This window comes from Malus domestica, chromosome 08 (genome assembly GCF_042453785.1).
Source record: "Malus domestica chromosome 08, GDT2T_hap1".
Taxonomy (NCBI): Eukaryota; Viridiplantae; Streptophyta; class Magnoliopsida; order Rosales; family Rosaceae; genus Malus; species Malus domestica.
The window spans coordinates 24,803,907-24,875,995 of NC_091668.1; the positions used below are offsets into that span (position 1 = coordinate 24,803,907).

Genomic DNA, 72,089 nt, shown 5'->3' on the forward strand with positions numbered 1-72,089 from the left:
TCTGTTCTTCAGGCAGATGTGGTGTCTTCCTTGGAAGTACATCAATAGTTGGAGATGAGTACTCGAGAGTAACGCTAGGTAAGCAATCAGGGAAGAGGTTTCCAAGCAGTTGGTTCCAACTCGAAACGTTGATTCCAAGTGCTGGCTGATTGCTCTCTTTCTCCTTGTCCTGCAGGGAAGAATGAGGACAAAGAAAAGGATAGGGAGAAAGCATACAATGAGATACTCTTGCTTTCGACCCTATTGATATGAGATACTTCTGCTCTAGTGTGACTTGGTTGAAGAGGTGTTTCCAGGGAGGAAGAAAACTAAGTATGTTGAAAGGTTTGGTTGCAGATGCATTTGGCGAGGAAGAAGAGTCAGACGTTTTGGATGTGTGCCTTGCCATAGAGGATGGAGGTCAAACTATATAGTGATTTCCCAATAACAAGTGGTAGTGCGGATACGGCCTTGTCACCCATGCTTGTCGGCCAAAAGTGTGGTAGTTGGAATAATGAACTTCGCACGTTTTCAACTATGTCAGTGATCTTTAACAAAGTTGCACATGATAGCCGAAAGCTGATATTACGTCTGAAAAAGTGTTGACAGACTTTACGCAAGAAAATCCAGCTTTTGAAATTCGAAGAATGGTATCTCTTCGATTTTTTGAACAAATGGTTGTGTTTCCTCTCCTTTTAAAGAGGTGTCAATCGTATTCAACATGCACACTTTCAAGATTGCCCGCCCTTGAAAATTGTCTTTGCTGTATTTCTGAGATTTTACTCCCTCCAACCCTTTTCTTTTACCATTTTTTGAAATGGCATACCCGTCTAACATTTGCTTAGATTTGAGTCTCGGGAGTGATACAGGTGCGCAGTGTCAGGGTAATATATGGCGGCCGTCCTTTTTTTCTTCTAATGGCCCTCTTACAGTTGAAGACTCTATGATGAGGGATGCAACAACGGCTAGGGTTGTAGCTAGGAACCTTCTCACTCCTAGAGATAATAGGCTAGTTCCAAGGTGGTTCAATGAGTTGGTTGTTCAAGACTCTCGTGCTCTCAGTGTTCAGTGTGCGGACTCTGTGTCCAACATAGGCCAACGCTACTGGTTCGAACTCGCCAAGTTGAATCATTGACGGTTGAGGTGGAAAGCCTTGGACGAGAGATCAAACGTCTCAAGTGCGAGAATCAAGAGTTGCGCATGCTTGTAAATGATTATTCGACGAGCATGAAGAGAAAGCTTGATCATCTGCAGGAATCTGAAGGTCGAATTCAAAATGACCATCAGAAGTTTGTGGCTTTCTTCCAGAGGCACCTTTTTCCTTCGCTTTCTAGCGTTCGACCAAGTATTGAGGCGCCACCTAATCAATCTTTAGTGCCTTCTTCTTCTAGGGTTCTGCCAAGTGCTGAGGCTTCACGTGAGTAACCGTTGTGAAGTTTCCCTTTTTTTGTACTTGTAATTTCTCGGAGATATCAATAAACAGACTTTATTTTATCCAGTGTATTGTGTTGAAACACATATCTCACTAAGATGTGTCACTTCCCTCTTTTTTTCTTTTTTTTTTTTTTTTTTTACTTGCTAACAGCATTAGCATCATTTTCTCTTTTTTTGCATGGTGCCTGATGCACCAAGATTCCACTTCTTTTTTTTTTTGCACAGTCACCGCACCATTCTTCTCTGCGTTTTTCTCTGCACACGGATCACTGTTTGCACAGCTACTGTACTGCATTCTTCCCCGCATGCGGACTGTTTTCACTTGGTTCTCTGAAGACTATCATTTACACAATCACCGCACTACCGTTGCATATGCGGATCAGTTTCACTTGGGAGATCATTATGCATATATAGGGTTGCACAGTCACTGCACCACAGGTGGATCAGTTTCTTTTACAACTGTTGAGATTTTTGTATATATATATAGGCATACGCACACACATACACACATAGGGCACTGCATATTCACTACACAACTGCTGCCTGGCTGCAATCACGACTGCGTGCATTGCTTCCTGCGTTCCCCGTGTCTGCCGCTTGGTAAGTCTCTTGTATTTGCTATTGCTTTCAACTTTACATCTTTGTCGACTGGGCTTTCTTATGTAGCATCCTCTGTTGCTCCTGCTACTAACAGTGAGCCTATTGTATCTGGAGGATCCTCGACCGTCGCTGCTACTACTAACAACGTGCCTTCTGTATTTGGAGAATCCTCGTCTGCTGTCTGCTTAACTCGATGCTGGAAAAATAGTGGCTGCAGGTGCATGTTTGAAGGCTGCGGTGAAGGCAGACACGAAGGTATACCTTCTGGGGTTGCATACATTCATATATGTGGTGAAGGAAGACACGAAGGCTGCAAGTGCAGGTTTGAAGCCGATGACGACTTTGACATGCACATATATATATATATATACACGGATGTAGGTTGTCTCATCACCGTATGTGTATGTCTTATATATATATATATATATATATATAAGGTGATTGTCCTATCATCCCCATCGACGTGCACATAATATTATATATATATATAATATAATGTGTTTATTTGTATATGATATATGTGTACCCTACTGATGGATTCCTTTGCTGCAATGCTAGGATTCTTTAATGTTGAGAAGGTAGAGCAGGATGCTGGGATCCTCACAAAGCTTTTCAGAGATGTGGTAGCAGGGCGTGGGTGTACTTGCTGCCTAGTGCTTGTGCAAGAGACTGCAACGAGGTTTCGTTGTGTAATGTTTTTTTATCACAGTTTTCCCTTGGTGGTGCACTGCCGTGTGGTGCTGTGCAAGAGCTTGCAGCGGGGCTTTGCTATGTAATGCCTTTTGGTCACAGTTCTCCCCTTGGTGGTGACGTCGCCATACAATATAAGAAATTGCTTGCGTAGTCGCTGCGGGTTTGCGTAGTGCGATTGTGTAGCATTTTGGTTTCCTTTGCCATTGTAGCGTGCTTTGAAGGACCGTCCTGTAGCTGCCATCTTTGTCACTGCTACTTGGAGCCTGTTCCAATGCATCACCTTTACCGTGTGGGGTTGTGCAAAAGACTGCAACGAGTTTATGCTGTGTAGTGCATTTTGGTCACAACTTTCCTCGGTGGGGATGTTGTCGTGCACATTGACCTTGTTGCTTGTCGTAGTCTCTTTGCCGCTGCTACTTGGAGCTTGTTCCAACGCGTCACTTTTACCGTGTGGGGTTGTGCAAAAAACTACAATGAGTTTATATTGTGTAGTGCCTTTTGGTCACAACTTTCTTCGGTGGTGACATTGGCGTAATGCTCACCTTTGTAATACTGCTTTGTAACCAAATCATTCCTTTAAAGAAATAAAGTATTCATATTTTGAAATTGCTTTTTATTCTTCAAAGCGTTTGTGTTTTTGTTGGTGATGTGACTATACTTGAAGTTTTGACGTTTCTTGCCTACGTACCCTTGGTTTAGAAGGGATCAAGTCATAACGTAGTTCAAATGAGCGATGAATTTTTTTTTTTTGATGGTTTTAGTGGAGATTTGGATGATGATATTGCCATACACAGTTTATGCTCTTGCGGGCCAAGAGTGTTGGTTTGTGCAATTTAGGCTCGTGCGAACAAGGAGCATTTGGTGCCGCTTTACAGTTTCAACTCGTGCAGGCAAGGAGCATTTGGTTGTCGCCTTTTAGACTCGTGCAAACGAGGAGCTTTTGGTGCTGTTTTGCAATTTCAACTCATGCAGGCAATGAGCATTTGGTTGTCACCTTTTAGACTCGTGCGAACGAGGAGCTTGTGAATTTGTCAAACGATCTTGGAGAGGCATTCCTTGCAATCTTCATAGCAAGGAGTCTTGACCAAGTAATTGAATAACTTTTTGAGGAAGAAGAGATCTCGCATGGATGATCTTTGTGTCAAAATTTCCTCATCTTCAACACTTTCACTTTGCTTTAGAGGTTGGCGAATGCTGCTTTACCCCATTTCCGATTAGTGAATTTGTGGATGCAACGTAGGCTTCATGTGTAATTTCTTTGGAGCAACATGAGTCCATCCTTCAACTTCGCTTAACTTAGAGCATTCCCCCAGCAGTCGAGGCGACGACTTTGAGTCGAAAGAGCCAGAAGTGACGTCTTCCTTAGGGATTTCATCTCCTTTGTCCTTTTGGATCGTGACGGGGAAGAGTCTTGGACCTCCCCTTCAGTGCAGTCCTCTTAGGCTTGTTGGCATGAAGATTGTCCAATGTGGATGATGGTGCGCCTTCTTACTTTTAGTGGTCCATTTGTGTCAACCTCCAAGATTGCTTGGCGCTTCATCTTTGAAGGAATCGAGCTTCGAATATTGCATTTCTCTGCTAGCCCGTCAAGCTTTTCTTCCTTTGACGTTGTTTTCTATTTCTAGAAAGCTTCTTGTTGTCTTCAAGTCTTTCCAAAGCTGACCGACGAAGAAGAGAGCTGGCCATGTTGCTTTGCTTCTTAGGTTTTGACAACTTTTCAAAAACAGAGCTTTGGGATGTTAGCATGTTAAGCCTCTTAAAGATGGAGGTTTGATTTTGACCACCAATGCGATTAAGTGCTGACGTTCTAGGTCTTGAATGATTCATCCTATTGAAGACTGATGTCCAAGGGGTGGATTTAAGCTCCTATTGATCTTGTTCAATGCTCACGCTGATGTGTTGAATGCTAGCATTTTTCCCTTTGCTTGAAATCTTCACGAGTGCATTTGGTGTGAAGCCAAGTCTAGCTTTGTTGTTGTCAACTCCATAATCATGCTTCTTTAACTTCTTTTGAGTCTCAGTAAGGTCAATTTTTTTATTGTTGACGGTGTTTGAAACCTTCTTTCCAGGATTCGAAAAAGCGAAGTCGTACCCAGCTTTCGACATGAGTTTGTAGGCGTTTGGATCAAAACCTTCTTCGGTCCTCTTAATTATGAGAAAGCTTGGTTCCACCCCCTTTGGTAGAGCTTTTATGAAGCCTTGTGGTAGTCTTGCAACCTTAGCGTCGCTTAGCTGTGTCAGAGGCAAAACTGCATTCGTCTTGAGCAACTTTACATTATCCATGTGCCGCTATGCATCGGCTTTACTTGCTCCAGTTTTGAACGGAGATTGACTATTCTTTCTTCTAGACATCAGGATGTATCGAAAGACGGGTGTGTTTGGTCCATTTGAAGGCGTCCTACTCCCTTTGGTTGTTGCAGGTTTGGCAAGCTCATCATCGTTCTTGCTTGAAGATGGCATAGCTTCTTCTTCTTGCTTCTTGGGCATGGCTTGCCACTCCTGCTTTTTAAGTGTTGCTTTACCCGTGGATTTGATCTCTTTTGGAAGAGCTTCGGGCACCATGTCTTCATCCATGTAGAACTTAGCGTCTGCGAAATGTGATTCGGCTTCGATGAATGGTTTGGTGTCGCCATAGATCACCTTCACTTCTTCTTAGTAGAATTTTAAGCATTGGTGAATGGTGGACCGTACTACTCCATTTGCATAGATCCAACGTCTTCCTAAGAGCAAGATGTAGGAAGTTCTTACATCAATCACGTGGGATACCGTGCTTGACTTGAGTTCACCAATAGTCATCTCCACTTGGATCATGCACATCGCTCTTTGTCTTCCTTGATTAAAACCTTGGATTAGTAGACGACTTAGGGACAGTTCATCCGCCTTGATGCTGATTGTAGTCATTGTTGACTTTGGCATGATGTTTATGGCTGATCCACCACTCACAAGCATGTGGTTGACTTTGTGTTCCCTTACGTACCCAAAGACGAAGAGAGAACGGTTGTAAGGCTTGGATCCTAGCAGCAAGTCTTCGTCAGTGAAGTGGATTGCGTCATCGGTAGCACATCATGTGGCATATTCATGTGGCTGAAGCTTCAAGCCTTCATTCTTACTTTCTTGAACTTCGTGGTCGTTGGGACTTGCTAAGACTGTTGCCAGTGCTCTTCGCATCTTCTTTGGCAATCGTAGCGCTTCTTCGATGCTAAAGTGTGTTGGCATACCTTCTTCGAGCATGAGAGTTTTTTTCTCCCTCAGTGGCGATAACTTTGCCTTTTGAGGGCTCTTCCATCTCTACTTTAACCATGTGACAGGCGACGGTAGTGCACTGTTGGAAAAAGTCCTTCGGAAAGTACTCGTGCAAGGAGACAGGAATGCATGGCTCTTGCTCCATAGGTTCCCCAGCATAGGTTGGCTTAGCAGCTTTTCCATTTCTTTTAGGCGTTCTACTGTTGCGGCGACGGTGCTTTCTCCCTTGTTCCACCTTTGGCCTTCTGGCTTGTGGTTTTGCTTTCCTTGTTTTTTTGTAAGTCACCAATGTCCATATTTCTTCATCATCGGTATGTGCATCTTGGTCACTTGCCTCCGGTGATGGTTGTGCAGAAGATGCCATGCAGCTTAAGCATTGACAGAAATAGTCAAGTGTCACATGGACAGGCACAGGATCGAAAGATCCAAATGCAATTGTAGTAGTATGTGTTGTTGTCGTGTCTTCAAGGTCCAGCTCGATTTGCCCTTGTTGCGCTAGCTTCATGATGAGTTCTTTGAGGACGAAACACTTGCCAACAGGATGGCTCACGATACGATGGTACTTGCAGTACCTAGGATCGTTTACGCGATTCATCTCTTCAGGGCGCTTGTATTCCGATAAGTCAATCACCTTCTTTTTCAGCAAGTATTCTAACATTGCATCTATGTCTGAGTCAGGAAAAAGGTACACCTTCTGCTCCAATTCCCTCAAGGTGTTTTTGTACCTATCTTGGGTGCGAGGAGGCTCACCTCTCTTTATCTCCTCTGCTTTGGTCTTGTAGGAGATCTTGATAGGTGCCGATGAGGTCTTGATGGGCGTAGTGTTGATAGTAAAAGCTTCATTTGGGGGTTTTTTCCCAGTCTTATCTACATTTGGGGAAAACACCTTATCCTTCTTGAAGTCGGTGATCGGTTCTTTCTTCCCGTGATTGGCGATACTTAGCTCCATGTAGTGGGAACGAGTTGTTAGCTCCTCAAATGTTCTTGGTTTTATGCCCTAAAGGATGTAATGTAGCCCCCAGTGCATGCCTTGAACGCATATCTCAATGACGGAGGTTTCAGAAAGCCGATCTTTGCAATCCAGACTTAACGAACGCCATCTATTGATGTAGTCGATGACAGGTTCATCCTTCCATTGTTTCATACTGGTCAGCTCCAGCATGCTTACGGTGTTGCGCGTGCTATAGTTGAGGAATTCCCTTTCTAGCTGATCCCAACTGTTGACAGATTCGGGCTCGAGGTCGGTGTACCAGTCAAATACGTTACCTTTCAATGAGCGCACAAACTGCTTGACAAGGTAGTCTTCCTCTGTTCCAGCATTGTTGCAAGTTTTAATGAAATGGGCGACATTTTGCTTTAAGTTTCCTTTTCCATCGAACTGCATGAATTTTGGTGGCTGGTAACCCTTCGGCATGTTCAAAGCATCAATCTTCTTAGAGTAGGGCTTTGAGTACAGCACGGAGTCATGTGAGCTTCCTTCGTACTATGCCTTGATGGTGCTGGCGATCATCTCCTGCAGCTGCTAGACAAAGAGAGATCCTATGAGTGTTGTTGATTGGTCTGGCTTTAGCTTCTCTTCGACTTTCTCTGCAAGAGGCTCCTCATCCTCATCGTTTTCCTTCTTTACTGGATTATCCCTTTGCTCGACTTTCATGTCAGGCTTCTCATCTAGTTGGTTGACGAGTGCGGCGATTTGTAGGTTTTTCTCCTTCATAGTCTATGTGAGTTTTGCGATCGCTTCATTCATTTGAGCCAGCTGTTCTTCGATTGAAGTTGCTCTGGTAGTCATGACTTGCATGGCTATGCTGCTACTTGAGTCAGCATCGGAAAGTAAGGGCTCCGAGTACTTCCTCGGGCTTTCCTCTCTTGGTGCCCTTAGCGAGGCTAAGGTGATCACGGGTTCGTGCCTTGGGTGCTCTTGTGCCTTCAGCGGAGCTAACACAGGGGTGGAAGAGGTGGCAGAAAGAGCCTTTACCTTGCTTCGGGTTATAATGCCTGAAGTGACACCACATGCGGCGATAACGCTATTGTTCCTTGCATTGGTTACGAGACGGCTTGAGCTTTCCTTAATGCCATTTTTGTTTTTTACTGATTACGAAGATAGAGATGAGAGGTAGAGATAGTCTCACTGGGCGTGCCAAATTTGTAAACACTGAAATTTCTACGATGAATGAGACAAGAACACGTGTACAAAATAATATTTTTTGTATTGATTTCGGGGTTACAATCTCTTTTACAATTTAATCCTCTAATTCTATCTTTGTAAGACGTAGATTTGCATATTGTGTTGTTGGTCCAAGGGCCGTCGGGGCTTGATCCTGGATGAACAATTGATGAATGATGAACACTTTCTTCAAGGGCCGTCGGGGCTTGATCTTGAATTGGTGGAAGTTCTTCAAAGGCAGTTAGGGTTTGATCTTGAAGGAGGATTTTACGAAGAACGAAGAGGGCTTTCTTGATCCTTCGGGATTTGTTTGAGAGTAGAGAAAATGTATGTCAATTTCCCCCTTTGATCCTTTGATGGAGGGGCCTATTTATAGGCTTTGAGAATGAATTACCACCATCCTTTTGTTTTGGTGGATGTTGTAGGTGGATTGGGTGGATTGTTGTAGGTGAATTGGGTGGAGGTTGTAGGTGAATTGGGTGGATTGTTGTAGGTGAATTAAGTGTATGATGTAGGTGAAATGAGTGGATGATGTCATTTTAATGCAATGGTCAACATTTAGTTTACCGAAATTTCAATGTCTACAAATGTAATGCAATGGCCAACATTTATTTCACCGAAATTTCAATGTCTACAGTGGCATGTTGCAAAACAATCGTCAAAGCAATCATGAAAACTATATACATAAAATAGATTGAAAATAAAGTCCACCAACTGATACGTAGTCGGATCGTAGCTATAACTTGCTTGGCCTTTGTAATACTTGGGATAGTCTCTCTTATATGGAAAACCACTATACTAATCATTAAACTACTTCGTAAATACTAAGGAAAAGACTAGAAATTCTCGTTTGCTCAAAACGGAGGTTGAAAGTGATTAAAAGTAAATTTCAGGTGTCTTCACGCACCGAGGTGGTTTATTCCGTCAATGTTGCCGAAATCTTCCATAGTCCTGTCACCTAATGAAATAACCCATCGACGTCAAAGAATATTCAGGTGAAAGAATATACTTTTCGTTAATAGAATACGTCAGCGCCGTTAAATGTTCATACAACGGGTGTGGGCACAATTCATATAGGTTAGGTTTTGATATAAGGGAAAGTTAAAAAATAACAATCTTAAACTGCAATAAAGAGTTTATAGTTCAAGTGATAAACAACATTCAACACAACAATTGCTCATCTCGCCATGTTGGAACCCGATTCGGGTCAACGTTCAAGAAAGCTGTTTGACAAACCAGGAAATAGATCCTCTCTGAATCTCTTCTACCAAGGCCATTGGATCAAGTGATCCAAACCTTTAAAATTTTATCCAATAGCCCACCTGTTTTGACCCCTTAAAAGCTATAATAATTTTTTACCGTTGGATAAAATTTCAAAAGCTTGGATCACTTGATCCGATGGTCTTGATGGAAGATATCCGGAGATGATCTCTTTCCGACAAACCAAGCGTCAGTAAGCAACCCAGAAAAACGATTGGCCGTGAAGTACATAAAAATTGACCCATCAAAACCAGATGCCAAATAACGTCACGTCGACGTCGTCGAGATAAAACAGTCAATAAAACAGCACATTACTTCGTCTCTCTTCCGAGTATATTCTGCCCTTCGATCTATATTCTTCTTCCAAGCAAACATCCTAAACCGTGAGGAACTTGAAGGGGTAAAACGTGATTTATCCAATATAAAAATATGCATTAGCAGGCAACTTACTTTAAAAAAACAAAGAAAAACCTTGCATGCTTTGATAACCATGGTGTTTTAGCATACAAAACCCCACGTCTAAAAGTTTATGGGTCCAAAATTTAAGCCTCTAAATATGAAAATCCAAACGATCAAAGACTAGGTTTAGAAAGGGATAGCTTAATCGAGAACAAAAACAAAACAGAAAGCACTCTAATCAAAATGCTGCTGAATAACTATGCTTCTTTTGTAGATGTTTAAGCGCGAAGCCCCTTGTTTAGACTGACCATGCGACTTGAAGTATCCTGAGAACCCCTGGCGGACCTCCCTGATCCCGCATATGCACCATCTTGATAACGGGTGTTTTGCCCTGTCCCTCTGTATTGACCTGTGCGGTCCCTATTATAGCCACCTCCAGCATTTTGGTTAAATTGTCTCCCTCCAGTGTTGTATCCTGTGCGCCCAGCACCACCACCTTGCCTTTGATTGAAGGACATGTTATCTTGCCATCTACCGCCACTCCCAGCAACTGATCCAGCACCATAGTCCTGGTTGTCTCTGCGCCTTTGAGGTAGATCTAATCCACCACCGCCACCAATTCTTGCTTCCGTTGCCCTTTCATTACTTTCTGCAAGGATTGACAGCTTCTCAGTCAACTGGAACGCTAGCGCCTGCAGCCTAGTCTGCTCAATGTCATGGAAAACAATGCAACGTGTTGGCTGGTCCCAACTGGCAAGGAGCTCTTCGTTGATCATCATCTTGCTAACAATGCTGTGTGTCTGGGCCTCTGTAAGGTCAAACAACATGCTGAGTTGTTCCAAGCTCAGAGTCTTGTAGGATGAGGAGAAGGTAAAAAGATAGGTCCTGAGAGCTTCTTCCTTGATCTTAGCCTTGAGCATCTCAAGGACATGCTCACGGTTCCTCAGGAGCTTCCAAATATCAAGAGAATTGATGACATCAATGGCCTTCTGGAAGTCACCTTTGCCAAGGGCTCTGGAAGCTGCCATTACGTGGTCCCTAACATTTTCTGGAGGACCAGTGAATGTTTGCTTCTCACTGACCTCAAGCAACCGTCGGAACGTCTTGCTGACCAGTCTGCGCTTCGCATCATGGGTGTTAGCTGCCATATTAGGCACTTCCAGCAGCATGGCACATATCAAATGCACTGCCTCCAGGAGTTCAGGGTTGATATGCATATGGTAAGGCATTTGTCGTCTCCTCTCCAGCCTTTCCTGAAAACGGAAAAATAAATAAAACAATTATATAGAATCAAGGCATTCTATCAAAGTATACTCAGAGCAGTACTATTTTAGAGTCTGGTTACAACAATTTCCCATGACATGTGGCTACACCATACTCTATTACAAGTTTCAGCTTTTCCGAATGAGAATCATCTGTTGTTCCTACCTAATTTACTCAAGTGATCATTTTGTTCTATCAATTAGGCAAACAGCGCACCTGCAGCAATTTCAGAGTAGTAATACAGGGCCAAAAATAAAATGAATTTAATAACTCCACAGAATCAGTATCTTTGGCGAAAAACCATCTAGATGAGCAATAAGAATGTTAAGAGGAAAGATTTTGACATCTTAAATATTCACAAACATCTTAAATGATTTAATAATATAAATCTAACAAATCCTAGTTTAAACTTTCGACATATTATTGCAACGTGCAGGTATAAATTTAAAGCATATAATATGCTTGTCAGGACTTTATCGAATTCACCAAAAAAAGTTTTTACAGATAATGTATTTCTTAAATAATAAATCATTTCAGCACTGTTATAAAGGAAAGATTTCATGCAAGTTTTATTTGGTTATTGAAACCAACAGCTAGTTCTGAAAAAAGACACTAAAGTTTTAAACTTGTGGATTTTTCTTTTTGCGAACAAAACAATGACTTCAAATAATATAGAAGAATGATGCTATATGACCCTGCTCTTCCCCAATTTTTCCCCCAATTCTCACATAGGGTTGGTCCCACTATATTATGGGATCTTGCTCCCTGTGAGGGACTTTGGAAGAAGAAATTCTCGGGATACGAGTTGGGTGGCGATGCACAAGTAAAGCGATAACAAAAAGAACAAGAACATGGAAAAATATGACAGAGGCACTTGCGCACCTGTTCGGGAGTTTTCTCGTGATATCTACTTTGTGAGACACCTTGGGCGAGCAACTCTTTCACTCTTCCACCAGAATACAGTTCAGAAAGGCAGCTATGCGCTTCAGTAATTAATCCATTACGAAATGCACACAGACCAAGTTGGGCCATGGCCCTGTTATAAAGTATCTGGGTTGAAATGTCCATCTGCTGAACATTATCTTGCAGGTGACTCATAAGCAGCAAGTCACGGGAGGTGGAAAACTGATCCAGTAGAGCATGGTGGTAAATATCACAAAGCATTGCACGAGCTTTAGTCCTCTCATCTCCATACTTGTATATGAGGGAAACCAATATATCCATCATCGTCCTGCTACTCTCGGAGAAGGTGGGTTTTCGAGGAACGAGCTCGGGAACTACAATAAATGAAGATGGAGCACGACTTTCCTCAGCAGCTTTAGGTTCTTCACCATTATCACTATCTCCTGTATGTTCAGCCAATTTTCGCATGGCATCATAAACTTCTTGTGGTTTGTAATAAATAAGTTCGACCCGCCTTAGGGCTACCTTCGCAGCAGCTTTGTAATTTCCAACCTGTTCTAAATACTCTTGAACATTTTGAGCTAGAACCAAAAACATAGGTTCATCCCTGAGTCTTTCAATGTACTCACGAGTGTGGGGATCAATGCATTGCAAGCTCTTGAAGAATTCAGTATCTATCCTTTCCAAGAAGGCCACCAAGTTTCCCCAAACCCTAATTGTCCCATCATGATCTGGTCCCTTCTGGGATTCATTTTCATCAGGCTCTACCATGTCATCCACTGCAATATTAGGATACTTCACAAGAATATCAAGTATAACTTGCATATTCTGCACACACTTCTTCCACACATTTATAGGCATGTGCCCGTTGAGACCAGGATTCACATCAAACTGAGCAGAAACAACACTGAAAAATATCTCCAGCTTCTGTGCAGGGGTCTTAGCAACCTTTGTCAAGAACGTAAGCTGCTCGACCTGCTCAAACCTTCCAGTTCCCTTCCTGCCTCGAGCAGCCACAACCTCTTTAAATTTCTTGTTAACACTATCCCATGTGATCTCACTAGGGTCCTTACTGAATTGCTTATCCATGAGCTTATCTTTCTTACTCATCTTCTTCTGCCAACCTTCTTCAGTTGGCTCGTCCTCTTCTGGGTCGTCCTCATCCGGTCCTTCGTTATCTGAAGACACAATATCATTAGGATCAATTACAGAATCTGTTCCATCGCTATCATCTGATTCCTCTTCTGGAGGCTTATCATCTTCACTCTGCTCAGGATTCTCCCTATATTTATTAATTAAGTCCTCATATTGCTTATTGTTCTTCTTCAGTTTCTGTTTCATTGAGTTCAAGGCCTTGGCATTGCTACTACTCATCTTCTTCTTAGCATCTTTGTTTGCTAAAGCCTGAGCCAGAAAGTCTTCCAACAATACAAGAGCTTTTATGTAAAGAGTAGGTACTTTTACAGCCTCGGTAACACGCATGACCTTCTCAAGCTGCTTATTTATCTTGTCAAAGCTCTCCTGCAAGCTAACCCAGTCATTGATATTCATGGCATTCTTCATTTGATGAACAGTAGCAGACAATTCATCAAAGCGCTTGTCCTTCGCTGATCTAACAACTCGCTTCTGGTCATCAGAATCTTCGCTATCACTTGCATTAGCCTGAAGGTATGGGTTTAGGCCTGGTTCAGTGGTAGTCTCACCACCTGTAGGTTCAACCTCCTCCTCATAGTCGCTCTCCTCGTCCTCAGAATCGCTCCCAGGCTAAATTAACACAAAATAACAAATTAGGAAACACTATCTCAAGATTTAACAGAAACACACAAGCCAGAAGTATTTATAAACAAAACCCTAATCATATCACAAATTAAAGTAAATACCTGGGTCCAAAATCGAGATGCCATCCTTTCGTACAAGAAAACTGCAACAAGTCAAAGAAAAATCACAAGAATCTGCATTCAAAACAGACACAAAAAGATCTTATCGCAAGAGAACTAACAGAATAGGCAAAAATTAAAATACCCAATTTCACAACATAAACATACAAAAAAAAATTCTGGTCATGAAAAAAATAAAATCTATGTTTGGTTTCCGAGAAACGGTAAGAAAATTCAGCCAAGAGCTCGTCTTCCTGTTCGTCAGAAAATCAGCATGAAACATATTCTCCGATTCAAAACTCTTTCACAGACTATATAAGGCTTGCAACAAAACCCTAAGCGAAAGCGAGAAAATTTACAAAATTGTCTACAGATGAACAAATAGATATCAGATTCGATTCAATTTGTGATGAAACTCTGCAGAAAACGAATTGAAACATACACATATGAAGAGAGAGAGAGAGAGGAGATAAGGACTTACAGTGTTCGAACGAAGCTTTGCGGAAGATTTGGGGGCAGAGCTTCAATGGCAGAGAAGGTGAGAGGAAATCTCAGAGAGGTCCGGTTGCGGCTTGAAGGAGAGTTTTTAACTGTTGCTCTGTTGGGGAGAAAGAGAGTCAATATTAGGGCTGATTCACTCACACTCGTACGTTTATATTTTTCTTTTTGGGCCGGGCCGATGTTATTAGTTCTTCAAAGTCCAGACCCAACAATTTTTTTGTAGTTTTTTTTTTTTTTTAACAAACGATATTATTGGGAAGAGGATGTGATTAGCTTTACAATAGTCTAGCAATAATGCGGTTCAAATTCACCTTTGGCGAGAATCGAACCTAAGACCTCTCACTTTGTGACAAATCCTTTTTTTTTTTTAGAAATAAAAAATAAAAAAGTGTTGTAGGCTTATTTGATTGAACTAATCTAAGAGATTAGAGAGAGGGGGCCGGCGGTATTGAGAAAGAAGAGATAGTGATTTAATTGTGAGATATGTTTGTATCACCCCATTGTGCCTTTATTTATAGTAGTAGGATAGGCAAAAACCTTACCCTTTTAAGATTACAACTCTTAATAGGTAATCAACTCCTAATATGAATATAAGAGATATTTCTAGATCTACTAGGATTTACAAAATCACATTCATATTCTGAATATAACAACAACACTTCCCCTTGAGTGTGTAAATACTCAACAAACGAGTTAGACATAACTTCAAAATACATAGGAAAAAAAAAGTACATTAAGATCAAGTGAGTATGCTTATGGATACTCCCCATGAGTTAGACATAACTTCAAAATAAGAGAACTACAAACAATTCAACTCAGATAATTTACGCATACCGATTCCTTGGACGAGCTTCTGAAAAGTAGACTTGGGGGCCAGGTTGTCTTGGGAACGGATTTGCTTGACTTCAATATTCTGATGTTGTTGCTATTGGCGTGAGTCAAAGAACTTCGGCACTACATGCTTGGTGTTGTCTCCCTTGATGTATCCCTTCTTTAACTGCTCGATACATGTTGCATTGTCTTCAAAAATCATCACAGGAAGGTCAATGAGGGAAGTAAGACTACTAGTGCTTTGAATATGTTCCATAACTGCTCTCAACCAACAGCATTTACGCGATGCTTTATGCAGGGCGAGAATCTTAGCATGGGTCGAAGAAGTCGCAACTAGCGTTTGCTTGGTAGACCTCCAAGATATAGTGGTGCTTCCAACGGTAAAGACATAACCCGTTTGAGAACGTGCCCTATATGGGTTAGACAGATATACAACATCTGCGTAACCAACAAGGTGGGAATCAATTCGAGAACCATATGGGGCAGCAACACTCGAAGATTCGCGGGTATAGAATAAGCCCAAATCCGTCGTACCCTTGAGATAGTGAAAAATGTCTTTAACACCATTCCAGTGCCTGCATGTGGGCGCATTGCTGTATCTAGCCAAAAGATTAACAGCAAAAGAGATGTCGGGTCTAATGCATTGAGCCAAGTAAAATAAAGCCTCAATTGCACTTAGGTAAGGAACTTTGGGTTCCAAAATCTCTTCTTCATCCTCCTTAGAACGGAAGGGATCTCGTGTAGCATCTAGAGTCCGAACAACCATAAGTGTACTCGAAGGCTTCACTTTATCCTCATTAAAACGTCGTAACACCTTTTGGGTGTAGTTCGAGTGATGTACTAGGATTCCATCAGAACAATGCTCGATCTCCAAGCTGAGGCAATATCGAGTTTTCCCAAGATCTTTCATCTCAAATTCTGATTTTAAATGCGTAGCAATTTCCTCAAGCTATGCAGGAGTTCCAATGAGGTTCATGTTGTCGACATAAACTGCAATGATTGCAAATTCAGAATGTGACTTATTTATTAACACACATGGGCATAATTCATTGTTCACATAACATTGACTTGTCAAATATTCACTCAAACGGTTATACCACATCCGCTCAGATTGTTTCAATCGGTAAAGTGACATCCTCAACCTAATTGAGAGAGTGTTATGTGGTCTAGAACTATTTGAACCAGTCAATGGAAATCCTTCTAGAACTTTCATATAGATTTTCGTATCTAGATCCCCACAGAGATACGCAGTTACCATGTCCATAAGCTATATATTCAGTTTTTCGGAAACTATCAAACTGATTAGGTATCAGAACATTATAACGTCCATCACGTGTGTGTTTTGTATCGCACTATTTCATTCTTCTCATTACGCTTCCTCATGAAAACCCACTTGTATCCATCGTGCATCACGCATGGTGGTGTAAGAACAATAGGTCCAAACACTTTACGTTTCGCGAGCGAATCGAGTTCGACTTGGATTACTTGTTTTCAGTTTGACCAATCTGTTCTACGTTGGCATTCATTAACGGAATGTGGTTCAATGTCATTGCTAAGCATAATGTTAGTAGCTACTGTGTACGCAAATGCATAGTCGATGATCATTTCATTCCTATTCCAAACTTCATCCAATACTGTGTAATGGACCGAAATTTTGCGATTCTCGGGAGGTCGGTTTGTCTCGTCTAAGATATCATCGTAATCTAGAATAACCTCATGCGTTGGAACGGATAAGTGAGCGATGGTCGGATTCAAATTAGGGTCACTAGTTGGTGCTATTTTCCTTTTCCGGGGTTATGAATCTTTGAACCAAGGGGTCTGTCACGCTTCAGGGTCGGAGCAGATGATTAGCTAGCTGCCAATGTACTGTGCCGCGTGGAAGGTGCGGCCTCCCAACCTTCAGGGATGGTTCGGCCTTCCTAGGTGAGTTATTAACGTACGCGAGGTACATATATCATTGTAGGTGCATTTGCAGCGGGTATATGTGATCTTTTCACCTTAGCTAAATCATTAAAAACATGTGGCATGCTCTAAGCAACACTCTGAAGATCTATAATTTGTCACACCTCAGTTTCAAACTGGGCAGTGCAGGGATCTAAATGAGACATAGTGGGAGCATACCACGACAATTCGCGACGTTCTCCAGGAACGTTAGCATGCTTATCTCCCCCAACGACGGGAAAACTGTCTCATCAAAATGACAATCCACAAAACATGCGGTAAAGAGATCTCCTTTCAAGGGTTCCAAATAGCGAACAATTGATGGTGAATCATAATCGACATGCAATAATTGTCAAAAGTATATGACGTAAACTCTTCAGCGTTATCTAGTCGAATCGACTTAATCAGATAATCAGGGTGGTGAGCCCTTAGCTTAATGATTTGTTCTAGGAGTTTAGCAAATGCAGTGTTGCGTGTGGATAACAAGTAAACATGTGACCATCGTGTTGATGCATCAACCAACACCATAAAATATCTAAATAGTCTGTATGTTGATTGGATAGGTCCACAATTAGCTCCTTGAATCATCTGAAGAAACTTATGGGGGTTGTGAATGATCTTTGTAATTGAGGGTTGAGTATTCAACTTCCTTAAAGAACACGTTTTGCATGGCAAGAATTCAACATAAGGAGGTAACTGATGCCTATGTGATGATTTGAGGATACGGCGCATCATTTCACGTCTAGGATGTCCCAAACGGCCATGCCAAATCAACAAAGTGTTCTGGAACTTAGGCATAGGGCCAGCCACATGATGGGCTTCTATGCCATGAATAGTTGTGATGTACAACCCACTTGGGAAACGTTTCAACTTCTCGTGAATACGCTTCTAGCCATATTCGTACGAAATGATACAAAGAAATTTAGAACCATTATCTTCAGTGGTTTTAATATGATATTGATTATCTTGAATATCTCTAAAACTTAGCAACGTTCTTCTGGAACGTGAAGAATAGAGTGTCTCATTAATGGTTAAGACTGTACCTTTAAACAACATGATACGTGCTTTTCCGTATCCTTTAATCAAGTTGGATGGGCCTAAGAGAGTTGTCAGAGGTGCTTTCTTAGGTATTAAGTTAGTAAATAATGTCGCTCATGCAAGATGGTGTGCGTGGTAGCACTATCAGTCAGACAACTAACTTCCCTGCTAGACATACGTAGAAATAAATTGATTGAATTGGTCACATGCATAAATATAATTCCATTTCATTCAATTAAGCAATTCGATGAATAATATCCATCAAATAACAATTCATAATTCAAAACAAACCAAAACCAAACAAATTATTCCAAAGACTTAGAACAATTGTTCAAAATTAAATCATAAACCAAGAAAATAGGGGAGAGGGGCCGGCCACTCCTAGTGGGTTCAACCACTAGGGGTAAACACCCTAAAAACATGTCTAATTTATTCATATATAGGCGTTAACGCCTCCTGAAAATCCAATATCTCCATTGATGTAGTAGCTTCTTACAGATGATCCACATGTGCAAAGTTAGACTTACGACAGGAATGATACTTGACAATAACCTCGGGGTTAGCTCGGCATACACGTGAACAATGATCCTTTGATCTATAATGATAACTCATATCCATTTCAGTAGAAGTTGATTAAACGGCAGCTTTACCCTTGTTCTTGAAGTTCGGGGCCTTCGGGGCAAGGGTGGACGCTACTGAGTCACATTTCCTCCCTTGGGGCTAGTGTTCTGTTGACCTTAGGCCCGTGGTTGGGCTTGCCGCCCATTACCACGACCACAACGACTCTTTCGTCGTTTATGGCTACTATAATTGGTCGCATGCACTTCAGGCACAGCGTTCAAGCCAGATGGTCGAGCTTGATGGTTCTTCATCAAAAGCTGGTTTTGCTTTTCAATGAGAAGTAGTACAGAGATCAAATCTGAAAATTTGGTAAATTTATGTGCCCTATATTGTTGTTACATGACAATATTGGTGGCATGGAAAGTCGAATAGATCTTTTCCAAGAGATCTGATTCTGTTAGTTCCACTTTACAAAATTTCAACAGTGATCGAATTCTAAAAACTTCAGAGTTGTATTCATTCAAGGACTTAAAGTCTTGGAAGCGAAGATGTTGTCGGTCGTGTCTTGCTTTAGGCAAGTATATGTCTTTCTAGTGATCAAAATGGTCGGCTAAAGCAAGCCAGATGGTGCGTGGGTCCTCCTCAGCGAGGTACTCGGTCTGCAGAGCATCATGGATGTGTCTTCAAATGAAGATCATTGCAGTAGCTTTCTGAGCTTCGTCGACAGGTTTGTCGTCGATAGGTGCCTCGATGGTGGCTCAAATACCCTTTGCAGTAAGATTGAGCTTCACGTCATGAACCCACTTCAGGTAGTTTTTTCCAGAGACTTCTAGAGCGATGAAATCGAGCTTGTTCAAGTTCGACATGTCCTTAAAACAGAGGGTATAAAAAACGTGATTAGTCATATGGTGATCCATAGACATATATCATAGAACATTCGGGTTCTATAGACATGTATTGGTTTAATTTATGCATGAAAACTATAGGTTTCATGTGGTAAGTTTTGAATGAAAACTTCGGGTTTCAAAAGCACTAAATATGAAACTACAAGTTCAATTTAGTTTTTATGAATGATTAGTTCATAAAGGAGAGGTTCATGCAAGAAACACATAATGCAATATGCTGATGTAAGTGTAGTGGATTTGAGGTTCTTCGGGAACTCAAGTGTGAGAGCTTCGTTACTACGAAAGTATGTCAACAGTTCAAAGTATAAAAATAAATTATTGAATCGTTAATGTCCAAAAGTGATCTTCAAGTCAATAATTTTGGATTCATTATCAGATTAATGGACTGCAGGTCATTTTTAATTAATTTAATAGATCGAGACCAAACGGGGATTATCATGGAAGCAAAATAATGACAAATAATAGCATTGGGTCGAAAAAGAATAGCCCAAAAAGGGTTTGGGCTCGGGTACGGCTGCAAGCAGCCCACGGGTGGTTGCAGGCCACAGACCATGGGTTATAAAGCCCAGCAGCAAGCTTCTGACTTATATGGGCTAAATAGGGGGCACGGGTCAGGCCCAGCAAAATGCTGGCCTAGGGTTGTGTATGGGAAGCCCAGCCGAAGCTGGGATTCAAGTCGAGGTGAGTTTAGCCCAGCAGACAAGTCTGCGAAAAGCAGGCCGGGGCGCGTGACACAACCCAATAGGATTCGAACTGCTACAAGCAGACTTTAAAACCATGGGACAACAGGCCAAGAAGGCTGCAGGCTTTCTTGGTTGGGCTTAAGGGACTTCGAGCCCTATAGAGCTAATCAGGTCAAAGGCCTGGGTTGTCTGAGTCAGCGCAACAAGCCTAAAGGCTACTGTCGTGTGATCTACTCGACCGGTCTGCAGGCTAGTGGTCTATGGTGCCACAGTGGGTGCTGCGGCCGTGGTGCCGCACAGTGCCCTATGCAAAAAAAAAATTCCGACATGGTTAGGTTTGAAAAACCCTAAAATTGCTTCTAATTTATTTATATGATTTGACCCACAAATTCCACATAGCAATTTAATTGCGTAATGCATGAAACAAATATATGAACATATACAATATATATATATATATATATATATATATATATATCCTAATGAAAATATAAACATAGAGGAGTTCATGCATCATGGGAATGTTTTCATGCTTCGTGGACGTTTCAAATATCTTCATTTATTTTAAGCGTACCTGATTGGCAGAAAACAAAAACAAAGAAGAGCCTTTGAATTTTGTGGAAGATAGCCTCCTCGTACGATCCTTCAATTCCTCAGCTTCTTGTAAGAGCATGTCGATAACGTGTTGTAAGCCTATTTGATTGAACTAATATAAGGGATTAGAGAGAGAGGGGGCCGGCGGTATTGAGAGAGAAGAAAGAGTGATTTAATTGTGAGGTGTGTTTGTATCACCCCATTATGCCTTTATTTATGATAGTATGATAGATAAAAACCTTACCCTTTTAAGATTACAACACTTAATAGGTAATCAACTCCTAATAGGAATGTAAGAGATATTCCTAGATCTAATAAGATTTACATAATCACATTCCTATTATAAATATAACTACAACAAAAAGAAAGTTTTAGTTTATCCCTTTAAACTTGTATGATTTTAATTTTTCTTCTGAATTTTTATTTTATCCAATTACACGCTTAACCATTTATATATGGTGATTTCAAATTTTGCATTTATTATTTTGTATTATTTGTCATGTGGACAATCCGTGAGCCATTTAAGAGAGTATCTAACTTCTTTACCCTCACTAAATCCTGTCATGTTATGTTTCAAATTGAAGGTAGAATGAAAATATTTTATAACTTACTAATTATTAATCACTTACCATTTATTCAAATTAATTTTAACTCAGCACATAATGTGAATCCATTTGATAACAATATCGTTTTTAGTTTTTACATTTATGCTATGCATGAAATATAGAAAAAGTATTACACTATGTTTGGATGAAGAAAATAAACTTGAAATTTTGACAAAAGTCAAAATTTATAACTTGACATGCACAAATTCCCTTGTTTAAATTCATAAACATATGAATTTAGAATTTTCGTATGGAAAAAAAATGTTGGATTTGGTGTGACATCCCATCCCAAAATCTAATGTATTTTATTCCCAGTAGCAATGAAATTTCTGAAATTCCACTGGGATGTCACGTAAACTTTCCATGTGGACCTCAATTTTCCTTCCACTTTCCCACTCTTCTTTTACTATTTCTGAATAGTACTTATTTTTACGAACACGTAACCGCAGACGGAATTTAATTCGAAGTTATAACGAACAAGCCACAAAATATCTTTAAACAGAAAATTACCAAATTGCCCTTTACGTTCGTAAGTCCGTAAAATCTCTATCGTAACTTCAAATTCGATTCCGTTTGTGCCTACGCGTTCGTACCATCGAGTATTTCGAGAATACTCTAAAAGAATGTTTAATACGTCTCACAATAAGGGCATTTTCGTCAATTCACTCTTTTAAAATTAATAAAATCGTAAAATTAAGGATGAGTTGTCACAACTAGTGTGAAGCATTTTTTTTACTTTTTTTAAAAAAAATTTTGGGGAAATATATGGGAGAGAGAAAAAAGTTGAATAGAAAACAACCCTCACCTTTTGAAAAAACAAAAAAACACCATCTATATTTTATATTTATATGATGAGATATATCCATTGCATTTGATTCAGTACTTTCTACACAAGCGACATGAATTTTCTTGATTAATTTTTATGTTGAGATATATCCATTAGCTTTGCTCTTTTAACTTGTTTAATATTTTTTAGCACTTTCATCATGTTGATTTCAATTTTATTTATTTCACCAGTTTTTAATCTAGTATTTGTTGATGATTGTCTGATTCTCAGTAAAGCCTCTACTAAAGCTACTAGAGGAATCATCATGAGTCTTCTAAATCAGTTCTCTACTGCCTCAAGTCATAATATCAACTTCCACAAATCTAACCTTTGTTTTCCGAGCAATACAATTGAAAAATGATATTGTTAAGTATTTTTCAAATTCAACACAAGATTAACATTGGGAAGCATTTAAGAATACATAACATTATTTTTTGGAAAGATTCTTTTTTACAGAGGGAGAGAGCGATTATAAAAAGAGATGATGATGGTTAAAAGATGAGAGAAATAAATGGGGTGGGGGTTAGAGGCAAGAGATCTTGAGGTATTTCCACCAGCCCCAAGGACAAAAGTAAGGGTTAACAATGATGAGTTTGTTATCTATTTTTTTTTTCCCTCTTGCTACTATGGTTTTCTCTCCTTAGTTATACGAGGGAAGAGACCTTAAGGGCGTGTTTGTTTGACCTTCTTAGGGGGGACTGGACTAGACTACACTAATTGGTATTGTAGTCTGATGTTTGGTAGGGGCAAGGATTACGTTTAATGGGATTAGATCCGACTCGCACGGATTAAACCCTTCGCTAGCAGTTCTTAGCGAACCACCCCAAAAACGTCCGGATTCGTAAGACCTCCTCCCTTACGTCGTCCTCCTCATCCTCATCTCTGCGTCCTGCTCGCCGTCAGCTGCATCCTGGTCGCCCTCATCTGCATCCTGCTCCTCATCTGTTCCTCTCGTCGTCCGCTCCCTCGTCTTCACGTAACAGATCTGCTCCGAGAGTTCTCCAAGGACAGCATTCGCCTCGTCAAGCGCTGCCACAAGCCCGATCGCAAAGGTAATTCAGCATTCGGGTCGGATCTGTGTTTTCTCACAAGTTATATTCTTTGATATGCATGTGTAATTGATGAGATTGGATGGTTGATTGTCGTGTAGAATTCTCCAAGGTCGCGCTCCGGACAGTGATCGGGTTCGTCGTGATGGGTTTCATCGAGTTCTTCGTCAAGCTGATCTTCATCCCCATCAACAATATCATCGTTGGATCTGTTTAGGTATTTATTGGATCTAATCAAATCCATTGATTGAAAATTATTGATGGAAATTGTGGAGATTTGATTGGTTTGCTTGATCGATGTATGATTTGATTAGGTTGTTTATTAGTTGGAATTCGGATTAATTTGATTTTGGTAATTGTTGTTTGTTTAATTTTATAAACGAATCAAAAGTTTCGATGAGGAATGTAGTGGTTGAGTTGCATATGTATACACACACACAGACGTTTGGTTTTTCTTCTATGCCAATATAGTTGAAATGGTTCTTTAATGTTGAGATTTTTATCAACTTTATGTTTAGATGTGTGCATCGCTCTTGGTTTTGAGTGTTTCATTCGGATTACGTTAATGGTTTGGAACGGATAGTCTGCATCGTGATATTTGGTAGAAATGGATGTGGTGAATCTGGTGATATGATCTAAATAGGGAGATCTTCTTGAGGCACGATTGATTAGTTTGAGTTCTGGTTTTACTCTGTTGCTCTATTATTCTGCTTTATGTGTCTTAGGAAATTGATACCGAATCAAGGACATTTAACAGAATATTGATTCATAAAATTGGTCCAAAGATCTTGTATCTTGAATTTATTCGATTCGTATGTAATAATATAAGATTACGGTGTCATTTGTGTACTGTGTGTGCAAGGTGTATACAGTGTGTGTTTGTGTACTGTGTATGCAGTGTGTATGTATGCAGGGTGTATGCAGGGTGTATGCAGTGTGTGTATGTATGTATGCACTGTGTGTGTATTGCAGGGTGTGTGTGTAGTGTATGCAGTATGTGTGTGTAGTGTATGTAGTGTGTGTGTGTGTGTGTGTGTGTGTGTGTAGTGTATGTAGTGTGTGTATGTATGTACTGTGTTTGCAGTGTGTATGTATGCAGTGTGTGTGTGTAGTGTATGTAGTGTGTGTGTAGTGTATGCAGTGTATGTAGTGTGTGTATGTATGTACTGTGTTTGCAGTGTGTATGTATGCAGGGTGTATGCAGTGTGTGTGTACTTGCAGGGTGTGTGTGTAGTGTATGCAGTGTGTGTGTGTAGTGTATGTAGTGTGTGTGTGTAGTGTACTGTGTTTGCAGTGTGTATGTATGCAGTGTGTGTGTAGTGTATGTATGCAGGGTGTAGTGTATGAAGTGTATGTAGTGTGTGTAGTGTACTGTGTTTGCAGTGTGTATGTATGCAGTGTGTGTGTGTAGTGTATGTAGTGAGTGTGAGTGAGTGTGAGTGTGTGTGCAGTGTGTGTGTGTGCAGTGTGTGTGTGTGCAGTGTGTAAGCAGTGTGTGTGTGTGCAGTGTGTGTGTGAATAAGTGTGTATGTGTGTAGTGTATGCAGTGTATGTAGTGTGTGTAGTGTACTGTGTTTGCAGTGTGTATGTATGCAGTGTGTGTGTGTAGTGTATGTAGTGAGTGTGAGTGAGTGTGAGTGTGAGTGTGAGTGTGAGTGTGTGTGCAGTGTGTGTGTGTGCAGTGTGTAAGCAGTGTGTGTGTGTGCAGTGTGTGTGTGAATGAGTGTGTATGCAGTGTGTGTGTGTGCAGTGTGTGTGTACTGTGTGTGCAAGGTGTATGCAGTGTGTGTGTTTGTGTACTGTGTATGTAGTGTGTATGTATGCAGGGTGTATGCAGGGTGTGTATGTATGTATGCACTGTGTGTGTACTTGCAGGGTGTGTGTGTAGTGTATGCAGTGTGTGTGTGTAGTGTATGTAGTGTGTGTGTGTTTGTGTACTGTGTGTGCAAGGTGTATACAGTGTGTGTGTTTGTGTACTGTGTATGCAGTGTGTATGTATGCAGGGTGTATGCAGTGTGTGTATGTATGTATGCATTGTGTGTGTACTTGCAGGGTGTGTGTGTAGTGTATGTAGTGTGTGTGTGTAGTGTATGTGAGTGTGTGTATGTATGTATTGTGTTTGCAGTGTGTATGTATGCAGTGTGTGTGTGTAGTGTATGTAGTGTGTGTGTAGTGTATGCAGTGTATGTAGTGTGTGTATGTATGTATTGTGTTTGCAGTGTGTATGTATGCAGTGTGTATACAATGTGAATGTTTTGTATTGTGTGGGGTTGATGCTGAATTGCAATTTGTTGTGGTTGTTGGTTGCAGATAAGAGGAGCATAAACGGAAGGCTAAGGCTAAGGCTACTGCATTACAGGTGTCCTTTAATTTCCCTTTTCACATGCAATGCCTAGCAATGATAGCAATCCTCATACTAGTGTTCTTAGACACATGTTTATAGATGTATAAGAGTAGAACATTTTGAATATGATGCCTCGGGTTAATGAAAACTTTTTTTTTTTCAACGCCACCTGTATATTTGTTGCCTCGGGTTAATGAAAAGTTTTTTTTTTTTCAACGCCACCTGTATATTTGTTGCCTCGGGTTAATGAAAACTTTTTTTTTTTCAACGCCACCTGTATATTTGTTGCCTCGGGTTAATGAAAACTTTTTTTTTTCAACGCCACCTGTATATTTGTTGCCTCGGGTTAATGATTTAGTTAATTTGTTTATTGTTTTTTTTTTGTTTGGATAGATATGGATCGAATGAAGCTTTTATTGATCTTATTGTTAGAGATGTCTTATTTGGAGACAATTTGTATTTGTACGATTCTTGTGGTAATGATGCTACGTGGCAAACAGAGACATGTTGAACGACCCACATTGACTAACCGTTCACTTATTAGACGAGAGATTAGTTTGTGTTATCTGAATGGTATAATAGGGAATACTGATACTGAATGTGTTAACGAATTGAGAATGGATAGAAGGACTTTTGGCATATTATGCGACTTACTTCGTCAAGATGGGAGGGTAAAAACTAATGGTTTGGTGTCTGTAGAGGAACAGGTGTGTATGACTTTACAAATATTAGCACATCATACTAAGAATCGTAGTGTTGGCGGTAGATTTTATAGGTCGGGAGAGACTATAAGTAGGTATTTCAATAGCGTATTGCAAGGAATTTTGCGATTACAAGGTACCCTACTAAAAGTCCCCCAGCCTGTGCCTATTGATTCTACAGATGCTAGGTGGCGATGTTTTAAGGTATGATGAGAAATTTTTTTCATTTTCCCTAAGCTTTAACTCTTCATTCCCTTTGTATAAATTAACAAAAAGTTTATTATTTTTGGTTTTTAAGAATTGCTTGGGAGCATTGGATGGAACACACATTGATGTGCATGTACCTGAAATTGACAAACCAAGATACCGAACAAGAAAGGGTCGAGTCGCAACTAATGTGTTAGGTGTGTGTTCAGGAGATATGCAGTTCATATATGTGTTTCCGGGGTGGGAGGGTTCCGCATCAGACTCTAGAGTGCTACATGATGCGATTAGTAGGCCTAATGGTTTTAAGGTACCAGCGGGTAAGACTATTACTTAGTCTCAACTTTGTAAGTTAGGTTTAGTTCTGTTTGTCAACTACAAAACACTAATAAGGTCTGTTTTTTTTTTCATTAGGTTGTTATTACCTTGTAGATGGTGGTTATACAAATGGTGAAGGATTCCTTGCACCCTATAGAGGAATACCTTATCATTTATCTGAATGGGAGGGACGAACACCTTCTAATAAGGAAGAATATTTTAACATGAAGCATTCTAAGGCAAGGAATGTAATTGAACGCTGTTTTGGCTTGCTAAAAGGAAGGTGGTCGATACTAAGGAGTCCATCTTTCTATCCGATAAGGACACAAGGTCGAATAATTACCGCTTGTTGCCTACTACACAATCTTATTAGGCAAGAGATGTCAGTAGATCCAATGGAGAATTTGCCAATAATAGAAGATGGACAAAATACAGAAGAAGGTGAATATGTTGGTAGTGTTCAAACATCGGACCAGTGGACTGCAATGAGGAATGATATGGCTCAGGAAATGTATAATGAGTGGAGAGCAATTAGGAACCAGTAACCGAACTAGCTATATGTTTTAATGATAACATTTTATTTTAGTATTCCTTTTTATCATGCATTTGTTAGATATTAGCACAATGATTGGATGGTATGCAAATTAATTGGATATTATGCAAGTTGATTGGATATTATGCAAGTTGATTGGATATTATGCAAATTGATTATTTGTATGGTATTTTCCTTCATTAAAATATTTTTTGTTTAGGTATGGATAACGATAATATTTTGAATGCTACTCAAGAGCCAAAAGGAAGAAGGCGTAAATGGGAAGCATTTGAGGAAGAAGTATTACTAGGAGTTCTTGAGGATTTTGTTGCTCGGAAGCAACGGTGTGACACTGGTGCTTTCAAACAAGGTACTTTGGTTGAAATAGCAAAAGCTGTCAATGTTTTATGTCCTCATTCAAATATAAAGGCAAATCCACATATTGAGTCCAAGTTGAAGAAATGGAAAAAAACATATAGTATGGTCGTTGACATGATAAACACAAGTGGATTTGCATGGAATGATGTCAAAAAGTGCGTTGAAGTTGACAGTGATGACGCATGGCAAACTTATGTGCAGGTTCATATCCTATTTTATTTATGCATTAGTTATATTCTTGCTCCTATATTTGTTACGCATGCTAAATTTTAGTTTTGCTATGTTGATATAATCTTAGAGAAATAAAGAAGCCGATGGATGGAGAAGCAAACTTTTTCCACTGTTTGATAGATTTGCATATATATTTGGAAAAGATCGGGCTACGGGTAATGTAGCCGAAACCCCTGCTCAAATGGTGGAGGAACAAAGTCATGATCATGTTGGTGAAAGTGATATTGGAGGTGAAAATTTTGTTTCTTCAATGAACCAACAAAGCCAACAAAGCACCCCATCTGAAAATAGCCAAAGAAAGATGAAAAGAGCTGTGGGAAGTTCAAGTGATGGAATCGAGGCAATTATCAGTGGACTGAAAGATTTTTATGTTGAAAGTGGGAAGAGGATGCAAATGGTAACTGAAGCTTTAGTTCAAGGTACTGCAGATCATACTGACATAGCTAATGAACTTGAAGCAATGGGTCTCTCTCCTATGGATCAAATTGATGCATTGTCTCTTATTTTGGATAAACAAAAAAATGTGGGAGTGTTCAGGGCAATCAAACCGGAACTCAAGAAAGTGTTCGTCCAAAGGCTTTTAAGCGACAACGCAAGCGGATGAGGATTTTGGCTAATGTTAACATGGATGTATTTTATTAACGTTAACATGGATGTATTTTATTAATCATACAATCTTATGTTATGACTTATAACTTAGCTTTGCACTAGTATTTTGGCTTATGTTAACTAGCCATTTTGTAAATTATAGAGATCTATTTTGGCTAATGTTAACTAATGTTAACTAGGATTTTCTAAATTATGGAGATCTTATGTACTTGTATTTGTTGAAATTGCATGTATTGGCCACTATTATGGCGCGTTTACTAATCCGTAATCAAATTGAGAGGAATCGGATTGAGGAGGAATTGAAATGAGGTGGAATCAGAATCAGATTCTTGTTGAAATTGTTTACTAAAACTGTCTGGAATCGGAATACAATTCCATAAAGCTGTTTACTAATTCAGCAGAATCGGAATATAAACCAGTATGATTACTAAAATGCCCTTGTCCCAAATCAAATATTTTATATACTTTTTTTTAATATTTTTTGATATAGTATATAATAGTAACAAACTGATTTTGCATTGAGTAACAAACTGATTCTGCATGAAGTAACAAATTGATTCTGCATTGAGTAACAAACTGATTCTGCATGAAGTAACAAACTGATTATGCATTGAGTAACAAACTGATTCTGCATGTATTTAGGAGTTACTTTAGATCGATTGAATTTACTCTAGGTCGACTGATAAATAAAATGGGTCGACTGATAAATAGAATGGGTCGATAAATAGAATGGGTCGACTGATAAAGGCAACAGTCAGCCCTTTTACACAGAATTAGTTCAATACATAAGCCGACTGAAGTAATTGGGTCGACTGATAAATAGAATGGGTCGACTGATAAATAGAATGGGTCGACTGATAAAGGCAACAGTCAGCCCTAGTTCAATACATAAGCCGACTGAAGTAATTGGGTCGACTGATAAATAGAATGGGTCGACTGATAAATAGAATGGGTCGACTAATAAAGGCAACAGTCAGCCCTTTTACACATAATCAGTTTAAGTAAAGCATTAACTTTAACATTTCCATCCTAAATTTTTTTTCTGGACTTTTACACTACGACCCCTTGTGGTAAGATTCCTGGCTCCGCCACTGGTTGTGCATAATGTGAATGAGCATAGAATTATGCTTAATGAGCAAGAAGGACATGGAAAGAAATTGTTAGGAGCATTTTCAGTCTTAACTCTTCAAGAATATATTTTGCTACATAATGTCAAGGAGTAGAAGAAATTTTGTTTTACCATTTCAAATCAAAAAACTTGATTCCCCTTGAACTAAAGTGATCTTCAAGAGGTGGATTTTGTATAATAGTAAATAAATGAAGAAAAAAATATTAGTAACAAACAAAGAGTAGGAAATAACTTCATTAAAGTTAATATTTTACATTAAAGTACATCTATCTAACCACCATAACCAACCTAAGCAAACTTGTCATACCCTGCGTATGCATCATATTATCAAATATTCATAACCTGCCTACACATCAGATTGTCAACAAAATATTCTTAACCTGCCTAAACATCATAATACCAACAAAAAGTAGTTCTTCACCATTATGGTGTCATCTAATAAGTCATTAGATTTACAAAACATTCACAATTTTCCCTGATATGTCATTATGGCAGTAAGCACGTCATAGCAAAAAACTAGCATTCACATTATTTGGACCATCACTTAGATGTCGTTATGCATCCAAGTCTGCAACAAAGTAGTCACATATGCACTCTTCCTTTCATCAGACATGTTGAAAAACACCCTCAAAAGGTCATGTTCTTTGGCCAAGAAGTTAGTGACTTTAAATAAATCCATGGGAGACAAAAACTCCATTTTGGTCAACTCACTGTCAAGTTTTTGTTGCATTTCGGTCAGATTTATATCGGTTGACAGTGCATGAACTAGACCATCAATCTTAGGTCCCACATCGGCTATAGCTTTAGCCATAATAGAGAATTGCTTGGCCATTTCATCCGCTACTCTTGTCCTTTTGCGACTAATGTTTGATGTGTTACTTTCTGCATTCCTTTGTTGTTGGGTATTTGGTACTGAGAAAGAAGTATCAAAGTCATTTCCACTTTCATCCTCACCTTCATGTTGATTGACATTGGCATCTTCAAGTCTAACTTCTTCTTCATCGTCATCAGCGTTACCAGCATTTGCACCCATAGCACAATCTTTTGCATAAATCTCTCCCAAACTGTGGTAGTGCGGAAAAGGCTTATCGTACAATCCACTTGCATCCTTTTTACCCTACAAAAAAAAAACACAAAACACAAGGCGTGTAATACAATATATTAATTCTTGGTCTATTACAGGATGAAGAGGGCAGCGTAAAGAGGAAGAAGTGAAAAATCGATCTTTGAAGAAAGGACAAGAGGCAGAACAATTAATAATGGACAGGGCATGATGTTTTGACGTGTGCTAGCTATGGAAAACAAAAAAACAATGTTAAGTTTTTCCTTTTTTCAGAGGGATGATGGGTGAACCTTTCCGAAAAGATATACATATATATATATATATATATATATATATATATATATATACTCTTTTATGTTGCCACACAAGCTGGCAGATCAACAGATCATCTATAAGTTTGTCATAACTCTTTTTTCTTTACAGTATGAAAGAGCTGGTATTTAAAAAGCTATGTCTTTCATACAAGTCTCAGTTTTTGTTTATGTGCACTGTAATCCTTCTAATATCTAGCTTCAAGTGGTTTCTGAGTGTATGGTGATGGTGTCAGTAAAGAACTTGGAATTACCTCCCATGGAGGTTTTTCTTTTTCTATGTATGTTGTTAGTGCATTATCCTGATTCGTAATTAAGAAGATGATGATATTAACTCTGAGATTTTGAACTCAGTGTAATTAATCAAGGAACTGAGATTCTAAAAACAAAACACAATCAGATAAAACAAAAAATACAATCAGATATACGCAAACCTTCGTAGCCTCGTCATACGCACTTTTCTCACAAGCCAACATCATTTTCTCTTCATTCCACTCAAACCCACTGAGAGCTAGCAATTCAGTTAAGGCAAAATATTTCTTCTGTTGGGTGATAAAGTTTAAATCAAGCTACATTTGCAAATTAAACCCAATTCTATTAGCAGGTAATAGAAACAAAACAATTGTCAATTTTTTTTAAGATTCATAATATACATGGCAAAAATATGCTCCAATTAACCCATATCATGAGATTTGTAGCATTACTCTATTACACAATGGCAAAAATTTGTAGTCCTAGTCTAAGCAAACACAAATCTGGTGAACAGTACTGTTTTTCTTATCCTGCTTCTTAGTCCGAGACTGCACCAAACGTTTCACTAAGTTAGTCCAGCTTAGTCCAGTCTAAGCCAGTCCAGCTTAGTCCCGGTAGCTAGTCCAGTCCGAGACAGTCCGGCGCAACAAACGCACCCTAAAGGTTTCCCACCGGCCCCAGGGACAATAGTAGGGGTCAACAATGATGAGTACTTTATCTTCTTTTTTTTCTCTCTTGCGACTATGGTTTTCTCTCCTTAATTATACAAGGTACAGATAAGAACTAATTTTGATAACGACTTACATAACTAATGTTATGTAAGCTTACACTCTGCAATCATAGATTTAAAAATAATAATAAATAAATAAAAATTAAGTATACATTGTGGAAAAAAAACTAAGATGACTTATGGGTGGTGATTTTCACAAATCTTCGCAAATTTTTAATATTTGTTTGCTCTTTGTTCAAGGCCTACCTATAAGTTAAAAGATAAAGGGACAAAAGGATAGGAGCAACAAATACTTAAAAAAATAAAAAGTGTGCGAAAATTATCAATCATAACTTATATATTTCTATAGTGTGTGACTTATTAGCATAATAGTTTAGAGACAGAAAATATATGTGCTCACACTTGTCATATATAACAAATGCTATTCCAAGGTGATGTTTTATGAATGAGGATTATCTCCGGATTCTCTTTGTGAGGATCCTAGAGATCCTCAAATCGTGTTCGTTTATCGTACATTGTACGGTCAGTTTTTGTCAGGTACTATTTATATTTAATTTTAAATAAAATTATTTAAAATAATTTTTTACCGCACGATGTACGATGATCATACACGATTTGAGGATTCCCAGGATCCTCATTCATGTTTTATTGGGAGATGTCATTTTTGTAAATTTTGATGAACAACAATTGTCGCCTAACAATTAATAAAATAAAAATTAAATGTCACTTGACTAGTTTGGGGTTGCTTATGCTTTCTGCTGTTTTGGATTCTTAATTTGAGAAAAAACACTTTTTTTTTTCATTTACCAAACACAATTTTAGACTCAACTTTTTTCAAAAAGTTGATTTTTAAAAAAATTCAACAATACCAAACCAGATAATCACTTGCCATTAGACACGAATAGTATAACCTATGACTTTGGGAATATAATTTAATTGAGCATCAATATGGTTTGTGTGAGTAGGTGTCAAATAAGTCCCACCCAATTCATATCATATATCCTTTTTAATCTAAAATTAAAATCCTTAAACCACTTAGTATTATGGTCTAGTGATATTCATCTTCATTTGTAAGTGAGAGGTCTTAGGTTCGATTCTCGCCCAAACTCATTATGAGAGCATCTCCAATCGGAATCCCTATTTAGAGACTTCCACTACCACTTTTGAGGACTTATTTAGAAGCTTTAGAGGAATATTCAAGTTCCTAAAAGAATATTGTCTACAATGAAATTCCTTACTGTATAATCCCTAAATATAGGGACTAAAATATAAAAAAAAAATTATTCATTTCATTGAAATATTGTAACCATTGATAAAAATAAAAAACTATCTCTACCACTGATTTTTCAAGAATTAAAAAAAAAAAGGCAAATGAGAAGTTTCCTCGCTTGGGTGGGTTCATAAAACAAGGAAAAAAACATAAAGAGCAGCACCATTTCCCCCCAAAATTAATATGGAGTCCACTATTTGAGTCCCTATATGTAGTCCTTAAATTTGAGAATTCTTTTGAGGTATCCGGCGAGTCCCTGTATATTGAGATACTTTAAGGACTTCAATTCCGGCTCATTGGAAGTCATTTGTCCCTATATTTAGGATCTATACGGTTGTAGGGACTTCATTTAGGGTATCCATTGGAGATGTTTTGAGGCTTAGCCCACACCCTTCTACTTAGTGTAAATAATATCATTTGTTAAAAAAAATATTTACATCCTATTAAAAACACATTGAATTTCACATCTTATACTAAGCAAACACATTGAATTTCACATCTTATACCAATTGCTTAAACTTTGAAACCACAACAATTCTTTGCTTGTAATATTTGGACTAGGATTCTTCTTTTTCATGTGCTGTTGTCTTTTCAACAAACGTTTCGCTATAAAGAAAAGACATCCCCTTATGAGGAAAAATTACCATACCAAAAGAAAAATGGTGACATCCTACTCATTCGTCAAAATATGTTGGGTAGTTTTTATCATCATCTTTGTACTTCATGCTTTCCATTTTTGACTCACCAGCACACACGTTCATCCATTTTTCCATATTTCCAATGGCCCATATTATTATTACATCAAAATTGAATCTGAAATGGAAATGGCTTCTTAATGTCATCAAAAGACTATAAAAAGTAAATGTCTAGTGAGTGCATCAATTTTTGACCAAGAATAGCGATTTTTAATTCTACGTGTTCTTGTTAATGTCATCGATCCATAAACGTTTTACGTGTTTTTTCAATGACGAGACAAATCTCACAATTTAATTTTTCATCAAGTATACGAATAAAACTCATATACGTAATATCAATTGCAGATCACACATATCATATAAAACGAAGCATTTTACACATGTGAAAGTTCTATTTTAGCTAAAGTAGTGTTTGATTTCACAATTTAACATACTTAGGGTAGTTTTTTGGGAATATTTAGGATCATTTAAATAGGGTGCTATTCACACACTCATTTTTATCTTACACACATGTTTGTTATTTTTTTTTATTCATCTTCTTCAATTCATTCAATCCGACAGTTGAAAATCGAACATAACGTACACCATGTACTGCCAATTTCAACCAACGTATAGCTAGGGAAAGACAATTACCATTGAATTGCCTAATCCCTGGTGGATTCCTACTCATTATATACAGGCAAGCGTCCAGAAGGGTGAGTGAACCATCATCCTCCACCGGCCAACCAATCACCACCGTCGGATCTCCTCCTCAACCCATTCCCCCACGCTCGCACACGTTTGAGTCTTTGATTCTCCACATGCATGCGACACCATGCAACCGTCCAATTCCGTGTCCGTCAAATCAAATCAAACGGGAAGCTGAACCGGACCGGCGGTCGAACCGAATATTATGAGAGCGAAGAATTCACGCTTCTCGATGCCCTTCTGCAAAATTCCTTACCCCCGACCGTCAAGTTTCCGAATTTAATATTTTTCTGTTTCCAACCGAATTAAATATTTTCTCAACGTACAAAACAAAATTAAAAAAATCAAATAGAAAATTATATTCTTTGAATTGGAATTTAATTTAATTTACTTTTTCCCCGAATATTTCTCACAATTCTATTTCTGGCTCCCTTACAAACAAGCCCTAAAGGTAAAATCTGAACCCATTTTTCCCCCAATTTATTGTACGGATCAAAAAAACCGTCGCTAAAAATCCCAAACTTCACACTCTCTCCAAGCAACCAAACGCATTCTCCTTTCCCACCTGAATTCCCATTTCCTCGCAGTTTCGTTTCATCTCTCCGATTTCCGCCATCGTGGCCCAATTTGGACGGCTGTGATCGTCCGTCTCTTCAATCACCACCACAACCGCCCCCGCAGGCGTCGCCGTTGGTAATTACTAAATCTATGTTTTTGGGTCTGTTTGGATGCGTGAGTTTTTGGGTGGAGGATAAATGCATGTGGCTGGGGATCTAGGGTTTCGGAGCCTCGTGCTGGTGGCTTGTTTTCTGGCGCCGGTGATCGGATTCTTCGTGGTTCGGAGAAAATGGCGCCTCGCAAACGCCAGGAGGGAGGAGATCAGGAGACTTTTGGTCTTGGCCAAGGAGGAAGCTGCTAGAGCTGAGTTCGAGGTCACGGCTGGGTACGGCGCCGCTTCGGTGGCTGAGATTAAGGGTCCTTATTGCGTTGTTTGTTACTGCCCCACCACCACGCGCTGCGCCCGCTGCAAAGCGGTTCGCTACTGGTAAGTTTTCTGATAAATTATATGTGAAATTTAATTCTATTTTCTGTGATTTTGTGTCTTTTGGGTGGTAATTTGTGATTGTTGATTACATTGCATGTTGAGTATATTATGTATATTTTTGGAAATTTCTATGTGAAACCCAGTTACTTATTTATTTATTTTGCATTTTGCTGAACATTGGATCAGCGGGTGGGTTTTTTTTGGTAATTAATGTGATTTTATTTCCTGAATATGTTGAAGAAGCTAAAACTCGAAAACCTGTTTTTGACGCAGACGGGGGAACGAATTTGATGATTTTTATGTTGTTTTAGATTTTACAGAATCTCCCGTGAGTATTTACAAATGTTATGAGAATTGTCTGTTATGAAAAGGGAAAGGGCTTTTGGTTACTAAGATGTTACGACATCTGCGAACTAACAATGATTAGCAGCCATTTGTAGATGGTTTTTTGTTGTCGTTTTTGTATATGCTTATTTTCAAGAAGTACCGCATGGCATAACTGAGATTGTGCTACTTGTCTGAAAGGAAAAACGGTAAAAGATTGGCTAAATGCCGTATTTAGTTTGTTAAAATTTCAAATAGCCGTAGCCACTATAATACGTTTGATAATGCTGAATGATGAAATAAAAATCCTTGTAGGTGGCTGTAGCCAACCCCTATAAACTTTGATAAGAAATTAAAAACTTTGTGGAATTATAGTTTTATTCATTTAAATGCGGGCATCTGTAATTGGTATGGTATTTATTTTCATGGACATTACATCCAATTAAATGTTTCAGTTCTGGGAAGTGTCAAATTGTTCACTGGCGACAAGGTCACAAGGAAGAGTGCCGTCCTTCTACCATAGTTCACCAGAATATTGATGTGGGAAGTGATTCTGGCCTGAAGGTAACCAAAGAAGACCTTGAAATTAATACCGACAAGTTTCAAAGCAGGCAGTCTGTTGAAAAATCTTCTGAGGAACCTGCATTGCCTAATCCTCATTGCTTTCCCGATGTTGAATGTATAAGGGATGATGATAGTGAAGATGAATTTCTTGCCGAGAGGAAAGGAACAAATTGTACGTCTGACTCAGCAGCTACCTCTTTTTCTGGATTTTCTACTTCTGCCAGCGGTACTGAATCTTCAGACGATGTTTCTGTCAGTGGGAGTGTTAGTTCATTTGAACCTGACAGATCAGATGGGCAACCATCCGCTAATGATGCCTTTGACATCCATCAGATTCCCTTTAATGTTAACAACATCGATCAATCTAAGCCATCATCTCCAAAGTTTGCTAGCTTGGTTGATTCTGTTGATGGTTTTGCTAAGTTAAGTAAGTTGAATCAGGTTAAACCTAGTATTAATGATGAAGAAAATGAGCAGAGATCAAATTTTTCTTCAGGTTTGAACGACAGTGGCATGAGTGAGGGTCCAGTTGCTGAGTCTTGTACACCTTCCTCTGATTTCTGGGGGAACACTCTTGATTCCGTAGGGTCCAGGAGTGATGCCCAAGTGTCCAATTCCAGTGTAGCGAGTAATAGAAAGATATCTGATTCTGGAGATTCCTTACATTTTTCATTCAACTTGTCTGGAAGTACTGCAGCTCCCCTTCATAGACTAGGCTCCAAGTCAAGGGGCACGAGGTTAGGTGATGATCTTCTAGATTCTTCGGAGCTCAGTAAGTCTACTCATGGAGCAGATTTATCAGAAAAGATTAGTGGAGATGCTGTTAAGGTCAAGAATTCCCCATCACAGAACAGTAAAGGGTCGAAAAAAGAGGATAATGAATCTAGCAGTAATTCACATGCCTTGAAGTTCAGAGAAATTAAGTCTATGTCATCCTCCTCGCCTTCAGTTCATAGATCTCTTGGCACTGAAAGAGTTTCAAAAAGCACAGATGCTCTGAACTCTAGTAGAGTGCTATCCACAAGTTCAGAAAGGTCAGGTCATGCTGTTAAGAACTGCAGCAGAACTTCTGATGTTTTAAAGTCTAGGGAAGCTGGAACTCCATCACCCAGTGTTTCTGATGCTCGCCTTGCATCTGCTGTTGGAGGCGCACTTCCACGTGTAAAATCTGGAAAAGTGGACTGTGTTGAGGCTAGTGATACTGTTTCATCTCAAGCCACAAATCTTTCAAATGATAGGAATGGCTTGAAAACCTCTGTATTTAAGGTTTTCGACCAGTTTAGAGGATCCAAAATACCAAAGCACTATCCTTCAGGAGTTGGGAGTGAGATTGCAGGAAAATATAGCGAGAAGGTTTGAACTTCTACTGTTTTGTAGTGCCTATTTCTTAAGATTTTAACTGGCTAGCAATAATTGTGAATTGATCATCTGTATTTGTTTCTGCAGGAACTTTTTTCGTATGAATTATTTGTCAAGCTTTACAATTGGAACAAGGTGGAATTGCGCCCTTCTGGCCTTATAAATTGCGGTAACAGGTAACATCATATGGTACCTGTTCATGTGGTCGTGTTTGGAAAAAAAATAATTGCATAGAACCAATTAGTCATGTGAATCGGATTAGATCTTCAGAAAGTCTTGTAGCTGTAACCGTGCTTTTAATTACTATGTCTTCTTGGTAAGGTGAACTTGCATTTTGCTACTTATTGTTTTATATAGTCAGTATTACCCAGTTCCATATGTATGGTGCAATTCCATCTTTCAGTCTTCTAAACCAGAAATGGAAAATGACCTTGATGTGAGGACATGATTATTACACTGTTTAACTGAATTTCCTTCAATTATTATGTGCATAAAACTTTATTATATGTTTTTGCTCGTTTCATTTTATAATAGATATGATAGATCAAGCTTTTTGAGTTTTTGATCAGAAGTGTGGTCATTCTGTTTTTAACATATTCTCTACTTTTATTCTGCAGCTGTTATGCCAATGCAGTGCTACAGTGCTTGTCATTTACTCCACCTCTGACTGCTTATTTGCTTCAAGGACTCCATTCTAAAGATTGTAAGCATTCGAACATGTTCTCCCCTTTGGATTCCTAGCAAGTACTTGTTTGGTACAGTCAGTAGGTCTTGTATTCTGCACAGTTTATTGATGTGATTTTAATGTGTCAGGTGTAAAGAAGGGATGGTGTTTCATGTGTGAGTTCGAAAGTCTAGTTTCAATGGCAAAGGACTCTCCTCTGTCTCCTATGGGAATCCTTTCCCAGTTAAGAAAAATTGGAAGTCAACTTGGTAATGGGAGAGAAGAAGATGCCCATGAATTTCTAAGGTGTGCTAACTCTGTACATCTCTGGAGCCTAACATACTATTCTATGCATTAGTAACACTATTACTGTTCTTCTGGAAAAACCTTTTATTGACTTGAGAAGTTAAATTGACAGGTATGCAATTGACATGATGCAATCTGTTTGCCTTACGGAAACTGGGGTTAATTCATCGTGCTCTTTGAACGAAGAAACAACTTTAATAGGCCTTACATTTGGAGGCTACCTTCGATCAAAGGTATGTATTACTGTTATTATAAGTTTTATACAGCCAAGGTTGTGTTATCTTGTCTGAGATTGGATAATAATTTTCCTAATAGAATGTATAAATTTGATTTTGTGTTGCAGATAAAATGCACAAAGTGCCAAGGCAAGTCTGAGCGGCAGGAAAGAATGATGGATCTTACTGTAGAGATTGAGGGTGATATAGGAACCCTGGAAGAGGCTCTTCGTCGATTTACGGGTACTGAGACCTTGGATGGGGAGAACAAATACCAATGTAGCAGGTTAGTTGTCCTATTTTTTCCCTTTTCTTCTATAAATACGTTTGAACATCTATTAATTCTGGTTACAGCAAACATTATGTTTTCTTAATCAACCTTTATGGCAATGAATTATAACTTGGTGAACCATTTTGGCAATGCGATGAATACTATATTAAGTCCACATTCTGATTAGATATTATGGGCTATAGGGCATCAACCTAGGGCTTCAAACTCTCTGTTCTATATGCAAAATTGAATCCTACTATTATTTTCTTCTCTTTGGCTTGATTATTCGCCGAGGTTTGGTTTAGAGTGAAAAGTACACGAAAAAATGAAGTTCTTATTACAATTTTAGTTCTGGACGTTACCAAGGTTAGTTTTTTGTCCGATTGTTATTGAATTATACTGGATGTAGTATTTTTCTGGAGTTGTTATTGTATTCCCCCACTTTTCCCCCTTTTGTAGTCTGCTATTGGATGGTTACTCATTGATCTACCCTTAGAGTTTGAACAACAACAACAAAGCCTTTTCCCACTAAGTGGGGTCAGCTATATGAATCCTAGAACGCCATTGCGCTTGGTTCTGTGTCATGTCCTCCGTTAGATCCAAGTACTCTAAGTCTTTTCTTAGGGTCTCTTCCAAAGTTTTCCTAGGTCTTCCTCTACCCCTTCGGCCCTGAACCTCTGTCCCGTAGTCACATCTTCGAACTGGAGCATCGGTAGGCCTTCTTTGCACATGTCCAAACCATCGTAACCGGTTTTCTCTCATTTTTCCTTCAATTTCGGCTACTCCTACTTTAACTATAAATAAATACATTGAAGTTTTTCTAATTTTATGGAATTGTTGGCTAAGATGCACTAACTTTGTTGGTGCTTTTCAATATCATGTCAACCAGTTGCAAATCTTATGAGAAGGCCAAAAAGAAGTTGACAATACTGGAAGCTCCAAATATCCTTACAATTGCACTAAAGCGTTTTCAGGTAATTGAGTTATTCAAGGACGTGTTTTCAGTCTCGGGTTTTTGTAGATTCTTTTCCTTTTATCTGATGTGTGTTCTCCTGTAAGCAGTCTGGTAAGTTTGGGAAGATCAATAAGCCTATCCGTTTTCCTGAGATCCTGGACTTGGCACCTTTTATGAGTGGTACAAGTGATAAATCGCCTATATACAGACTTTACGGGGTGGTTGTGCACTTAGATATCATGAATGCGGCATTTTCTGGTCACTACGTGTGCTATGTCAGGAATTCCCACAACAAGTGGTTCAAGGTTGATGACAGCACGGTATGTTTTTTACGAAGTTATTTCTTTAATATGCGTTGTAACTTTACTCTTTTTTTTTTGTTATTTAGCTTTTGCTTTTAGCTATCTAGTGTCTACTGTAAGTCAAGGGGGTTACCTGAAAGAAAATACAACGCAATGAACAAGGTTTCTCCTTCGAACTTCATTTAGTCTACATGTAAAACAAGAAACTGAAGCCCACAAGGATGACAAAAAATTAACTGTCCCACAAATGGTCAACCTCCTTCCACGTCACCCGATGATTTGGTTCTCTACAACTACAGGGATTTATATTAACTATGTTTGTCACGGATGAAATTTTGTTTTACCTCCAATTGTGATGATATGATGCATTATTAGGTAGCATCCAACCCTTTTAAGAATTACAATTTGAATTTCTATACTGGACCTTTCAGCGATGTCTCATCTTTTAGTCTCCAGTGTCTTGCTCATTTATTTTCATGCATAACCAGAATGTTGTTGTAATTTCGTATCTGAGCACTTTTAACCGATAATGTGTTGGCTTTGGTTGGGCAGGTAACCCCTGTGGAACTTGAAAAGGTCTTGATGAAAGGCGCTTACATGCTTCTTTATTCAAGGTGAAGGATCTCTTCTGTTTTGTTTGCTCTTCTCCCACATATCTTTCTCTCGTATAGTTCCTTTCGTGACTGTTTTTTGGGCTTTTGACTGAACTACCTTGCAGATGCTTGCCAAGGGCCCCGAGATTGATAAGGAACAGAATTATATCTAATGATCCCAAACATCGAGCCATTCCTTCTTGGATCGGTGGAAGGGCTACCAACTTGAAACCCAAATCTGTCTCCAGACTCTCCACACATTCTGGTGTTGACCATTCCGTACCCAATGCATATCCACCAGAGGAGCTGCGAAGGATTTTGGAAGAGGACTCATCAAGTGACAATTCTTCCCTTATCAGCAACAACTCCGACGAAAGTTCTATTAGTACTGGTAGTACTTGTTGCTCTACCAGCACCGATGACTTGTCCGATTACATATTTGGTCATTCAGGGCGTGGTTGGAGTAGCTCCTGGAGAAATTTTTCGGATTCCGACACTTCTTCCTCATCCTCTTCCTCACCCTCGAGTACTAAGCATTCACCCCTCTCTGATTCGAACAGGTACGCTTCAGTTTCCCCTGAAACTATTGGGAGTAGCAAGCCAGCAGATTTGGATGGCGCAGTGACGGTTACTTTTTTGCACTCTGATACCAGTAAACAATGTAGAAGGCTAGCAAGTAGTAGTAGTAGAAATAGGGAAACCGGCACGGAGAGATTAGTACCCGACTCTTTGGGGGATGTAAAATTTAGAAAATCAATAGTAGAGAAAGAACGGTAAACATTTAATTCTCGTATATTTTACGTTCGAAAGCGGTAAATAAAAGAGATGGGAGGCCGAGGCCTTTTTTCCGGTTACCCTGTTCAAGTCTAATGTTAATAACACAACCATCTCAACGTGTGAACTTTTAGCTGTTGATGCAAATGGGTTTTACAATGTTTACTTGTGAGTTGAAGTTAACAAAACATGGCGGTATTCATTCAGCGTTTGAGTAAAACCTCTCTCTTGTACTGCAAATAGGAAATAGTGCAACTGGACGAAAACTAAATAGACGATTTCAAGGTCGACCTTCATGTATGGAGAGTTTGATACCTAAATATGACTATCTCATCGTATATTACATGACACATGATAACAACATACAACGTCAAACAAAAACAAGGCGGGTTCGAGCATGGCTGGTCCAGGCCCAGTGGGTTAGGGGTTCCAAAATGATTAGTGTGACATTTATATACGTTTTCATAAGAGTATAAATTTATAAAATTTGGTTCAATGACAAAGAAATTTAATTAGAACCGGTGATTTTGTTGTTTGAAATTAATGAGGAGGTCTTGGGTTGGGTTCAAAACACCATGTGTGCTTATTTAAATTTCAATTTTTACAAATTTCTTTTTATAACAGTATAAATTTATAAAATTTGGTAAATGATTAGAAGTTTAATTAGAAGCAATGATTTTTGTATTTAATATTAACGAGAGATTCTAAGTTCGAAATGCTACGTGCATGTTTATTTTTTTTGAATTTTTACGAATTTTTGTTTGGTTGTTAATTTATTTTTAATTACTAGCTAGTAACTATGTGGGTTGTTATTTTTAAACATTCATTTCAATTCAAGTCTAATCTTCAACAAAGGGTAATGCATATACTAAATTTTTAGACCAGATTTGCATATCATATGACGTGTCGTCAAACTGTTTAATTTGGTGCCCATTCATTACTTATACATATCCTTAAAGACTTGAAAATATCATTATTTTTTAGTCTTATATTGACAAGGTTAGTAAATAAGAAAAAACACCTCACGATTATACAAAAACACTTTAAAAGTTCAGATGGAAGACAAAACTCATAATCTATCTACTTGTAAGCCTGAAGTTTTTTTGTTTCCTTCTCTTGATACAAAACAAATTAGTTTTTCCGTGTTTCTAAACTACTGAGTTTGAAGTACTTTTCTAAATATAATTTTATCAATGTTTTACGTGTAAAAACAAATATATTTTTTTATATGAAGTGAGGGCACATTTTTTGGTGTCGCTCCAGGCTTTAAAAATCTCTGGACCAGCCCTAGGTACGAGTATAACCATGGGAGAAAAACTTCGGGTGAGACTTTTGTGGCAAATATTTTCCAGTTAAAATAGAGCATATGTTACAAAGTGTGAACGTTCCCAAACAAACATTCGTAATGCAAATGTTACCCCCGAAAAAAGGCGCATCTGCAATTGAGTCAAGATTGAAGGCGAGCCAAAAATAGAAAGAAAAAAAAAAGTAGTCAAGAGTGAAGGCCAACCAAAAATAGAAAAAGAAAGTGGAGGTTGTCGGATTTGAGCAAAAGTGAGAAGTTGGGCCGTATAAAATTTGTTGACCAGAAAGTCAACGATTGCTCACGGTAGGTTATCTTCGGCGGGGAATTTTGAACGTTGAAGGAAGACAAACCGAATCGAATCACTCCAAATAAATGGCCCACACGCCACAAACCGAGCCCATATATGCATACTTACAGACCTTGGTCCACATCATCCTCTCCAAGTTGAGATTCAGAATAACTTATACGGCAAAGATAAAGTCGCACGTGATATTTCGTGTCAATAATATTGAAATAATGAACGAAAACTTACATAAGTTTTATTGTACTTGCACAATAACAGTATACCGATGTTATATAAGTTTCTTCTCTTTAAGTTTCAAATTCAAAGATCAAACCAAAAGCGCTGTCAGCACCGTCCACGTGTCCTTTTGTCAATGATGACTGCCACTTGACCCTCTTGCCAAGTTGCACCAAACCCATGCCCTAATCCCATCCACTTGTTTGGGTGGACCCCGTCGTCTTGATTTTGGGCCTACATTTAAACCACTTGGATTTGGTGGTTTTTCGTTGGGGATAGATATGAGGGCAGTCAATGTAAATAAATGAGATTGGAATCAATCAAATTCTTTTGTCAAGTTGAAATTAATGTGTGCTCATCGGCTCCAACTTAGTACATAGTTTGGATTACTACTCTCGGTTCTTTAAAAGAATAAAATATCAAATCGATCATATTTCTATTTCTCTCGGCAAAAGAGTTACTTGATTTTATTTAGGACCGCTCTTTGGGCAATAACAAGATCTAATCTTTAATGTTGTTAGACTATTAATTACTATGCAGTAGTATCAAGGGATAAATAGCAGACCAAAGGGAAGAAGAGGAATAGATTTCACATTTGAATGATTTGTCTGGATGAATGAACCACACTTTTATAGATACTATTTCCAGAGAGTTGTGAGATTTTTCTAAATGGTCTATCTTTTCATGATAAGACCGAGGGTGGAGTCAAAATTTTATTTTCTTTGGTGGACTAGCTGAAATTAGAACCATGAAATCATATCTTCACTTTTCTGCCTATATAAAATATAATATAATAATCAATATGAAACAACAACAGTAGAATATATATAAACTATTCTCAAAATCGTAACCCTAACCGACAAATTCAATGACCAGATAAATAATTAATCTACTAATTAAATTAAGAATAATTAAATAAAGATTAAGATCATACCAAAGGTGGCACTTATTGAAAATCTCAATAGAAAGTAAGGAAATTGCATAGATACGGATTTAATGGTGGATTCAAACAATTAAAGCATGGGTTCACAAAAAACCTTCCCGGACTACACCCCTACAACCCACCTTAGTCACACATCTTATCACACCCGTTGATCATGCGTATATATGTATACCAATCTTATAATGCACCTCCATACATCAAATACACACATAATAAAATCAACATCATCATAATTATATTTCAACAATTTAGAGACTTTTGTATTTGAGCTTGACTGAATTCCATTTGCCTTTTTTTTTCAGAAACAAAGTACGTACGAGTGGATATAAAGTCCCGATCGATATTTGATAATTTGATACTGGCCGGTATATATGGTGGAAGAATCAATCTAATTAATTACATATAAATGACTTGAGAAGGGTATTGTTTGTTAATATCCAGCTAAAAAAGAATTCAGTTGAAGAGTCATGCATGCAACCAAACTTCATGGGCAAAGCATATAGCAAGCATCCATGCATGCATGCAGGCACCGCGCCTGAATATATGTGGATATGTATACGGTTTAGCTTTTCCACGGAAACTGAAAGTCATGAAAAAAGTTGGACAGCCGTACTCACGGCAAATATCCCTTGTTTTTCGGCGATGTCCAAGAAAGCAGCAACAATGTTCTCATTTTTCTTTTCGGCTGAAAGATTGCTGTCTTACGATCTCTTTCTGTATGCTTGCTGATGCTTTTCATCAACCTCGCCACGCATTGCATCTCTTGAGAGTTAATGTATCTCTCATCGATGGAATGAAAGGCCTTGTATGAATTTTAAGTAAGTTAAGTTGCTTTTTAATTAGTTTTATGGTAGAATCTCAACTTCTTTTATGACATCAGAACAGATTGTCCCGCGTGTGAAGCCTAACGTCTACATGTACTCCACGTCATCCAATTTATAATATTCACATGTTAGACTTGAAAATTAGCTATACGTGAGGGGGAATGCTAAAAATAAATCTCATATAAATGATCTTGCATGAACTTAAAAATAAGTTAAAGCCGTCACTGTATTGCCGTTTAATTTTAGGAAAAATTAGTATCCGGTTCCTAGTTTCTAATGTTCATTGATTGAGACCTTATCAGCTTTTAGATTTTCATCAAAGTCCCTAGCATTAATGTATCAATGAATTACATGTCAGTTACATAATTTTTTAAAATAAAAATTAGTAATTGATTTAGGATTTTAATACTCACACCCTTATTATACTCCTAATTAATTTTCAATTCAAAAAATTTTCAAAATATAAAAATAAAATTAGAATAAATCTGTACCCATTATATTTTTTTAAATTTCAAATTTTTAATCTTATGCGTACCCATTCATATACCAAATTGTTATTTGTAAAATGTACCTTTTTTAATATAAACTGAACCTATTTGTTTATATAAAATTCATTTAATCTTTTTTCTATTCCATTTTTTAAACTTATATGGGTACATTCTATTTGGTTGATTTGAAAATGTATCTATGTCAAGTTTAATAGAAGAAATTTAATAATGTTATTAAGCCTAATATATATATATTGTGAAAAATGTACCCATGTTTTGGTGTAATAATTTTTTGTTTAGTTTTGATGAATGTATCCATGTATATATATAATCTATTGGAGAGTATAATTTATCTATAATATTTTTTTTGTCCCATAAATTATGGATTTTATTTAAAATCTCATTAATATAAATAACTAAAAATTTCATTTTTAATTTAAAATTATAATAACCTACATAGAAATATATTATTACATTAATGTCAATAACTTCGATCAAAAACTGAAAACCACAAAAATTTCAATTAAAAAATATTATTAATTAATCACCACATCAAAAAACTCTCTTAATTTTATAATAAAATCTTAACTTCTTTATGAATCCATTCAACGACTCCCAAGTCAAAGGCATAATTTATTATCCCATTCATAGTAGGGTCACCCTTTGACCCGTGTTTATGCATGCCCGTGACCCGATGAGCAATTTGAATACACATATTGCAGTAAAATGACTTAGAATACCACGTGCATATTATATTGTCGGTGCAGCGGAATATGGAATTTATAATTATTTGAATGAAATGTTGATTTAATTTTTGAATTATCATTTCAGTAAAAATTAGATTTTTGATTTATTTTTTCAGTAAAATAAGTCTTTAAATTCATTAAAAATTGTTAATTTCATCCCTATTATTATATTCAAAGCTATTTTTTTCCATTTTTTCATTAACTTAAGTTAGTTGACATACTTTAGAATGTAATATCGTTATTTTTTCACTTATAAACCTTTAACATTTCATTAGGTTGCAAATCTAACATCTAATTTACCTTCCATTTTTTACACTATTTCTTATAAAAACTACCAATTTACATCCTAAAGTTAACTCCATACACTTTATTTATTAAAAACTACAATCTACCCTCCAATGTGTATCACATGTAAGTAATATAACTTAAATTAATGGAAAATTGAATATAGTAGCTTTATTAGAGATGTAATTGGCAGATTTTTTTTAATTTAAGGACTGATTTTTCTGAAAAAGTAGTTTTAAGATCTAATTTTCACTGAGATGATAATTCAGAGACTAAATTGACAGTTCACGCTATTCATTTTATTATGAATTAACAACAATATAATACATTCTCTGCAATAAGAAAATGAAATTTTTAATACATTCTCTGTAATAAATAAAATGAAAATTTTAATAAATTCTATGTAATAATATGGAATTTTATATGAGGCCACGTGTACCAAGTAACCCGATCTCTTAAAACACTAAATTTTAAATTATTAAACCCCTGATTAAATCAACATCTTTTACCTAAGCACACTCAAATAAGTCCTAATCAGCTAAAAAATTAAAATAAAAGTAGCAAAAAGAAATAGATCAACATCTTTTACTCAGGCCAGTCGCCACATTTTATTTGTATTTCTTTGCAAAATTTGGTTTGTTATAACTAAAATAAAAAAGAGGTTTTAGCAGGCTCTGAAATGACTAAGCAACTAGAAAAAAAATGCAAAAGAAAAAGAAATAATGGGCTTAGACCCCAAACAGACCAAACTAAACATGATTTGGTTTCATTAGAGGTTTTAGTGCATTTTCAAACGAGTTAGCAATTTTTTAGGGGTGTGTTATCCACAAACCTTTTTTTACTTCTCACACACCATTTGTTAATTTCTGTCTGTTGATCTTCTTCAATTCATCTGATCCAACGACCGAAAATTAAAAGAGTGTGTGAGAAGTAAAAAGGGTGTGTGAATATCACACCCCTTTTTTTAATTGTTATTTGTTAACTTATTTGACACTTTTTATACTATCTTAAAAATTTGTCACTCAAACTAACTCTTAAATTTTATCTGACACTTTAAAATATTAATCTGATAACTTTCTCTTATCTTTTGAAACCCAAATTTTAATATTCAAAATCTTTACCAAACAAATTTTTTTTCAATAAAATATATTGCGGAACTCAACTTGTTAACTTGAACAAGTGGCATTTGGCCTTGTAATATACAAGGTCAGCTGCTAATTTTTCAATTTGCTAATTGGATTGCTACTTTCGTTGGAGATACATTTTTTCAAGTACCATAACAAATTTAACTTTACTATCCAACTACTACCTCCTTGGAGAAGCTCTTAGGTAAAACTGACAAACCAGTTTGTTTCCCATTTACTACAAAAAAGTGCAATAGTCACCAATAGACAATAATGGAAAATAATTGCAACGAGTAAAAAAAATTTGAGTTTGTGTAGAAAGTGTCATTTTGGCACTGTTTGTGTTAACAATGACAACAAATAGTAGCAGCTATTCAGTACTACGGTCTGATAGTATTCATTTTCACTTGAAAGTGAGAGGTCTTAGGTTCGAATCTCGTGGATGGCGAATTCGATATCAAATTAGACTGCCCATTGTGTGGCTTAGCCGAACTCCCTCTCATCTTAAAATAAAAATGTTGATGTACTAAAAAAAAATAGTAGCAAGGGGTCCCTTTTTACACCAACACCCACATCTTTTACGCTTTGCCACTACTAACACTATTCTTACTTCAACAATAACTACCATGAATTACTAATTGCTATTTTTGTTAGTGTTAGGGCTTAATACTTTCTGAACTGAACAATGAAATCGAACTGAATCAAACTTCTGAAACCAAAAATTACCGAATTGAAATTTATTATATTAAATATATATTAGTGTATTTGGTTGAGATAATCTCAACCATTGATTCCTAAAGACAAATTCATTAAGTCATTCTCTCTCTTCCCTCTCGACTCACTCTCTCCCTACCTATCGACTCACTCTCTCTGTCATTCCTCTTGACTCACTCTCTCTCTCCCCCTCCCTCCCGACTCATTCTCTCTCTCATTCCTCTTGACTCAATCCCAAGCTCTCAGCCATCATCAGCGCTCAGTAACGACTCACCTCAATCTCACTCTCAGTCTATCTCCTTTAACATAAGTCAAGGTAAAATTCTTGTAATCTCTTTGTAATTGCAAGTTGCTTTCTATTTCAGGTTTCAACTTGAACTTAAACTTATGTGTTATGCCATTTAAATTTTGAAGTTAGATAAAATTTGGCACTCAACTTCGAACCCTCAAATTCTCATAAAAATTACACCAAAATTTGTACTCAAAGTCACTTATATATGGGCTAAAAATGGGAGATCCGAAAACAGTTGGTCTAACAAACAAAGCTTGATCCAATTTTTCAGTTTACCAAACCAAAAGGAAACCAATCAAATTTTTCATTTTACCGAAAATTTCAATTTCATTTGTTTTTGGTTTGACATTTTCTGTTTCCGAAAAATTGGATACGGCTTAATTATTCAACATCGGTGATCTCGCTAATTTTATTGTTCATATGAATCTAGAAAATACAATGTTCCACACATCAATTTCATCACTCAATAGTCTAGAATTAGGGACACAATTACTCACGTTTTACAAAATGCATTTGTATATTACAGACTTCGAGTTCAAGGCAACAATAGAGACCCAAAGCCAGAAAAAAAAACAAAAACAAAACAAAAAAACAAAAACAAAACAAAACAAAAAACAAAAAAGTCCACAGATAAAAGAAAGTCAAGTAGAAAACAACTATCCAGACAGTTGCAGCGATAATTAGCTTTAGCACCGAAAAAATGAACACAGTGAGTCGATCGATTGTTGGCTGCTGATCATAAAGATCGCAGAAATCATTAAGATCATTAATCAAAAGTTAAGTTGGCAGAAAAACATGATTAATTATTAGAATAAACAAGAGGGTTTGAAATTAAGGGAATAAAATACTACTAATAGTCAAGAAAATTGGGCGCCTGCACGGCTAGTTTATTATATATGATGACTTATATGCAAATTAACATAATCTTAGATAGCTTTATTCTCTACTAATCCATCCAAGTCCAACGCAATGGAAACAGAATAGTTATAAATAAAAGAAAATTTAGGTTTTGACAAAATAATATTCTCCAAAATTTGGTGGGATTAGACGAAAAATTGATCACTTGTCCTTGCTGATATTAGGTGAAATTGTTGAAATATTCCACATTGGTTGTTTCTCTGATAAAAGAAGAGTTTAAATATTATAACCTCACTTCAATTAATACGAAGGCTTTTTGTAATTTATTAATTAGGGACAATATTGATATTGTTGGAACATTTTGTTTGTACTACGTCTAGACAATACTTGCATTTAATCTTTATCATTGATTTTTTAATAATTGAATTGTTCATTTAAATATGTTACTTAGTACCAACACCATTATTGTTTAATTTCATGATCATCTTTTCAAAATCATTTCTACAAAAATAATCAAAACATAAATCATTTAATTATCCTGTATGTATCAAATAATTGAATTTTTTATTTAAATATGTTACTTAGTACCAACACAGTCTATTTGTTCAACAAATATAAATAATTATCAAGAAATGACAATATTCTGATTATAAAAGTTGAAAAAGTGAGTAAGTAGAAATATGATGTTAATTGCAAGGGGTGAATAAGGTGGTGCACCCCATGAGATGTATGCACATATTTTCCTATCATAAATTTCATACTTGACAATTTGAAATATTTTTAAACGAATTCAAATTTCAATGCACTTGCAATATCATCACGACGAGTCGACGAGTATGAATCAACATAGTGACATGATCCAACAATTTCACCTTAAGTTATTTTTCAAATTTCAATACTACTACGGGCTCATTTGAAATATTGAAAACGCTTTTAGATATAATTTTTTTTTTGTTTTAAAAACACTTCAAGTACTTGTTTTTAGGATTTACTTGTGTTTTTACTAAGAATTTGTTTCAAAAATATTTTTACAAAAACGTTTTAGTCAGTTTAAAATCACTTTCACACAAATGTATATGGCCGTAGGCCATAGTCAACAGATTGCATGAAAGGAATTGTCCAACATACAATAGTTATTGATTAAGCTTTATTATTCAAAGCTTTAAAGTTGGAACTCCTACTAGCTATAAATTAATACAAATTTTACAAATTATTATTATATACTAATAATCTTTTTGGAACTCCTACTAGCTATAAAATACTAGCTTTAAAGTTGGAACTCACACATAATTCAATTACATTGGAACACATATAGCCGTTAAGCTTGAGCACGACACATGTTCTCATACTGTGATAAAGTTCACTCTCAATTGAGCCCTTAATGTACTTTTAGTACATCCAATTTCTTATTACCTACACATTCGGTATCAAACGGATCCACATTAGCCATATCTAAGTCTATAATAAATTGTAAGCCAAAAATCAATTTGTTCCATATAAATAACATTAAATCAGAAAAATGATGGTAGACAAAAAAAAAAATTATAAATGGTAATCGCCACTTGCTACTCAAACTCTCTCATGTTCTTTTTTCTCTCTAGTAACCAATTTCTTGACATGAAACGTTTTTAAAATCATAACATCTAAAAGTCAATCATGATAAAAACCAACATTTAATTAACTATTAGTTTAGCGAGATTTCTCTTCTCATTGTTAGAAAAATCTATTAGAAGAGATTTCAACAACAAATCTCCCGATTCCGTTGTGTGAAACTCTAGCACAAATCGACTGGTTTGTTCATAATTGGAATTGCCAATGTATAATTTGTGAAGACAAACATTTCAAGACACGCATAAATGTTGGATATATGTCAACAATATGTGATAAACTTATATATGCTAATAATAAATGCAAATAAATATATTATAGAGAATAAACAAAGTGAAATAATATTTAAGCAGATAAACATAAGATCGAGACTTGCATACCGCAATGTCCTTGAAACATAAATTTCGTGACACACCCCGACCGAGGTAGAAGCATGCTGGCTGTCACGTGAACGTGACGTAACCATGTGCACAGTACGGAAGCAGTAATAAAAGGATTTACGAATGAATAAAAACAAATTATTCAGAATGGCTAGCCAAAAGCAAGTGCTAGTGCGAGATTAAGTGTAAATACACTAATAGAGCACAAAAATCTAAGAGCAGTCAAGCATATGGATTACTAAATAAACAACACCTGAAGGTGGTCCTACATGAATGATGGTCTGTCAGAACCTCTGCTGCGAAGCCTCGTGAGCCACCAATAGACACTGCTTCTCTAAAACCTGGAGGGGCGCCAAACAAAAGTGTGAGTGGGCAAAAACAAAGTTTTTCAAAATCATTTCACTTATCAAAAACTCTAACCCCTTGCCGTAAAACATATATAATTTTCCCAAAAATAGAATATAAGTTGTTGATGCACAAAACCGGAGGGGTTTTGGAACAACGTAAATCCGACCGTGAATCTGCAAAAAAGTAAAGAACACAAGATGTATTGTGGTTCACCCCAATGTTTGGGCTACGTTCACACTGATGTATTTCTCTTCTCTGTATGAATGTATGAATTACAAGTAGGGCTGGAAAAAAATCCCAAAAATCCCAAACCGAACCGAAAAATTCCCGAAACCAAACCGAAAAAATCTCAAACCGAAATTCCCAAAAATTTCGGTATCCAATACCGAACTAATCCCAAAATTTCGGTACGGGAATCGGTCTCAAGTTTTTGGGATTTCGGTATTCCCAAACCGAACCGAAAAAAATATATATATATATATATTATTTAATTTCTAAATATATAGGAGCACATCTTTAAGGGGAACATCATCTACCTACAATAGTGAAAATTGAAATACTGAAGGAGCATTGGAAATCGATGATGGACCGTATACAGGAAGGAGCCCTAAGATAGATAGTGGAACATATGAAGAATTTTTAAATCACAGAAGATTGATAGATGGATACATAGATGCAGAATAAACACGGGAGATTGATAGATGGATACATGGATAGATTATAAGTTACAATTTGCTTGAGAAAACTTTACATCTATCTATAATATTTATACTATATATGTACAGAAGTTTACTCAAGCATATATTAACGTTTTAGACGTAATTTTGGGGATTGGCATGATTATAGATAATTGCACTAGTTTACTCAAGCACAAATTAACGTTTCAGATTGGCAGATTGCTTTTGAATAGGCAGATACTAACTGGGCCTTGCCATTTGATTGGCAGATTGCGTCTGCCTATATGTCAATTTTTCAATATAAAAGGTTGAATTTTAGCCTAAAAGCATAATATGTCAAATTTTAGTCCAAAAGCCCAAAACCATTTCGGGATTCCCGATTTGTCCCGAAATCCCGAAACTATTTCGGGATTCCCGAAAATTGGGATTCCCGAAAATTTCGGTTTGGGAATCGGGACAATGCTTTCGGTATGGGATCCCATACCGAACCACCCCTAATTACAAGTGTGAGGGGGAGTCCCCCAGAGAAAGAGAGAGTTTGAGAGAGCTCTCTGTTTGTGAGCTTTGTGGCCTCTGTATGTGAGGATGAGAGCCCTTGAATTGTGAGGGTGAGGAGGTCCTTTTATAGGCTAAGGGCTCATCCCCTTTTTACATATTTGCCCATTCATTTATTACATAATTACATTTAAGTCTCCCGAGTATTTATACGAGATCTAAATACGAAGGTCCGAAAGTATGGTACAAATAGTAGTCCTCCAAGTCTTCAGTCAAGAGAGTCTTTTGGCTGGAGACTTGAAATTCAGTCCATATGTGGACCGAAGTAACTAGATGTCGTCTAGAACTGATACTCAATATGAGACAGTGCTCAATGTGAAATGATGCTAAATTAGAAGTAGCACATGTTGCGAGGCTGCTCGGCTTGTGGCTTATGTTGCCTTAGTTGGCTCGGCTTGTGGCGTTGAAGGTGAGGGAGTCCCTTTTATAGAATAAGGGCTCGCTCCTCAATACATAAATGATGGACTATAGTTGATGCTCGCGGCGAGGTGGTTGCTCAGTAAGCGGCGATGCTCTCTAATGATGGTGATGGAGTCCCTTTTATAGAATAAGGGTTCGCTCCTCAATACATAAATGATGGGCTAGAGTTGATGCTCGCAGCGATGCGGTTACGCAGTAGGTGGCGATGCTCTCTAATGATGGTGAGAGAGTCCCTTTTATAGAATAAGGGCTCGCTCCTCAATACATAAGTGATGGGTTAGGAGTGATGCTCGCGGCGAGTCGGTTGCTCAGTAGGCAGCGATGCTCTCTAATGATGGTGAGGGAGTCCCTTTTATAAAATAAGGGCTAGCTCCTCAGTACATGAATAATAGGTGCTCTCTAATGAAAGTGAGGGAGTCCTTTTTATAGAATAAGGGCTCACTCCTCAATACATAAGTGATGGGTTAGGAGTAATGCTCGCGGCGATGCGGTTGCTCAGTAGGCAGCGATGCTCTCTAATGATGGTGAAGGAGTCCCTTTTATAAAATAAGGGCTCGCTCATCAGTACATGAATAATGGGTGCTCTCTAATGAAAGTGAGGGAGTCCCTTTTATAGAATAAGGGCTCACTCCTCAATACATAAGTGATGGGCTAAGTGCCCTAAGTATTTTTCATGAGGCCCAGTTGTGGAAGCCCAATATATGGTACATAGTGTAGTCCCCCAAGTCTTCAGTCAATAGAGTCTATTGGTTGGAGACTTCAAATTGAATCTATGTATGGGCCGAAGTGGCGGTTGTTTGGATGCGGTATTTGTATACCCTACACTGAAGTTTTGTAGGTGAAGCTTTGCAAGTGAAGCTTTGAAGCTGGAGCTTTTGTAAATGAAGCTTTTGAAGCTAGAGCTTTTGAAGCTGGAGCTCTGTAAATGAAGCTTTCGAAGCTGATTGACATGAGTGATGCTCATGAATGTTGACATGAATGATGCTCATGAATGTTTATGTATGATTGACATGAGTGATGCTCATGAATGTTTATGTATGATTGACATGAGTGATGCTCATGTATAATTTTGGAATACTGGACGTACTTTTGATCACCTATTGGGTGATAATAGCGGCAGGCTGCCGAATAATTTTGGAGTACTGGGCGTACTTTTGATCACTTGGTTGGTGATAATAGCGGCAGGGTGCCGAATAATTTTGGAGTACTGGGTGTACTTTTGATCACCTGATTAGTGATAATAGCGACAGGGTGCCGAATAAATTTGAAGCCATAGGGCCTGACTCTTTTGGGCATATAACATTCCAGCCCATTATTTTGGGCTTGCCCTTTTTTTTTTTTTACTTATCCTTTGATGGGGTTATACAGATGTCTCCAAAAGATAAGACAAATAAATCACATCATTCAAAAATAAATCTGACCCTCTGCTTAATGGGTCACGCCCATAATTCCCTTTTCTGCATGCCATCACTACCGCGCAATTATGTCTGCTTCTTTTTATCTTCTTTTGCTTTCTGCTTTTGCTTTTTGCTTTTACTTTCTACTTTTCTTTCTGCTTTGGATATGTCGCTTGATGACATGATTAAGGGCAATATTCTTTCTCTAAAGTGACAGCTGCTTGGACAACCTTTTCGACACCACCCACTTGCTTTTCTTGATCTTTCCGCTCATTCTCTGCCCACCCATGTTCTATGGCCTTGGAGACCATCTGGCTTTAAGCTTTTAATTGCCACTGTAATCCCTAACCCGGGTTTCGCTGGCCCTGTCCCATTTTCCTCTATCCACCATTTGAACACGTATCCAAATCCGCCTTCCCCAAGAATGTTATTCGGCCTGAAGTTCCCCGTTACTGATTTTAGCTCCTGAAAAGTGAACTGGAGCAACTGGCGAACCGGCTTCTCATCTGAAGGCGATGGATTGGGAGCATCAGAGGATAGTTAGGCTTTATTTGGAGGCAAGAGGTCCTTATTGCTGGCATTAAGATATCTGGTCTCTGTAGCTGCATCATAAACAAGACTAGTACGAGGGATAGTGCTGGCAAAATCTTTGGAAGAAGAGGATTTGCAGGTACCGCTCCCGCCGCATTTAAGGACAGCCCAACAACTGCACTGGTTGTCTATGGATGCTTAGAGGTGTTAGCTTTTATGGGTTGTCAACATAATTACATACGCGATTCAAGACGAGCAGTGATCCCGGAGGAACATCGTGGCTCTAATCATAATCACCGAAGAATTGAAAGTTCTGACTGGTGGCTGGATTTTCGATTTGTCAAATTCGGAGAGTGACTTGTTGGCGTGCCATCTTTTCGGCGTTGGCGGCGAAGATCAATGGGTGGGTATGACCATCCATATGGAGAAGCTCCATCTGTCATCCTGACTTTTCGACCTCTAATGATAGCTAAGTTATCATCTTTGCTTTTATCCATCATGTCTTTAAAACCATTGCTGTCAGGAACTGAAGATTGAGCAACCTCAGGAGGAGTAGAGGAACGGGGAATGCCCCTAATAGGATGAGGAAGAAGAGACGGTGCTAAGCTGTAGTTGGGTTTTTATCAAATGCACAGGAATAGGCTGCTGAGGAGGGAAATTGAGTAGGCGCCGAGATGGGTACACAGCTCCGGCGTTGGCCACAATGAGTGCGGGTTCATCTCCGGCTGGCCGGCGGCGGCGGTGGGACGAATGAGCCGATGAATAAAGCTTCGACCAGAGGAAGCCAGTGGGTACAGAACCCCTTGATGATTAGCAGCTGCTGGTGATGATGATGGCCATTGGGTTCGAATTTGGAAGGATGGGGCTGTGTAAAGATTAGAAAGAAGATGAGATGATACGGCAGGTCTTACCAGCCTCGTCGTGGTTGTGTTGTGAGCGGCAGCTCCTACGGTGGCCATGTTGGCGGCGGCTGAAGCGGTGGTGTGGTTGGGATCTATAGTCATGGTGGTGTCTGCGGGCAGTGGTGGGGAAATTTGGGAATTTGTTGCGCTTTGCAACTTCATCTCGTCTATTATCTCTGTGGCTGTGACTCTGTATAGGTTTTTGCAGATCCACGATGGAAAATGATGAGGTCTCACGGTGGTGAGATGAAAAAATGAAAGAAAACTGACATAGCTTTTTGTGTCGATTCTCACAGACGGCGCCAAATGTTGATGCACAAAACCGGAGGGGTCTTGGAACAACGTAAATCCAACCGTGAATCTTCAAGAAAGTAAAGAACACAAGATGTATCGTGGTTCACCCCAATGTTTGGGCTACGTCCACACTGATGTATTTCTCTTCTCTGTATGAATGTATGAATTACAAGTTTGAGGGGGAGTCCTCTAAAGAAAGAGAGAGTTTGAGAGAGCTCTCTGTTTGTGAGCTTTGTGGCCTCTGTATGTGAGGATGAGAGCCCTTGGATTGTTAGGGTGAAGATGCCCTTTTATAGACTAAGGGTTCCTTCTCTTTTTACATATTTGCCTCTTCATTTATTACATAATTACATTTAAGTCCCCCGAGTATTTATACGAGATCTAAATACAGAGGCCCTAAGTATGGTACAAACATAAGTATATATATTCAATCATGCTTCACATAATCATAATCATAAGTATGCCATGCCAGAAATATATGACAGAATAAGTAACACAGGTGGTAGTATGCTCATGGAAAACAACATATCAGCTGGAACCCTTACAGAGGTCTGTACAGCATGAATTCATAACTTATCAATCAATCTAGCTGTAGTCACCTCATGTGACCTGTACGACACTACTCTGCACACAAGTCAAAACCATTGAAATGGTATGTACGACAAGATTGGGTGTAATATAGTTATGCTCAATGCTACGCCCTATTGCTAGCTGTGCAATAAATCGCTAGTCACCTACGAGTCGGAACCACTTATAGTGGTGTGTACGATAAGACTGTGCACCTAAATTGGATCCAATGTGAGCATATGGTGCGAGAGGTGACATAATATACAAGCTTGTGCCAACTCTCTCTGGCTAAATCACAATCACCCGGGATGCAGGTTTATGAGCTCATCATTTCTCAATCATATCTCATGTAACAATCAACATGATCATCACACTATTCCTTTCATCACAATTATGACATGGCTGCACCTAACGTTTCGTTAGGCTGCCTACGTACCCTAAACAGGGATCAAGCCATTTGTAGTTCACATAATCAAGCATAACTTACCTAGTACTTACCTGAGCGTCCATAGCACCACAAACATATATATATATGCAACCATGAAATGCATATTCAGAACATACAAGCATTTGGCATATTATTTCAAAGCATACTTTCCTTTAAAATGCATTTCTGGGAAACTATGTCACGTATATAGATATATACTGAAAACAAAAGCCCATTCACTGATATGTAGCCGAGTCGTAACCCCCACGCCTAGCCTAGCTACGCTCGTCCTCTGGATAGGTCTCGCCTAGAATAGCTTCGATCTCGGCCTTTCAACGTCCATTTCCTTTCAACGAAGTACCCTGAGACTCGTGAGGACCTCCTTAAGCTTCATGTGAGCTGAAAATGGTCTAGATGTGTTCCTGAGCTTGCGAGGAACACGATGGTACCTTCAACGTCCTTGATCTATGAAGTTTGAATGGGTTTTGGTGTTTGTCCGTACACAATGCTGAGAGGGAGAGAGAGAGTCTGAGAGATAGAAAGATAGCACGGGAGGAAGAGAGAGAAATGGGTATGGATGTGTGTGTGGTCCAAAAATACACACCAATCAAATTTGTTTAATCCTTTTGTTCTAATTGGGTCCAATTAGTTAGGAATGGAACTAATTGACCCAATTCCTTAACCCAAAACACAAACACACATCCAACGCTCAAGGGTAAATCGGTCTTTTCACAACCACGATAATTAATTCTCGGGATGGGCTGTGACATTTCGTCCCTACTCAGTGCTTGTAGTTTTATGGACGTCTGCTTCACCAGGATTCAATGATCTAAGTTAGAATTTTAGCATCAGAAAACTAGACTTCTGGCAAATTTCTTTGTGGTACTCTCAGTATGCTTGGTATATAAGAATTGATGATTTTCAGTGAATTGAATGACATGCAAATGCATGTATTTATAGTGAGCATATGTCTGTTCGCAACAGATATGTTTTTGGGAGGCGACTGTTCAACGCAAAAGGTGTGTTGCTCCATCTGTTTCTCAAATATTTTCATACGCTCTCAGACTTCATCTAGAAAAATGAGTATGTTCATATAAAAAATTATTTAATTAAATTCGAAATGAATTAAAGAATTTAATCTTCAGAGCCCCAAGAGCCAAGACCCATCTTTTGATAATTAATTATATATAATTATTAATTAATATATATAATGATACTCGCCACGATCATTATATATTAATTATATATTAATTATTAATTAATTATCAATTAATTAGTACACTGTAAAGTCCAACCCCAAGGTTGAACCCAATTTCATTTTCCATGGTTCATCACTCAAATCACTATCTATAAGGGACAAAGTCTTATAAAGTGAGAAAACCTTTTGAGAATTGTCAATGTAGGACAATGAAATTTTCAACTCAAAATTTCCAACAATACCCCACATTTAAGTTGAAATTTTATTCAAACTCCAACAATAAAAACACCATGTACAATATGAGTACGCCCACCTTCAATTATTTCATGTGATCAGTTCCAAGCAGAAAGTATTGAAGATTCCACACTAATTTGCACTTTGCAACAACTACAAAACATGACATGAAATAAAGTGTTTCTAACTTCTGTTTTCTTCTTCTTCTTCCAAGAATCAAGAAATATAAAAGAAAACATGAAATAATATGGTTTTTGTGAGGCTCGGGAAGAGCCAGCATGCTTTGGCTTTCATTATGTTGCTTTTTTCCCATCAAGGAAAGGATGGGGAGCAAAGTAAAATGGTGACAAACCACAAACTACGCACTCATATTTGACTGAAATTAAAATAATAAAAAAAACCAATATGGAGAAAATATGAAGTCATAGGAGAAGACACTATTTCAATTTGATTCTTGATGTTGATGAATTGAAAGATAATGGAGAGAGAGGTTGAAACGCCTCTATAGATATATCGAATCTTAAAAAAAACAGATTATCGTGGCAAAATTGTCAGCTGATCTTCTTTTTTGAAGAAAAAATCACTCATAAATAATTAGATATGATCCTTAAATATAATTACAACACATCTGATCGTGAATCGATAATTATATTAATTCATGACGTAGTGTGACCAAGTTCTACACGTTCATGGCACAGTAGATTCAATTATCGTGTCGTAATGTGTCAATATAAATTTATGTAAAGAAAAATTTGTACAAATTGTTCTATCGGTGATACGGAACATCACAATAGCTTATGTTCTTTTAAAAAGTTCTCTTTAAACAGTATAACTCCTAAACGTATGCAATGTTTCTCTGAGATTCACTATTAACATGGTCTTATGCTATTCATGGAGAGACCATTTAAGTATTGGAAGCATTTTTCCTCACCACTATAACTATAGTGTAAGTTCATTATACATCTTGTTAAGATGAGATGTGTGATGGGGAGAAAAATGCTCCTTCAAGTGTACCTGTTGGACAAAAGAAAGAGCGTGTATGAAAAGGAACCGACTGGACTGGCAAATGACAAACCCTAAGCCACGTTTCATCACTGTCATACACTCTATCCAAATCCAGAATCTAGAAAAATTCAAAGAAAAAAAATCAGGCATTATCTTTGAGCCAGTGGTGCTTCTGCTTCTGCAGAAGGCCAGAGCAGAAAACAGCTAAGCATCGGAATCAAATAGTACTCCCACCCATTCGAAACTCATCCTTCCCATCAAGCCATTGAGCAATCAGCTCCAAACTTCAAGCAATCAAAAGCCACAAACCCCCATACCTCTCCCTCTCTCTCTCCAAAACCAATCAAAAGCCAAAAAGAACAGCACTTTTGAATTTCGACTTCGACTTTTGACACCGCCGAAGAGGCAAGAGGCAAAGAGCCGGTCCAGACCCCATTAAAGACACCCCACAGGCTCACAGCACACCCAAGCAGCTGAAAACTTGTAACTTACATTTGACCGTAACATAACTGCCACATTCATTAACTACCATTGCACTCTAAAACAGTCATAAAAAAATATTAACACTCTAAAATAAAAAAATATTAAGACTCTAAAATAGTCATGTTTTACGTTTTTCATTTCAGTTTTCATTTGAAAACTACACGAGAAGCATGAAGGATAACTATTTTAGAGTGTCAACAACCACTCCCTAATTTATAACTTACATTTGACAAAATAACAGTACCAAATAGTAATTAATTAATAACAAAAACAGCCTCAAAATTCACATAAAATTCCTGCATGGTTTGATATCCCCCTTCAAAATTTTAATCAAACACTAACAGATAATCATATAAACAATAACTAAAATCACATAGAATAACAATAGTAATTAGCACTCTAAAATAGTTATAAATAACTGTAATTAACACTTTTAAAATAATCATGCTTCCGGTTTCACGTTTCAAATTAGGAGAGAAGCGCGAACAATTACTAATTTTCAATGTCAATAACAGCTCCTTAACTATTCCTATTATAAACGAGTGACAAAATAAGAGTACCAAATGATAATTAATTAATAGGAAAAACAGCTTTCTAAATTCTAACTTCACATTAAAATCCTGCATGAAAAGACACAACCAATATCACATAGAATAGCAACGGTAATTCACATAGAAATTAAACAAGAAATTTAAAATGTAAAGTACCCAAAAGTACAAAAAAACAATAAAAGTAGCTTCTAGTTTCTTAATTCACAGTAACTAGAGACAGAATACAAAAAAGGAGAAAAAGAGAGACATCAAGGTTTTCAGTAAGGCGGTGGAGGTGGTGGTTGCCTTGCAGTTGGAGCCCATATTACATCAGTAGGCAAGTGACCGCTGTACATGGTCATCCCACACGTTTGTGACGGCTGTGGCGCGTGTCCCCCACTGTCCGCTGCACCCCCAGAAACCTGCGGCGAATGACCCTCACCCACAACCGAGTTCCTCACCACCTCGTCTTCCACGGGGAGCCGATGGTAAGAAGGATTGCTAAACGACGCGGCGACTAGGTAAACGGTTCCTGCGGCTATTAGGGCTCCGGCCACGAGGCCCCCGACGATCTGGCCCTGCGGGCCCGCCAGAGAGATGGTGAAGCCGCTGGGGTTGGAGACGGGGCAAGACGGCAACGATTGGGAGAGGAAAGTAGCGGATATGGAGAGGATGTCGAAACGGCCGTGAAAAGTTACCGTAGCGCCGGGCGTAGTTGACGGCTGGCGAAGGGTGACGTTGGCCACGGTTCCGGAGCCGGTGAGAACGCAGAGCCCAATGTTTTTGCGAGAGCAGAAGCGGGAGACAGCTTCGACCACGTCGTTTCCGGAGTGCACTTCGAGAATGTAGGGGCTCATTGGAGGCTCAGAGTCGCGAGTTATGATGACGGGGGGCTTGGGTTTGTTTTTGGAGCCAGGTGGGCGGCCTCGGGGCCGTCGGATGACTTCAATGGTGGCGCCATCGGCAGATGGGTTGTTGATGTTGTTGGGGTCGGAGGAGGAGTTGGGGTGGGGATTGTGGGGAGATGGGTTGGTGGTGGTGACGGTGGCTGTGCCGCTGCTGGTTCGGCTGGTGTCTTCTTCTTCGGAGGTTTGGGATTCGCGGTGGGGGATGACTTGGAAGGGGCTGGAGAATTGGTGGGGGTGGTGGTGTAAGTTGTGGTGGTGGGGGTTTTGTTGGTTTGGGTGGTGAAGCTTGGAGAAGATGTTTTGGGAGTCACTCTTGCTGTCAACATACTCACCTCTCATATTTGTTTATCCTTCTTCCCTCTTTCTTTTTTATTTTTGGGATTTATTGGGTTTTTATTTAAATATAACTCTAGCTGCTGAACTGAGGTTGGTAAAGTGATTGGTGGGTTTTTAGGGAGAGAAATGAATTAAATAAAGGGGAAGGAGAGGGAGGATTTAGGGGTTACGAAGTTGATGGGGAGGGAGGGGGGCAGGAGGAGGAGGAAGTGGAAGAGAGATGGGGAGAGGTGGTATTTGGATTTATTTATAATAAATATATGGGATGAGGATGAAATGTTATGATATGATATGGCATGCAGAGCAGACTGTAGAGACTAGAGAGAGAGAGAGAGAGGAGAGAGAGAGAGGAGAGAGAGAGAGAAGGAGGGCGGGGGTGGTGGGTGAGCTTGGAAACCAAGTAAAGACCAATGGCGCCGCTGTTTGGGTAGGGTCCACACATCACACATATGAGAGAGAGAGAGAGAGAGAGAGAGAGAGAGCAGTCATTGAGGAAAATGAAAAGCGAATGGGTATTGGTTTAGCTCAAGGTGTCTGGCACCGCCTTACCATTCTTTTGTTCAAAGTTAGAGAGAGAGAGAGAGAGAGAGAGAGAGAGAGAGAGAGAGAGGAGTGTTTGAGGGCCTTCCTTCCGGACCGAACGGATTGAAAGCGACTGGCGTTGATGCTTATGGTTTTGGGCAATGGGGGATGCCTTTCAATTTCTTTCCTTGCTCTCTCTCTCTAGTTACAATTAGCATTAGCCAACTTCCTACTAGGTTGTTTCTCTCACGCTCAGTAATTTTCAAAAGACTGACTATTATTCGTTATCTTTTGAAAATCAGATTAAATAACAAAAACAACAAACTTAATTAAACAAAATTCGTATATTTTTTTTCTTTAAAATATTACTATATAATGAAAGATAAGACATAATTTACCATGTGAAAAGAGATATGAACTTTATACGGTATAACGTATAGTAGTGCATATTTGATTTTAAATTTTTTTATTTATCAAAAAAGATTAACATATGATTCATCACCATGACATGAGGTCATGAGCAGTTTAAGAATAAAAAATACAGCGGATTGCGATTCAATTTTTTTAAATATTATTTTTTACATTTAACCTCAACTATATCTTTTCCATCTCTACTGGTACAAGGTTATACAATAATAGTTAAAAGAAGTATTATTAGCACTCCAAAAAATCTTATTCTACACTCCTCATAAGTGTATTTTTCTTTCATAATATAGAAAGTTTGCAGTGTAAAATGAAATTTTTAGAGTGCTAATAACAATTCCCTAATAGTTATTGTATTTAGAGTGTAGGAAGATACAAGAAGCCGAACGGAACCTCTACAAAAACCTTTGTTAAATAAGAAATCTAACGAGAAGGCTACTTATAGTCATCCTCTGTCTACTAGGATAGCTTGAGCCCCATTGTTGACTAGGATATACCCCTCTACTTGAGACGAACTTTGCGGGATAAAAATGGCATACAACTTTGGGCCGGAGATGGCTTGACACATAGTTGTAGAGATCGTGGTGTGAAATAGACACACACAAGGTAACCATATAACATGATACATGGCCATGTACAAATAGAAATAAACAAGAAAAAATAATCCACCATCATAGGGTAACATATTGGGTGAAGTCGACCAAACAAGTGATCTATTTGACTAATTTCGCAAAACAACGAGACTCCATCATATTAGAAAGTTGCCCTATGAACTCAAAAATTCCTTCTAACACAGTGTAGATAATATTGTTTATTAAAAAAAATCTTTCTAGAATGACACGTTTTAAATCTCTCTCAATTCACTTACTTTAACTCGAAGATTTCTTCACCCTAAAGCACACAAAGATTGAAATTAAGAAAGATATGACATGAGACTCAAAGTTCATGTGCTAAATTGGAGCTTCAAAGGGATGGAAGCATGCTTTAAGCATTGATCAAATTGGAACTTTGGATTTGTCACTTTCCCAAATCAGAAAAGATTGGTTTTACTTTTTTGTCCAATTTTAAAAACAATTCGAATGTATAAGCAAACCAACAAATTAATTCGACCACACCGCCTCTGTCATGGGCCAAGACTTGTCCTTCCTATCCTATTTTGGAATATAAATTAGTTGTCTTCCGAATTATTGGATATTTTGCTTAATTAAATACTTGTATTTATTTTCTTTGGAAGAAAAATGTATAGAATGTGGAGAACATTCTCGTGTCCATCGCCATCAAGGTTTAATATCTAACACCATCTCTCTATTGACATTATTTTGCTTATATGAAACTTAAATCTTGTTTAGAAGAAAAATGTATAGAATGTGGAGAACATTCTCGTGTCGATCGCCATCAAGGTTTAATATCTAACACCATCTCTCTATTGACATTATTTTGCTTATATAAAACTTAAATCTTGTTTTAGACCGCTCACGCAACAAGAAAATGATTTGTAATTTTTTTATCAACAGGAGTTGAATCCATTGCTAAGAAGGCATTTACCCCAGCTCTTACCAACCTCTTACACAATCGACAAGTTGCTAGCTTCAACTCGGTTGAATAAGAGTCATTGATTACCTTACCTATGTTGTCCATTTCTTATTCATTCAGGGCGCTCGGACGAAGAACCGGCAAATATATACCGTCATGGTAATATTTTATGCCGAAACATGTGATACAAAGATATATGTTAATTCCTCTCTTATCATGTCTTTGTATTATTGACACATAATAACACTATAACGGTGTCGTACTATATAAGTTGTTCCCTACGACAACCAGCGACCAGCATACCTTTTTCTTTAATTTATTTGCTTGTTTGCTGGATAGTGGGGGTTGGGGAGTTGCGGTGTGGTTCAGACGACAAAGATTTGCTGCTAAACTTGCAAGTCGGTGCACCATTTTAGAAGAGCATCCGTATCGGCATGCAGTAGTTGCACATGCCGACAACCGACAAACATATACCAATGGCATTACTTTGCTCACAAGCTTTTACATATACACACCAGCTGCCATTGCTATTTGGCATGCTCAGTGCTCACCATGGACTCAAACTAAAGCAACACTACTGCCATCTTTGGTTTTTAATTTCCTTTTCCGTTTTTGTTTAGAATTTGTCAACAAAAGAAGCCCAACTTCAAACCTTAATTTGGTTTTTAAACAAACAATATTCAGAAAAATAGAAAGATCTAGGTTGTAGTTTATACACATGATTATAAACAACTAAACACAGTGAATATGTCACTGTATATTACTATTCATTCCAAATTCTTAAAAAATATTCAAAGAACATGTTGTATTATAATCTACGTGTTATAATATGAAAAAATAACGATGTTATAATTTTAGTACAATGTGCTTTTCATCGTATATAATCTCTCTCTTAGCCTTACTTTTCGTTTTTATTAGAATGGGTTTTAGTGGTGCATTTTAATTCTACCACTTTTTCACTACATCCAACAACAAGCTGAGTGTCACATCTTTTGGCTCAATTTGGGATGTCTATCAACACTTAAGACTTAGTTCGAGAAACCTCCAAATTCTCTCTTAATTTCTTCGTTAGAGAATTGTAACCGTTCTAATAATTAATTGGGTTTTCTTGACTCATGTACTTTGGGACGCGCCCGGACGGAGGGAGGGAGGGAGGGAGGTGATGTTTTATTGATGGCATGGCTCCTTTTTCAATTGCTCTGAGCAGAGTAAGACGTAGGTCGTTTTTGGCAGCCACGGTCTGAATCTTGATGTGCAATCGGGCTCTCCTAATATTTTAGGAATACAAGGATTCAGACAAAAAAAGAAAAGAAAAAAAATCCAACTTGCTACATATCACCATACCACACGCTGAACATCCATTGCACGACATCCTTCAGAGTCAGAAGAAGATGATGTTTTTTGGGTCAATAGAAACAGTTGTTTGTACTACTAGAGTACTAGTTGATGAGGATTTGAATTCAACTGGCATCCTTTTGGATTGTTCAATTGTTTACGTTGACTGCTTGAATTGATAAGAGTTTAGTCTCTTCGATCGCCAGTTGCAGCCAAAAGAAGCCAGGTACATTGAAACTAGCCATTTAATTTGTACTTTTGTCGTCTTTATAAACCCTTAACTGTGTACAAGCTTTGGCTCCAACGAGACAGTCACTTAGATCGATCCCTGATTTTTTAACTTAAGAAAAGATTCCAACTCATTTGCAACTCTTTATGTATTGTTTCGTTTTGCAAGCAATATTGGGAGAAGGGAAACTGCATGCGTAGCCAACTAAGCTGCAAGTTATTTACATAACTCTACATTGTTTTACAGGAAAAATTAAATTCGTTACAATGTTCTTGAGTGGTAACCCAAAATGAAGCTAAAAGAGTGATTTTCAAATCGAACCTATTCATCTCACCCTTGATATTTTAAATGTTAATATTTTCCTCCCACTTATAAGTTTATAGAAAGAAATAAAAAAATCACAGCCCAAGATAATCAAAACAAAACTTCTTTAATTATGTGATTTGCTAAAATGTTCATCGTTGTCTCTCAAACCTTGGGATCAACTCTAGACTCTGCAGACTATATATTATTAATAACCACCATCTCAACTAATTCGTTAGGTCATCTCCAATCGAATGATCCAGATGGCCAAAATAGTTCGAAAACTGTCTCTAATCGAGGGCTAGGCCAGAGGGCTTGTGGGCCCCACGAAATCTAAAAGGGCCAAAGGGCCAACCGGCTGGCCTAATCCAGCCAGCCAGCCAGCCCCAGGCTGGGCCATAAATTCTAAGGCCATCTCCAACCGAAGGGTCCAGAGGGACAGAGGGCCGAAAATAGCCCTAAAACCGTCTCCAACCGAGGGCTAGGCCAGAGGGCTCTGGAATCTGGGAGGGCCCCACGGGATCGGAGAGGGCTTGAGGGCTGGAGGGCTGGCTGCTTTCGGCCAGCCAGCCAGCCCCTGGCTGGCAATTTTTTTTTTTAATGATTTCCTATTGCTGTCGGTTATAACCGACAGTATTAAAGGTATTCTTTTTTTTTAATAGTTCTACTATTAGTGTCGGTTATAACCGACACTAATAGTTTGAAATGCTTTTGAATATAACGGCTAGTAGCCGTTGGATTATTAGGCCTCTTTTTTTTTTTTTTTAATGAATTTAAACTTCTTTTTTTTTTAATGAATTTAAACTTCTTTTTTTCCCTTTTTAATGAATTTAAACTTCTTTTTTTCCCTTTTTTTTTCCTTTTCATATGAATCAAATTTTGTTTCATATTTTTTTTCCTATAACTTCTATTTCACAAAATTTGTTTCATATTTTTTTTCAATTCTATTTTTTTCGTATAACTTCCTAGGTCATTTATACAACATTAAATTGTAGTTTTTAAATAATAAATTATGTTTGGCCCTATGGCCCTTTGGCCCTCGGTTGGAGACGGTTTTTTGTGACATGGCTAAAACGAGCCCTCTGGCCCTCTGGCCCTCGGTTGGAGACGGAGGCAAATATGGCCCTGTACTGTTCATTAAAATATTAATATCTTGGAGAATCTTGGAGGGCCAGAGGGCTAAAACGAGCCATCTGGCCAGCCATCGGTTGGAGATGGCCTAACATTCCTGTCGGATATAACCGACATGAATATATTTAATATAAATATAAATATATTCATGTCGGTTATATTTGACAAGAATATATTTAATATAAATATATTCTTATCGGTTATATCCGACAAGAATTCTAGGCCAAATTTCAAATGTAACGATTAGCTGACATCAGCTAGCTGTTATTTTTGAATTTTTTTTTATAGTTTTTTTTATTTAATTTTTTTGTTAGACAATTTTTTTTCCTGTAACTTCTATTTTTTTTTTCTATAACTTCTATTTTGTTTGTTGTGCCTTACTTGAACTTCTTCATCAGACTCCTCATCTTCTTGTCTCATTTGGGCCCATTTTTCTTCCAATTTGGAATTGGATGAGGATCCCCAGTTGGAATCCGAAAAGGATCCAAAGTTGGAATTCATTGCAAACTTGAATTGAAAGATATTGAATTCAAAGTTGTGTGAATTATAGCCCAATATCCACCATATTTATAGCAAAAAAAAATTCAAATCCAACTGCTAGCTGACGTCACTTAGCCGTTGGATTTGAATTTAAGTTGTAGTTGATAAATAATAAATTATGTTTGACTTTATGGCCCATTGGCCCTCCGTTGGAGACAGTTTTTTGTGACAAGGTTAAAACGAGCCCTATGGCCCTTTGACCCTCGGTTGGAGATGGAGGCAAATATGGCACTGTACTGTTTATTAAAATATTAATATCTTAGAGAGCTAGAGGGCTAAAACGAGCCTTCTGGTCAGCTTTCGGTTGGAGATAACCTTACAATCCCTCTCAAATAATTCATCACAAGAATAGAAGGGTATGTTATGCCATCACTCTTATTTTTAACAAACATTATTATTTACATTAAAATGGGTGGAGGAGTGGGCTAAGCCTCATAGTAGGTTAGCAGTAATGTGGTTCAAATTTTTCTTTGATAAAAATTAAACCTAAGACCTCTCACTCTTATGAATATTATTTTTTTTTTTCAAAAAAATTAGGGGAGGGGAGGCTACCCTATCCTAAGGCATTATAAGTCTGGCCACTTAGTACTCCGGTCTAGTGATATTCTTATTCATTGGTAAGTGAGAGGTCTTAGGTTCGATTCTCGCAAAATGCGAATTTGAACCACATTATTGTTAACTCATTATGGGACTTAGCTTACTCCTCCACCCCCTTAGTCTTAAGTTCGATTATCGCGAAAGGCGACTTCGAACCATATTATTGTTAGCCCATTATTGATAATGAAATTCGAATATAGACTTTAATCTAACAAAGAAAACGATATTTAGCAACTCAACAAGTCCTCGTTGGCACTCTTAAAAACATTATTGAATACATGATGATCACGATAGTGACATTGTCCTATTGTAGCAAACATTATTTACTAGATTAAAGTCGGTCCAAGTTAGCGGGTAAGAATATTTCCGTTGTTTTTTTTTTCAAGCTAAAAGACTACAACTTAAATCAAACGTAAAGATTTCAAAAGATGACTCTTCCTAGAAAGCTATCCTGTCCTATCCTACCTAATTCTCTGTTCTCCCTTTTTCTCTCCGTTCTCTCCCCTGCTCTCACAGTTTTTTATGATTCTCTCTCTACAAAGATAAAATCTTGAACGATCAAACAGAAAAAGAAAAAACATAAAAAAGAGAAATAATCCTTGTCCCAATGAGTTTTACTTTGGAAAAGAGTCGAATTTTAAAGGGTCATAAAGGTTAAAGTGGGGGCTGCCTGACGTAGGTTACTTGCCTTTAGTTAAAAAGCAAAAGTAAAATTTAGAAGAGTTGCAAGCATCTAATCCATCACTGTTAAAACAAGTTAATTGCACCCGCCAAATTCTAAGTTAATTCGGTGTTATCGACACACTCATTTATATTTTATGGAATTTTTCAATTTTCAGCTATCAGATTGAATGAATTAAAAGAAATTAACCCTTTTAAATTAGGAAACTTTAACGAAAAGCTTCCAGTATTGTTCACTTTAAAGAAAAACCACATTTTTACACTAAAAAATCAATCATGGTACTATTCATTTTACTTTTTATTTTGTTGTTAAAACTCAAAGTTATCAAGTATTTTTCATTAGTTTTCCTTTTAAATCATAGTTTCTTTGCTTTTTCTTTAAGGTTACATGAATAATTACATAACTTTTTATAGTTGTTAGGAATGATGGATTCCCGTATTTACCGCCTACAGTCCTAGGCACATGAGAGATTTTCTCTTACATGCACAGTTCTAGTGGCGTCAAAGTTCTCCTCGTACAATTCTTTGAAATCTTGTTGGTTATAGAAAATCTTGATCAAATCACCTTTATAAAACCCCAAGTGATTCTTTTCTCTCAATGACAAGGGGAGCCACAAGAGAAAGGTGTATGTGAGCATGCCAGTGTTGGATGCTGCCAACATACAGAGAGAGTGAGTGCTGATATATGTTGCGCGTTTAATTAACTTCTAAACCAAACAATTGCGCCATAAGTAGATCGATGGCTCTCTCAACGTCTCAATTTGTTGAGAGAGTTGAAGATCCTTTTTATGAGCTCTCCTATGACTTACATTGGGTGACAAGAGGAACCTTGTTTGTTTTTTGCTTTCATAGATTGGCTGTAAATTGGCACAACGAAGCTCAACTCGTATTCTTAAGAAGAAATGGAAATAATTGGGCCCTAAACAAGCCTTATTTTCATTGCTAGCCCAAACACACCTCTCCCACAATTCTTCAACTCTTCTACATCTCTCGCCTACGAGAGCAACTTACATGGAACGAGTTCACTACCACGTGGTATCCCGATTTAACAATATAATGTCATATGTTGAAAAACGTACATATATCATTGTTTTTTGAAATGGGACACCACGGTAGCAGTAAACTCATTCCATATTCCATATGTCTTTCTCCTCATATATTTTCCCCACTACAACTAACACAAAAGATGAAAACTAAAAACTAAAAACAAAAACTCTGTCAACCATGGGCTAAATTATCTACAGTGGCATGTTGAATATACAGCCATGGGTTGGTGGGTTCACGGTATAACTGTTCATCTGTGCAGGGAAATAAATAAGACAGTTTTGTTAGTTTTCATCTGTTGATCTTCTTCAATTTACTTCAATTTACTAGATCAAACGGCCGAAATTGAGAAGGATGTAAGAGAAGTAAAATAGATTTGTGAATAGCACTACTCAACAAATATTGCTGCGACAGCCTACTGTAACACCGTCACGTGTACATTTTACGGCTACAAGTTCAACATTTCGATAAAATATCAGATGAAAACAAAAGCACTGCTGTTTATCCACCGTCGACTGTTTTTGTTTTGGGTTGTTAAGCAAACTGGAGGTTGGTGCATATAACAGACAGATACGGCAGAAGTTCATATGAAACTTACACTGTCATCACTCCCGAATGTTGTGGGCAGAATTTTCTTCAAAACGACATACTCCGACCCGGGGAAAAATAAATCGAA

The 72,089-nt window shown here is 37.9% G+C and overlaps 4 protein-coding genes and 1 long non-coding RNA gene across 6 annotated transcripts; 2 read left to right on the forward strand and 3 right to left on the reverse strand.

The window, feature by feature from the left end:
- Nucleotides 1–9,823: 9,823 nt before the first annotated feature.
- On the reverse strand, nucleotides 9,824–14,442 carry LOC103428869 (eukaryotic translation initiation factor 3 subunit C-like). Of its 2 annotated transcripts, none has more exons than XM_008366995.4 (4): nucleotides 14,297–14,442; nucleotides 13,819–13,890; nucleotides 11,918–13,702; nucleotides 9,824–11,025 (listed from the first exon to the last, which is right to left on the reverse strand). In XM_008366995.4, the coding sequence occupies exons 2-4, from the start codon at nucleotides 13,840–13,842 to the stop codon at nucleotides 10,051–10,053; spliced, it is 2,784 nt and encodes a 927-aa protein (XP_008365217.2). In that variant the 5' UTR covers nucleotides 13,843–13,890; nucleotides 14,297–14,442; the 3' UTR covers nucleotides 9,824–10,050. The 2 variants fall into 2 exon arrangements, with proteins under 2 accessions (XP_008365217.2, XP_008365218.2); XM_008366996.4 differs by having other exon boundaries at nucleotides 13,819–13,859; nucleotides 14,297–14,440.
- Nucleotides 14,443–26,540: 12,098 nt separating this feature from the next.
- LOC139198476 (uncharacterized) lies at nucleotides 26,541–27,449 on the forward strand. Its single transcript, XR_011584011.1, has 3 exons — nucleotides 26,541–26,598; nucleotides 26,693–26,918; nucleotides 27,013–27,449. It is a non-coding gene; the product is annotated as an uncharacterized lncRNA (long non-coding RNA).
- A 2,567-nt stretch (nucleotides 27,450–30,016) lies between these two features.
- LOC139198477 (uncharacterized) lies at nucleotides 30,017–31,702 on the reverse strand. The gene is made up of 2 exons (XM_070827286.1): nucleotides 31,604–31,702; nucleotides 30,017–30,912 (listed from the first exon to the last, which is right to left on the reverse strand). The coding sequence occupies exons 1-2, from the start codon at nucleotides 31,646–31,648 to the stop codon at nucleotides 30,340–30,342; spliced, it is 618 nt and encodes a 205-aa protein (XP_070683387.1). The 5' UTR covers nucleotides 31,649–31,702; the 3' UTR covers nucleotides 30,017–30,339.
- A 3,332-nt stretch (nucleotides 31,703–35,034) lies between these two features.
- On the forward strand, nucleotides 35,035–42,255 carry LOC103410908 (ubiquitin carboxyl-terminal hydrolase 16-like). Its single transcript, XM_029107202.2, has 11 exons — nucleotides 35,035–35,848; nucleotides 36,628–38,089; nucleotides 38,183–38,271; nucleotides 38,713–38,798; nucleotides 38,909–39,065; nucleotides 39,178–39,298; nucleotides 39,409–39,566; nucleotides 40,441–40,525; nucleotides 40,614–40,826; nucleotides 41,361–41,422; nucleotides 41,527–42,255. Exons 1-11 carry the CDS (start codon nucleotides 35,559–35,561, stop codon nucleotides 42,176–42,178), a joined length of 3,375 nt encoding a protein of 1,124 aa, XP_028963035.2. The 5' UTR covers nucleotides 35,035–35,558; the 3' UTR covers nucleotides 42,179–42,255.
- Nucleotides 42,256–61,926: 19,671 nt separating this feature from the next.
- On the reverse strand, nucleotides 61,927–63,597 carry LOC103441663 (AT-hook motif nuclear-localized protein 28-like). Its single transcript, XM_008380355.4, has one exon. It carries the CDS (start codon nucleotides 63,076–63,078, stop codon nucleotides 62,110–62,112), a length of 969 nt encoding a protein of 322 aa, XP_008378577.1. The 5' UTR covers nucleotides 63,079–63,597; the 3' UTR covers nucleotides 61,927–62,109.
- Between the last annotated feature and the right edge of the window lie 8,492 nt (nucleotides 63,598–72,089).

Coding starts and splice junctions, on each gene's coding strand:
- LOC103428869 (XM_008366995.4), bottom strand. CDS start 13,842: ATGGCATCTCGATTTTGGACCCAG. Junction 13,703..13,818: donor CATCTCGATTTTGGACCCAG/GTATTTACTTTA, acceptor GTGTTAATTTAG/CCTGGGAGCGATTCTGAGGA. Junction 11,026..11,917: donor ACGAGAAAACTCCCGAACAG/GTGCGCAAGTGC, acceptor TTCCGTTTTCAG/GAAAGGCTGGAGAGGAGACG.
- LOC139198477 (XM_070827286.1), bottom strand. CDS start 31,648: ATGATGTTGGCTTGTGAGAAAAGTGCGTATGACGAGGCTACGAAG. Junction 30,913..31,603: donor CGTATGACGAGGCTACGAAG/GTTTGCGTATAT, acceptor TTTTTTTTGTAG/GGTAAAAAGGATGCAAGTGG.
- LOC103410908 (XM_029107202.2), top strand. CDS start 35,559: ATGCATGTGGCTGGGGATCTAGGGTTTCGGAGCCTCGTGCTGGTGGCT. Junction 35,849..36,627: donor TGCAAAGCGGTTCGCTACTG/GTAAGTTTTCTG, acceptor TAAATGTTTCAG/TTCTGGGAAGTGTCAAATTG. Junction 41,423..41,526: donor TACATGCTTCTTTATTCAAG/GTGAAGGATCTC, acceptor ACTACCTTGCAG/ATGCTTGCCAAGGGCCCCGA.
- LOC103441663 (XM_008380355.4), bottom strand. CDS start 63,078: ATGAGAGGTGAGTATGTTGACAGCAAGAGTGACTCCCAAAACATCTTC.